Source organism: Muntiacus reevesi, chromosome 5 (assembly GCF_963930625.1).
Source record: "Muntiacus reevesi chromosome 5, mMunRee1.1, whole genome shotgun sequence".
Classification (NCBI taxonomy): domain Eukaryota; kingdom Metazoa; phylum Chordata; class Mammalia; order Artiodactyla; family Cervidae; genus Muntiacus; species Muntiacus reevesi.
This window is the reverse complement of record NC_089253.1, coordinates 41,274,210-41,343,610: the sequence shown is the minus strand read 5'-3', so window position 1 is coordinate 41,343,610 and position 69,401 is coordinate 41,274,210. Positions and strand designations below refer to the sequence as shown.

Below are 69,401 nucleotides of genomic sequence, written 5' to 3'. Positions count from 1 at the left end.
TGAGTTTTGTAGGCTGGTTGAAGGATAACAGATCTCTCCTCTGGTAATTATTTTCTGCTCAGCATGTTTTCTTTTAGGCTGTCCATTTTCTGTGGCTGTACATGTTATCTGGTGATAATGTAAGAATGTTAAACCCTAGAAGTTGCAATGCTCGTAAAGCACTCTGAACTGAGTGAAGGCTAACAGCCTACTCCCTAACCTGGAAGACTGTATCACTGATAACGGGAATACACTCACTGTATAAGTGACTTTCCAAGTCACTAATAACTACTTGTTCTAAGTAAGAGTACAGGGAAACCTACCTTCAGGAGGCTCAGACATGGACGGGGTTAAACAATACATGTGGTAGCCACGATCGCAGTCATCACAGAAGAGCAGCTGATCCTAGAGGAGGTGAGATGGAAGAGGAAGGGGGAGGTGAACGACTCCCCTTGCCTGGGCCGCTGAATGGGTTAGGAGGGTTCTTCCAAGAGGGGCGGGGGCAGATGGCAGGAAGAACAGATGTGGGACCCTCTGGTCAAAAAACCACTGCTGTCCCGCTCCACCCAGAAAGTCACTGTCATCCCACCCGGACCCCAACAGCCTCAGAAAAGACCTCGCTACCTAAATCAGTTATTCACTTACTCTAACAGTTAACCAAAATACTGGTTTCATTCTCTGCATAGAACATCATAAAGATGTCACTCATTTCCTTGCTAATTGCTTGTTCACACAAGAGTGTAAAGCCTATGAACGTAGGGACATTGTTTGTCTTCAGCGTCCTTAGTGCCTAAAACAGGGTCTGACACCAAGCAGATACTCAGGGAACACCTGCCAAGCAAATCAAAGGTGGAAAGGACAGGAAAAGCTGAGCAGGAGTGTGCTGGGCTGGGGGTGGGGGACACGCACGTCATTCTCGGAGGTGCCACAGATGTTGCAGCACTTGCACTCGATGCACTGCCAGCGGTAGGTCTTCACTGCTGCCATCATCACGGGGGTGAATTGGAGGCAGGACGGATGCCCTATGGAGGAGAACGAGTGAATCAGGGAGCTGAAGACTGGGGAGCAGTGAGGGGACCTGGCTATAAGAGCCACTGGATGCTGGTGAGCCATGGGCCCCTCAGGGTCTGGGTGCCGGCAGGGGCTGTACTGCCCCTGGGTTGGAGATACCTGAGCGGCCACAGTCAGAACAGGACACCAGCTCCTCGGGCTGTCCTGTCTTCTTGTTGATCTTGGAGTCCCCCAGGCAGAAATCGCAGTAGTTGTTGGGCAGGGCCAATCCATCAGGACCCTTTTTGGCTGTAACGGGAAAGGGAAAAACTCAGATGATACCCATGTGGGCCTCTGGGTCTCTTGACATCCCTGCGAGGAGGGTTTTTCACAGCCAGGCTGACTCCTGCTTGCCCCACCTGACACCAGCTTACATTTCTGCTCCTCGGACCTCTGGGAAACTGGGGTGGGTGGCTGTGAGTCTTCTTTGTCCTCACCCTCCTCCTCAGCCAAGTGGGAGTGGGCATAGTGGTAACTGAGGCCTGGTCGGTTCTTGTAACGTTTTCCACAAACTGAGTGGGGAGAAGATTGCAGAGAAAGGTGTTAGGATCTGAGGGCACCTCATCCCTGCCCCTCTAAGCTGTAGGCTCCACCTGAGCAGAGGTAACCACCCCCATCAGCTCTGCTCAGGGACAGACCTTTACTGAGAGCCGCCTCCCCGTGACCAGGAACATCAGGCCCAGGTGCTCTCAAGCTTCCATGGTTCCTCCACTTACTAAAGCCCAGAGCACAGCCATCTCTACTCCTCCACTCAAGCTGTCTGGGAGACTGAGCCCTTACATTCTGCCTGCCCTGGGAATAGTCTGGGGAGGTCCAGGTCAGGAAGGAAAGGGACCTTCTATAGTTTGGGAATAATGGCAGGCAGGAGGAAAGCTAAGACTGCAAACTTTTTTACCTTTCAGTAAATGTAGGCTCATGCTACTCCCTATATACAACACAGCCCACCTCTGCCCAAATAAAGAAGTAGGGGTGGATCTCTCGGGGAAAATCTATCAACTGAGTCTGCTGGGGTAGCTGTCCCCCAGAGAAACTCAAAGATATGCCCACATCAGTGCTCTGTCCAACCAACGACCCCTCAACCAGCAAGGAGAGCAGATCCCCACGAGGCACCCTGTACCTTTGAGCAGTGATACCAAGAATACGGGGGTGGCAGGAAAGGAATGGGGAAGGGATGGAAAGGGTGGCGGGATGATGGGGAATGTTAGCTGACCACCACATATCTGTTTTGGGGAAGCGGGAGCAGAGGGAGCTGGGATAACGGGTCCCTCAGAATGCTTCTGAAGCCACCCCATGCAGTGGGCCCAAGCAGCCCTAGAGCAATGTGGTGGAGACAAGCAGATAGAAGCAGCTTCCAGGACTGTGAGGAGTGGACCGCAACAGAAGGTCCAGGGCTCCTATCTCCATGCCATTCCAGGGACCTTAACACTAGCATCACAGATGAGAAAGGCAGGAACAAAGGGAGAAGGGAAAAAGGGATAGGAAAACCAAAAGTCTGAGAAGTTGAGAGAGCTACCTCTCTGGGGCGCTTTCGAGGTATGCTTTTGTTTGAAACTATCTGAAAGACAGAAAGAAAAGTCATGAGAAGAGGGCCTTGGTACACTTAAGACAGGTACGGCAGCAGCAGGAAAGCAGAGCAAACGAGAGAGAAACCCCAGCGGTGACGGTGCTCCCAGGGTGGAGGGACAGAAGTGGGGTGAGTCAGAGAAAAGGGGAAGAGGGAACAGACGTTGGAAAAGTCAGCGTTGGACTCCTGGGGCCTGACTTGATTGGGGCCAGCAGGCCCAGATGTCATCTACTAAGAGGCCAACTTTGCCTGCTGTGTGTCCCTCATGGGCACCCCCACCCCAGAGGACAGCAGAAATCTCCCCCAGAGCATGCAAAGCTCACCCATCGTGCAGCAGAGGCCAGGGCCTCTTAGGGATCTCAGAGGGAACCAGTCAGCAGGCAGGACAAGAGTCCAAGCTTGTTTTACCACTTTCAGCAAGAATACAACTTTCCCTCCTCTCATATCCTGAGGAGCTGGGTCCAAGGCAAGGACTACCCACCCACTCGTGAGGCACTCACTGTCACAGGCATAGGGTTTGTCCCGATCCTCCAGGATGGAAGCATCCAGCTTCTTACGGGCACTGCCCACACCTTTACTCTGCAAAGAAGAGCAAAAAGATGCCCTTACTAAGGTGTCTAGGCCTGAAGAGTTACTCTCCTGGTAGTGGCTGCTAATCTCATTCAGGAAGGATGGCAGCAACAAGAAGCAGTAAGACAGTGGGACTCTGCAGGCTCCCCAACCCCCCAGGCTGCCCCTCACCTTGGACTTCCCCTTGCCCCGACGTTTGGGAGTGTCTTCTTCATAGTCCTCATCATCAAGGTCATCCAGGAAGTCATCTGGTTCTAGGATCCGCTGAGTAGACAGGAGGATTAGGAAGGGCAGAAATGAGAACATCCAACAGTTCCCCCATGATGGGACTGGCCAAGGCTGCCAAAGCCGCCTCCATGACCCAGCAGCTCCACTCCAGCCTCACTCCTCACTGCTGTTCTTTCAAGGCTTCGGGCTCTCCTTTCTCTGGGCCTTTCTTCATGTTGTTCCCCTAGCCTGGAATGCCTTTCTCACCATCTCCAAGTAGCTAAATCAAACGCCATGTTTTCATAAAAATATCCCTGATAGCCCAAGTAGCATGCCCTCTTCTGCCTCTGATCTGCCACCTGGGAGCATGTCAGCAGCGGTTCCCTTCCAACACCTGACTTCCTAGAGTTAAACTGGAGCTTTGCTGCTTACTTGTGGCAAGTTTTTCTTTTCACTAATGTGTTGCAGCTCCCAGGTATGTGAAATGGGTAATGGTACCTATTTCCTAAGATTGTAGAGACTGCAGAAAATGATAGAAAAGCGCTTAGCATAGTGCCTGACATATTTTTATGTACACTTTTCGCTTCCTTGTTGGCAGGGACATCACCTATGTAACCCCAGGCACTAAAAAAACTCTGGTGGCAACATAAGATGAGAGTCTATAGTTATGAGAAAAGAACAGGAAAGACAGGATGGTGACAATGAAGCCAGTCAGTACCCAGCGCTCATTAAGGAATGGGGCAGGAACAGAAGAGCAGGGGCCCCCCATGGCCCATAGCTTCTGCTGCTATTTTGATTACTGGGTGGCCTCTGATGAAGAGGAGACTGGTTTCCTCCAGTTTCCTTAACCACAGTGTTAATTGTGTACCTTCCGCGCTCGACTGTTCGTTACAGGAAACTCGCCCAGGCTGTCGTCATCAACTCGGGGATCGGGGGCGCCTCGCTTCTCCAGGGGGTCGGTGCGTAACAGAGCCTCTAAACTACTGCCGTCCTGAGAGATCAGCCCCTCCTTCTTCAGGGTCTGGTCTGTGTCTGCGGGCAAGGTCAGGAGGAGGTGAGGCTCAGAAGGGCTGAACACAGACCTGCCTGGTCTACAGTGTCAGACCAATCACAAGCCAGTCACTGTCTTCTGGTCTCTGGCTGCCCAGGAACAAAGATGCTTTGGTTTACTTGGCATCATAACTTATCTGTTTACTTGTCTCTTAACTATTAGACTGAATTCTTTACAGAGAGACTCACATCTCATTCATTTTGGTAGCTTTAGAATCTAGCACTGGGCCTGGTATGTAACAAGTGATTAGCAGGCCTCTGACTATGCAGAAGGGTATATCCCGCTCAGGGAGGACTGTGCTTTACCTGGTTTAATAGATGGGAAAGAAAGCCTTGGATCCTCAGGAGGGTGGGCTCGCCGCTTTTTCCGCCAGCGCCGGGCAGGGTAAGAGTACAGCTGCCCAGAGGCCAATCCTAAGGAAGGAAGGAAAAAGAGAGAAATCAAACCCTAACACAGCCCTAGAAAATAGTATCAAACACTTTCTACATGAGTAGCGTTCTAGAGCAAGGGAGGAATATGGATGGTGAGTGCCGGGGTTGGAGGAGGCATGGCTTATGGCTTATGGACAAGAAAACAGACTCAGGGGCCTTGGCTAACACATAGCTCTCCAGAGCCCAGCAAGACCCTGAGCAGTATAGCCCTGTGGAAAACAAAAGTTGTTTCTACCTCTCCAGGTTTCTAGTCATGGGAAGACCGTATGCATCCCTGGGTGGAAAGCAAAAGGGAAAACCCATTCAGCTGGCTCATCACCTAAGATGAGGAAGCTGCTTCTCCCTGGGCTCCTGAGTGGATTCTCACCTGGACCCCGATGTCGCTTTTCCATCCAGATATAACAGTTACTCTGGGCTACTCCCGTCTGTGAGTCCAAGAAAGGCAGGCGTACACTGCGCTCAGCACAGAGGCGGGCATTGTAATTGTGGCACTGCTCCATGGCATCTTTGTAATACTGCTCCCCAAGCCTGCAGAAAAGACAAAACTCAGGTGTGACTGCACACATGTGTGTTTATGTGCTGGGCTATCCCTTTCCCTTGCCATCTGCTTCTCTAGAAGGCTCAAGGGACTGGGAGAATGTCACTCTGCTTTTATTTGCTTCCATTTCTGCCTCATGGGACACCAAACCCCTTCACTTGGCCATTATAAGGAAAAGTATCTTACAAATAAATTACTGTCAGAGCACATGATTGCACCCTGTGTCTAATCAGTCCTTAGCCTAATCCACAAAGAGGGGAAGAAAATAATGTTCATTCTGTGCCACTCATGAATCCAACCCTTTGGTAACCAAAGTGCTACTTCTCTTACCCCTCAGGATTCTGAGAAGTTGAAGTTACTCCTGTTTACAAAGACGAGTTCAAAAGATCTGGGGGGACTTACTAAAGTTTAGCGAACTCCATCCATAAAAAGAAATTCAACTTAGCTATTAAAAAAAAAAAAAAAAGGAAGCTCTTCATGTACAAATATTAAACAATCTCTAAGATAACTACAAAAAAAAAAAAAAGGTACAGGGCTGAGGAGTGTTATGAGATGCTACCTTTTATGTCCCTAAGTGGTGCAAGAGAAACTGTAGGCATCCAAGAGAAAAACCAGGTGACTAGGGGACTTTCTCCTTTGTGCCATTCTATATCTTTTGAGTTTTAAACTAGCTATTTGCAAAGTAGCTAATTCTATATACTAACTTTACAACCAATAGAAAACATTTGGAAATATGTAAACACCCTTGAAGCCTACTTTCTACTGAGTACCATTACACTGATATAAAACCTGTTTGGACAGAGGCCTCTTCTAGACCCTTCTCCATTCTCACACCATCAATTTTTTAAAGAAAACCTTTTTGAACTCAAAAGACTTACTCTGAAATCCGAATTTTTTAAGCGCTTTAAAAAGCTGCAAAACTGCACCATGTGAGGAGTTATCTGGTTCTAAGAAGCATCTATATAGAACCAACCTTGTTCTCATCCTTCAGGGTTTAACAAGCACAGTAATACTAGAGCTTAAACTAATTCAATTCACATTTATATATTTGAGCAAACTTTTTCTTTCCTCGCACTATGTGGCTTGAAGGATCTTAAAGTCTGCCAACCAGGGACTGAACCTATGCCCTTAGCAGTGAAAGTGCCGACTCCTAACCACTGGACCACCAGGGAATTCCCCTTGATTGATCTTAAAGTAAACAAACTGAGGGCAGATGATTTCTTTCCCACAATATCCTCAGCACCCATGAAGGTATCTGGAATATCCTGACTCAGAAGTAAAAAGATCTGGCTTGGCTGCAAGTCACCACATAAATGTGGACATTTAGTTAACCCACATGGACCTCAGGTATGCTAGTGACTACTGCTGCTGCTGCTAAGTCGCTTCAGTCGTGTCTGACTCTGTGAGACCCCATAGACAGCAGCCCATCAGGCTCCACCGTCCCCGGGATTCTCCAGGCAAGAACACTGGAGTGGGTTGCCATTTCCTTCTCCAATGCGTGAAAGTAAAAAGTGAAAGTGAAGTTGCTCAGTTGTGTCTGACTCGTAGCACTGCCATGGACTGCAGCCCACCAGGCTCCTCCGTCCATGGGATTTTCCAGGCAAGAGTACTGGAGTGGGGTGCCTACTAACTAGGGACGCTGAACCAGATAAGCTCTGACATATTCTACAAGAGGGAGACTCCAAGCATGAGAAGTTGAACACAGCAAATCTCTGTCGCTTATGTTCATAACTCAACCTGCAGCAACAAACCCTGCTCTGGAATCTAAGAGCAGCTTTCATGGGGCAGCCACAATAGACGACTGAGGCACAGCTTAGAACGTTCCCAGCAACCAACAAAGACACACATTGCACGCAGGCAGTGACACCACAAGACAGTCTGGCTTGAGTCAACATGCTGTAATGACTGTAATTTGAGGTAGGCATGAAGCCTGTGCTGGAGAGTAAAGAGAAGGAATAGGCTCATATTTGCTCGCCTTTAGGAGGCAGCCATGTCCTCACTAAACAGAGGAAAATTGGATAAACAAGGCTAAGTGCGGCAGCGCCTTTGTTTCTGCTGATGGAAATTGATACTGACACTGTAAGTCAGATGGAAGGAAGGGCTAGACAGGCTGAGAACTGCAAAGTCAGAGCAAGGAGGCTGGAAACTGTGTGGCGGGGGGGGGGGGGTGTTGAGATATGGATGAGAGAGAGATGTTCTATCAAAGCTGTGAGTTAAAAGGGATTTCAGAAGGTGGGGCAAACTGCATTGTGAATGAGAGAGTTGATAACGAAATACAAGTTGGAGGAAGAGAGGATCTGATGAGAATAGAGCAAGGAAGAATGAGAGTTCTCTTAAGAATCTAAGGCTCCTACTGCAAGAAATTTTAAGCTAACATCATTCTTCAGATCTTGTTACCTAACTTAGAGGATTTCAAAACCACTCAGCAACCACAGCTCTTTTATACTATTATTTTACCCTGGTAAGATCCGTTAAAGATTGTTTCAATTCTGACACCACATTTGGGAGGGACAGAGAATTTACAAATAGGAAAATTCTTCTCCCAGAACAAGATGCAAGTCAGAAAAGATGAGCTAGTAGTCCTGACCTCGATGTAAAACCTCAGCAGTCAGAAGACTAGGCACACCGTGGTCAAGAAAAGGATCTCTTTCCAGGACGAGAACGGTACAGGAAGGCTGAAATCTCTTTTTAAAGAGCAGGTTCTGTAGGCAAATGTATTAACTGTGGTCCACAGCTCTTTACAGGTAGAACCGAGGAGCAGAAAGTTGGTTATTTATTACTGGTACCCAGGAATCAGGAGTTGGTGACCCTCACTATCTCTACAGATCTTTAAAGAGAAACAAGTTCTATTTAAACCGGCAACCCCTCACTTCCAATATTGCATAAAAGGGTTGGTGACCTTATTTCCCAGATGAAAGTCTTCCAACATAAACAATCTCACTACGTAAAACTCTTACACCTAGGCAAGTTTTGACATTCCCCCATTACAGTAAGCTTTCCACGGTAGAAGCTTTGATTCTTTTTCGAGAGGCATGAAACCTGTGTAAAACCTCCCTGTACAATGGGACAGGGGCAGTCAACAAAGAGAAAGGCAGGGAAACAAAGAAGGAACATCTGAGTCAGTATGGATAACATATAAATGGTATATCAGCAGCGTCATTTCTAAATTGAGGGAAATGTCAGCTTGGAGAGAGAGCTGGGGAAACTGAAGTGGGCAGATCAGAGAGGAAGATAATAGTGTTGGGAGGAGGGGTGGCTGAAAGGGGCAGCAGGATGGAGCTGAAAGCATGTTAGAAAAAAAAAAAAACCACAACCAAAAAACCCACAAGGAAAAGGCACTTAGCTTAATGGAAGTGGGAAAGCATTCTCAAAGAAAAGGCTCCAGGCAGGGGGAGGGAGAGAAGCAATGTACCCTTAGAAAAAATGCTCTTGTGAAGAGTGGGGCTCAGTCTACTACAAAGACAGATGAGAAGCTGTGTGCCCCTTAGAAGAGTTCCCAAACCTTTACCTTCTCACCCAGTCAAAATCCAAAAGCCAAGCTGGACAACTGGACACCTCATTTTTCCTACCCCTGCACCAAGCCAAATGTGTCCATTAAAGAGCTTGCTATTGGCCGACAGGGGTGGGGGGCAAGAACCCATTGCAAAACTCATTTAGATTCTTCTTCGGGGAGGAGGCTGGGTTAAATCAAGTCCCAAAGCATTTTTAACTCACAGCTAACAGGCCATTCTTAGTTTGCCAAACGACCATGAACTTTAACTTTGCTTGAAATCTGCCCAGTCCAAGAGTATTGCAAAGCGAAGACGGCCGACCTAGATGCCCCTCGGGGCGGCCAGGGCATACTGGACTGCGTCCGTCCAGTGCCCGCTTTCTGACGGTTGGGACTGGCCGGCGCCAAGCCCCTCTTCCCTGAAGTTCTTTCCCTCTGTATCGGCTCCTCCACAAATTCTTCCCAGGAATATTTTTGGTCTCGGGTACCTGATACTAAAAGGACCACCCCACCCCCGCCCCCGCCCGCCCAGGAACGTCACGGGGCTGTTCAGAACAAAACAGCCCTGAGCGCTTAACGGCGCCAGGGCGGCCGAGCCTGCTCCGCCGGGGCCCGCTGCGGGCAGCCGATGGGGAGGGGTCGGCGGCCGGGCTTCGCGGGGGTCGGCCCGGCTCCGCCGAACTGAGGTGAACCCGGGACCGTCTCTCGTACGCAACAAGGAAGCCATACTCTGGAAACCTTCCGCCTAAAGGAGCGCCCAGCCCCACAGGGAGGCTGCCCGTTAGGGGCTCCCGTGTGCCCCCCTCAGGGCCTCCACAAGTTTCTAAAGAAGCGCAACGTCTTCTCCCGAGTCTCCTGTTGCCCTCCCCTCTAGGAGTCGCAACACGGCCTGTCCGGGCACGTCCCTCTCTCCGCCTCGTCCGTTCCCACACCGCCCCCTGCTTCCAGGTCCCTCACAAGACCTCCCAGCCTAGAAGAGAAAGAAACGGCCACTCACAGCTTCACTACATTTTCCACCACAGCCGCCATCTTCCCGGCTCCTCTCCCTCAGGCCGGGAGGCCCAGAGCCCGCAGCGCGCAGGCGCTGGGACCGCAGGGGGAACCAATTTCCTTGTCCTTCTGCGCAAGCGCCACCCGGGCGCGTGCGCCCGAGAGCGAGCGGCGGAGAATGAGCTTCTGGCCGGTTCTCCCCGGCCTGGAAACCCGGGGACGAATGCGTAGGCGCAATAGAGGCGGGCGCGCGCCCCGAGGCTTCTGCTCCTGTTTTGCCTCATCCGTTTAGTGAGAAGGGAGAAGGGAGGGAGAATGTGACCATGTCCAGAAATGAGGAGGTGAGAGGTTGGTGAGAACTGGCAAGCCCAGAGATGGTCTAGATGGAGGTCATGTGTCCTGTTACCTCGCCGACCTTTAACCTCGTAGTTAATAGCCCTTTGCCCTCACGTACAGACTAGGGTTTGGTGGGTAGCCGAAGGTAAGAGCAGTGCACACTCCTCTTGGGCTGCACATTTTTGGGAGAGAAATATTAACTCCAAGAACCTGGCAAATCTTTAGCCCGAATATTGGGTTCTGACAAAAGTTCCCCCACCTTCCTGCCACCAACTTAATTGATCCCCACCTCTTCTCCCCTGCTTCCTACCCCTAAGCTCTTTTCCTCCTCTGAAGAACTTCTCTCCTGTAGCTTCCTCTCCTCTACCATTCACTTCTCCTTCACTATTGAATCATGCAAATTCATCTGCAAACATGGCTTAATATCCTCTTTTAAAAATATCAGAGCCCTTCCTTAAGCCCTTTTTTGCCTTTATCACCCTCTTTCTTTTCACCCTTTCAGAGCACATATTCTGTTTATACTTACTATCTCTGTTGATTTATTTCCAAGTGTCTCTCTGCCCAGTTTAATGGGGATTTTGTTCTCATCAGTTCATTGAAACAGCTAACAAAGACACCACGATCTCCATTTCAACAGATTTAGAGATCTCCCTGTCTTTATCAGCCTATCAACCCCCATGACAACACTAGCCATTCACTTCTTTTTCAAACTCATCTCTGAGACACACATTCTCCTGGGTGTCTGCCTATCACACTGGCAGCTCCTTCAGCTTCTTTTGCTGGCTCGCTATCCTTACATCTACCTAGACCCATCAGAGTCCCCAGGGCTTGGTGTTTCATCCTGGTAATATGCCATATTTCATCAATTCTAAGATGCACGTATTCTCTGTCCGCCCCCCCCCCCCTTTTAGTATTTCAGAATCAGGACACATCTTACCATCACTGTGCCTTAAAATCAAGTTTGGCAAGTGAGAGTTGAGTGGTATTTGTCATTGTTTACCCTGCACCAAATTTGCAGAATAGAGGTCAGCAGCTTGGAAGGAAAACCTAGTGACAATACTGTTGCACTCTTGTTCCCCAAATGATTCTGGGAATCAAAGGTGACGCCAAAAGAATTCAAAAGTATGTGTTTCAGCATGAATGTTTGTGAAAAGTGGAAGTGTTAGTTGCTCAGTTGTGTTCGACTCTGCGACCCCATGGACTGTAGCCCATCTGGCTCCTCTGCCAGTGGAATTCTCCAGACAAGGACACGAGTGGGTAGCCATTCCCTCCTCCAGGGGATCTTCCCAACTCAGGGATCAAATCCCAGTCTCGTGCATTGCAGGCAGATTCTTTACTGTCTGAACCACCAGGGAAGCCCCCACCCCGAAATTCATAGGTTTAAGTCCTACCCACTAAGTCTGATAGTATTTGGAGGTGGGGTCTTTCAGAAGTAATTAAGTTTAGATGCAGTCTGAGGGTGGAGTTCTCATGGTGGGATTGGTGCCCTTCCAGAAGAGGAAGCTGGAGATCTCTCCATGAGGAAAGGCCATGTGAGGACCCAGCAAGAAAGCAGATGTCCACAAGCCAGGAAGTGGAATTCCATCAGGAACCAAATTTGCTGGCACCTTGATCTTGGATTTCCCAGCCTCCAGAATTGTCAGAAATAAATATCTGTTGTCTATGGTACTTTGTTACAACAGCCTGAGCTAAGACAGTGTGCAAGCACTGAACTGAACACACACATACCCTCTGACCCAGCAATTCTATTCGTGCATGCATATATGAAAAACCATGTATAAGAATGCTCACAACAGTATTAATTGTATTAGCCCCAAACTAGAACATTCCAAATGCCCATAGCACTAGAGTGGATTAAGCAACATGGAAAAGAACAAACTATTGCTACACAACAGCATGAATGAATCTCAAAAACTTAATATTTGAAAAAAAGAAGCCAATTTCCAAAGAGGACATATTGTGTGATTCCATTTATATCAAATTAAATAATCACACATGCTAAACTATGGGGGCAGAAGTCAGGAAAGTGGTTCACTTTGGAAGATAATAGCAAGGAGGGGGCATAAGGTGGCTACCAAGGTGCTAGTAATATTGCTTTTCTGGGTTACATAAGTTTGTTCACTTAGATTCATTGACCTACCCTAGATTTGTGCACTTCTCTGTAGGTATGTCTCAATAAAAGTTTTTAAATAAAAGATATTAGTAATGATAATTAGCTTAGTTCTCTGTTATTGGAAAGGCAGTTTATGAGCCCAGTACCAATGGCTTTTGATTCTTTTAGGATTTTTTCTTTCTTTTATTTATTTGGTTGTGCTGGGTCTTAGTTGCCATATGTAGGATCTCTGATCTTTGTTGCAGCATGTAGGATCTTTAGTTGTGACGTGTGGACACTTTGTTGGGGCATGTGGGATCTAGTTCCTTGAACAGGGATCAAACCTGGGCCCCCCTGCATTGGGAGTATAGTCTTAGCCACTGGACTAGTAGGGAAGTCTCTCTGTTAGGATTCTTTTAAGAAATACTCTATCACTGAACCAGTGACTGATACATATTGTGTTTCTCTTACAGACAGGAACCAAGAAGTGGAAGTGGGGGTGCAGCGTCTTGCAATCTCAGCTAATAGTTCTTTTGCAAAATGTTTGTTTTCTGTTCTCGACACTCTGGGTTCTGGCTGATCCAGAGCCTTTAGGACACAAGGGAGGAAGGCTTCCACCAGGGGGCACAATAATAATTTCTCTGAATTATTAACAGAATCTGAGATTGCCAGTGGGCTGTTTTGAGTTCTACCTGTCACTGGGCAAGAAAGTAAAAAGGAAGTATCATTGATGGTTGGGGTGATTGATTCTAATTGTTTAGGGTAAACAGGATTGCTGTTACCCATTGAGGATGAAGAGAAATGTAAACAAAGCCCTGGAGATCTTTCTAATATCACATTCAGGTAGTTAATGGGAGACAGGCCTCCTGGTTGGATATTTAATTCCAACCTTTCTACTGAAAAGAAAATAAAAAACAGAGGAAAAAATCTTTTAAAAAAAGGAAAAAAATCTTAAAAGCATTGACAAGCTAATAATATAGTGAAGAATTACAGCTCCAGCATTTAGAAGGTTGAAACACAGAGCTGAAGCCCAGAATTCAGGACGGTTTTTGTCTTGGGGACATTTACTGATCTTGAAGATATAACTGAAACTGAGCTCTTATTTGGTGGTCTTTGGTGGGGAGGGTCAAAATCAAAACTCAGAGCCTGCACAAGGTCAGATACCCCAAGTCAGATACCCCGATACTAATACATATATACTTTAAGATGTGATCCCAACATCAATGGACTAGTAGTCCCAGGAACTCAAGCCTTGAATTTGGATTAAAGTGGACCCATCCTTATAATGCCTCTGCTCACCTAGTAGAAATGAGCATGTTTGGGATGAAGCAATATCCTTTTTGAAAGAACGTACTGCCATCGAAGGCCTTAAATTATGTTTTAAAAGTGCTTTTTCATATACAATATCCAGCACGTAGTCAAAGACATTCAGGCACAGAAAAAAACGAGGAACTTTACATAAGAACTGACTGCACCCAATAGAAAGCACAAATTGACCTACAGAGATTACAGATGCTGGAATTATCTGATACCGACCATAAAAGAACACTGCTTACTGAGTTTAAAGAAGATTAAGACAAGTGTAAAAATATCTGCAGGTAAAAAAAAAATAAAATAAAATAAAAAAATTAAAAAAAAAAATATCTGCAGGTGACAAATTTCTGTTAAGTGTCACAACAGAATTTTTAAAGAATCACATTGAACTACTCCAACTGAAAAATACAATAACCAAAATTAAGATTGGTTAAAAAGAATATTAGACACGGCTGAAGACAGAACAAGTGTGCTACCAGAGTGTCCCCAACCATTTTGTCACCAGGGACCCATTTCGTGGAAGACAAGTTTTCCATGGACTGGAGGAGGGCGGGATGGTTTCAGGATGATTCGAGTGCATTGCATTTATTGTGCACTTTATTATTCTTACATCAGCTCCACCTCAGATCATTAGGCATTAGATCCCAGAGGTTGGGGACCACTGAATTGTAAGATATGCAGGAAGATACCATCATGTCCTTAATGCAGCATGGAAGACATATGGGCAGGAAATACAGAATTAGAGTAGAAACAGAGAATAAATATAGAGAGATCTAAGATATATTTAATTGGAGTCCCAGAAGGTGAAGAGAAAGAAAAGGTGTAAAGGCAATATTTAAAGAGAAAGTGATTAATAATTTTACAAAAGTGATGAAATACACCAATTCACACACTGAAGAAGACAAATTAAAGCCCAAGAAAGCTAAAGAAAGACTTAACAGAAATAAATACTGACAAGTCGTGATGTCTATAACTTACTTTCAAAAGGTTGGGAAAAAAGTTTTTAAAGAAAGAAAGCAAATTAGGGAAAATGGTACTAATTGGCAGATCTAGATGCAGATATGTGGGTGTACATTGTTACTGTTGTTCAGTGGCTATGCCATGTCCAGCTCTTTGCCACTCCTTTGTGGGAGTGGTATCTGTAGGGAGTATGTAAAACTCTATACAAGCTGAAGGGGGAAGGTCCTTCACTCCACCTCTACCCACCTTAGTCCCAAGTTTAGATAGTCTGATGCTTCAGTTTCCCCATCCAGTTCCCTTTCTCCGCCCAGGCATGGTAGCCCCGAGTGGGTTCCCACAGTTCTTTGTGCCTGCTAGATAGGGAGCAATTCCGAGGACCTGGGACAAGAAGGTCCGCCTTCCATGGCCACTTTATCCTCATCTCAGGTCCAAGATGACAGGCTGTTTTCTGGCTGGGTGAAGCTATAAGGAAAGTGTCATGTTTCCTGTCTTCCCCTCCCGGGCAGATGGGGCCAAGCCACCCAAGAACTGAGGGGGAGCCTGCAAGCAAACGGTACTGGCCTTCAGCTCCCCGCTCTTTGCCTTCATACTTTACCAGGGCCTGAAAGCTGAACACCAGTGGGAGTAGAGGGTTGCAATCAAGTACGGGCTTTGGGGCCTCACAGACCTGGGTTCAAAATCCCACTACAGATACTGCAACTCCTATTCTCTAAATGATGGCAAAACTTTCGGATTAAAAATAAAAAGTCTGGTGGTGGGAATGTAAAATGATGCAGCTCCAGTGGAAAATGGCTCTTCTTTAAGAAATTAAATATAGAATAATTATAGGATTCAGCAATCTCACTTCCATACACATCCCAAAGAAGTGAAAACAGAGATTCAAATATATGTACACCCATGCTCATAGCAGCATTATTCACAATTGCCAAAGGGTAGAAGCAACCCAGGTGTCCATTGATTGGATAAATAGAAAAACAAGACATGGAATATACAGACAATGGAATATTGGGTGCTAAGTTGCTAAGCTGTGTCCAACTCTTTATGACCCCATGGACTGTAGCCCACCAGGCTCCTCTGTCCATGGGACTTCCCAGGCAAGAGTATTGGAGTGGGTTGCCATTTCCCTCTCCAGGAGATCTTCCTGACCCAGGGATTGAATCTGTGTCTCTTATTTCTCTTGCATTGGCATGTGGGTTCTTTACCACTCGTGCCACCTGGAAAGCCCAATGGACTATTACTCAGTTTTTAAAAAGAATGAAATTTCCGTGCCTGCTACAGCATGGATAAACCTTGAAGTTGTCATGCGAAGTGAAATAAGACAATCATAAAAAAGACAAATAGCATGTGATTCCACTCGTGTCAGGTGCCTAGAGAAGTCAGAGTCATGGAGATAAAGTAGAAAGGTGGTTGCCAGTGGCTGGGGATGGGGGGATGGGGAGTTAGTGCTTAATGGGTATGGAGTTTCACTTTGGGAAGATGAAAAAAGTTCTGGAAATGGATAGTGGTGATAGTTGCAGAATAATGTGAATGTATTTAATGCCACTTAACCATATGCTTAAAAATGATTGAAATGGTAAATTTCATGTTATATATGTTTTATCACAGTTTTAAAAAATCACTGAAAAATAAAAAGGTAGTATGACCAAGAAAAATGTCCCCTACTCCACTTCTGCCTCTACCTCTAGTATGAAATCTTGGCCTTGAAGCAGGAGAGGCTGGAGGTGAGGTGGGAGTCAGTTTTGTAGGGTCAAAAGGATGGAAGAGAGGAGAAGAGAAGGGAGTCACTGGGGCCTCCTCAGTGACTGGCTTGCCTCCAGACACCAAGCCCCACCCTTTTTCTCAGTCCCCACTTGGGGCCAATTCTCTTCCTGCAACAACTTTTTCCTCTCTAATCTGTGGTCCATCTCCCACTCAGCCTTTGTAGTGATCCTTCTAAAACCTGGGTCTGCTCTCCTTCTTATACTCTTTCAGCAACTCCCATGGCCTCAGCTTCAGTCTTGCAAGTAGAACAGCTCTGAACTGACTCTGAAACTGTTTTTCCAGCTTCACAGTCCTGTCTTTCCTGAGCCCTGAGTTCCTTTAAGTCATACATCATAACCATGTTTGAATACCTTCCATCTGCAAATAAAGAAATGTTACGCCTGATTTTCTCAGCAACCCTGCAAGGCAGGTGTCACTGATTCCCCATTTTAGAGATGGGGAAACTGACTCTCACAAGACTAGGTTGGACTCAGAGACCTAGGCCCTTTTGGCCATGCTTTGGATTCTCTCTCATTCACTCAGGTGCCTCAGTGCCTTTGTTCAAGAATGAGCATAAGCCCGTCAGCCCTCAGGTTTGGCTCAGAATCATGACACCACCCCACCCTGCCCCAGGCATTCATGATCTTGGTGTCTTCTTCACAGTGCTCAACACTGTTGAAAATGCCCTTGATAACAGATTTGCTATCCTTCCCCCCACTAGACTATGAGCTCCAGGAGAGCAGGGGGTCATGTCTGTATGTCTTCTGGTGCCCCAGCACCTGGAGCACACGTGATGCACTATAGACCAAGAAGAAACACTGATGCGATGAGTCGGATCCCTCCAGTGCCAGGTCTAGCCTGCCCTTCTGCGTGCTCCCTCAGTCCTCTGACACCAGAAAAGCTGTTGGTCCCTTGCACTGCTGCTGCTAAGTCACTTTAGTCGTGTCTGACTCTGTGCGACCCCATAGACGTCAGCCCACCAGGCTCCCCCGTCCCTGGGATTCTCCAGGCAAGAACACTGGAGTGGGTTGCCATTTCCTTCTCTAGTGCATTAAAGTGAAGAGTGAAAGTGAAGTCGCTCAGTTGTGTCCAACTCTTAGCGACCCCATGGACCGCAGCCCACCAGGCTCCTCCATCCATGGGATTTTCTAAGCAAGAGTACTGGAGTGGGGTGTCGTTGCCCTTGCACTAGGTCTGGTTATTCCTTGGCTCTTGGGCCTCTCTTGATAGACCTGTCTCCTGGGCCCAGTGCCTGGCCCACTCCAGCTACCCCTCATCAGACACCCTAATCAATGTCAGAATATCCCCAGTTGGCACTTGGTTTATTCCAGCTTCACTCTCACTATGGGCTTAGAATGCCACAGTTTCTTCCAGAAGGCAGGTCTTCCCCCAACTCCATCCCACCGTATAAAGCCCTCTAGGGCTGCAGTGAGTGAGCCCACAGCTCCTAGAGCCTGGCCTGTCTTGAGGAGGGGCCTAGAACAGAGTACCGGGAGCAGAAGTACCAGAGCAGCAAGTTTTATTGCAACTAGAATCCCCTGGTCACGTGGGAGGGGTGGGGCGGAGGGACACCGGTCACTGACACCACGTTCCCAGTCCACAGCATGGAGCCAAAGGTCCAGTTGGCTGTGCCCCGCCTCTTCCCCGGCCCCCCTCCCATCAGGGTGTCATCGAGGCTGAGTTAGAGGCGGGTGAAATGTGGAGTCCATTTCAGCAGAGCCTTCGTCTGAGGGGTCTGAGGAGCATTTGGCGGTGGGGGTCCAGGTGGCCCGAGACGCATGGGGCGCTTGGGCTGACGTCGGCACGTGTCCTTGTGAGGCTTAGGGGGAAGCAAAGAGGCCACCGTGTCCACGTGGAGGGAGTGGGAGGGAGGGAGCCAAAGGCTCAAAGTGAGAAATCACTGGCCAGCAACCACACAGGTGGGACCCGGGGACCCCGAGTCCTAGACCAGGGTTGGTGTCCATCCCCTGCCTCCGCGGCATTCGCCCCACTAGCCGCTCTCGGGTCCTATGTGGGGATCTGCAGGTGGCCCAGGTCTTGGTCCATGATCTGGAGGACGTCGTCCAGGATGGAAGGCCCCAGGTCCACGTGCAGGGACAGCAGGGAGCTGGCGTGGGACAGGAAGGGCTCCTCCGCCCCGGACTCGGGGGTCAGCCCGCTGTGGGCGGCGCCAGCCTCTGGGATTCTCCACACGTCCACAGTCCCCGCCTCCTGCGGGGAGGGCTGCGGGGTCTCCAGGTGCAAGCGAGGGGGCTTGGGTGGGGCCTGGGCGGCGGGCAGGGTGAGTGCCTGGGGCCCGCCGATGACCGGCAGGGAGATGGCGTTCTTGAGCAGAGGGGACGGCCCATCCGGGAGCTCCCGCCCGCACAGCGTGGCCGTGCGCGTGAACTGGAAGGGCATCTCGAAGCCGCTGTCCTCCTGGGTCTCGTCCACCCCCGTCCCCGGCAGGAGGTGGAACTTGCCCTGCAGGAAGGAGATGTCACCGAACGTGTCGTTGCCACCTCCGCTGCCGATGTGGATGGTGTGGCGGAAGTCCCCCAGCGGCGGGCTGATCATGTCCGAGGACAACAGGTCCCGCAGCTTCTCCTTCTTGCCCTTGCGGCTGCCGCGCTTCAGATAGATGGGCACCTTGGTGGACATGGCGACCTCACCCCCGGGGACCGGGACCGGCCGCTTGCAGGACCGCGCCCTCTGCGGTCTCCTCTCACCCCTGTCCACCACAAACACCCGGAGAGAGGTGTCCAGACACCAAACACGTGCCAAAGGGCTAAGAAACGATCAGTGAAGTCAGAGGGTCGAGATGACCAAAATCACTTTCTCCCGAGAAGGTTGAAAACGCTTCTGAAAACCGGAAGCAGGCAGGCGCAGAGCTGGTAGTCAGCAATGCTCTCTGGCTTGTCCTTGAGAGATTCTTTCCGGTCCGGGCTGAGGAGCTGAAACACGAAGGATATGTGTAAGAGATAGAAGGACAAAGGCAGAGGCACCTGTCTGGTTTCCGGGTGCCCTTCGGGAGCTTCAGAAGCCCACGCAGGGCCGTACTCCTGTGGGGAGCCCTCCTGGCAAGATCCTGTGTTCCTCCACAGACTCACTGCCTGTGATCCCAAGGCCTGGATCCCAAGCGCCAAGCCCCTCCCTCTGAGTGGGTACCCTGCGTGATGGGCCTGAAGTCACATACACAGCCTTGGTTCCGGTCTCCTGCTCTGAGTCCGCAGCTCTGCTCATCTTCATCGTCTGCACTCAATTGTGCCCAAGACATGACCAGTTGCAAGTCATCGGGGGTGGGGGCGTGGGGGAGCAGAGGGGGGCGCTTGTCTCAGATTTGTCTCAGCTCCTGACTTGACCGAGGATGGAGGTATTGTGACCTCTGTCTCACCCACCTAGGCTGGGCCCAGGACTGGATGCACAGCAGGTGTTCAGCCCACCCAGCCAAAGAAAGGAGCATCGGTTTGGCCCAATCACATCCCACCTGGAAGGGAGATGCTTGCTCAGAGCTTCCCTTTTCTTCTCCTCCAGGTTAGGAGTTCCTCATGGGCAGGAACTGAGTCTACTGTAGTTTCTGCCCCTCCTTTCTGTCCCAGCAGCTAAGGGGAAGAGGGAGTGGGGGATATAAATAGTTGGGGAGTGGAGGCTCTGCTCCATGCCTGGGATTTTGTTGAGTTCTTTGCAAACCCATCTTATTCAATCATCACAAACTCTCTCCTTTCATTCCCATTTAAAATGAGAGCTCTCAGGGAATTTCATAGTGGTCCAGTGGTTAGGACTCACAGCTTTCACTGCTGTAGGTCCGGGTTCAGTCCCTCATTGGAGAGTTAAGATCCTGCAAGCCACATGACATGGCCAAATAAATAAATAAAATTAGAGTTATCAGACATTTTGGAGGGATTCCCATAAGGCATTGCAAAATGAGAGAAGCAAAATGCAAAAATGTAGTCTAGAAGATTCCATTTGTTGAAAGCAGTTCCGCTCCCCACTCCCCATACATGCCTGTATGTGTACCTACACATACAGGTCTGCATAGGATTATATCTTATATCGGAGCAGGAAATAATATAGAAGGCTGGCACTAGGTTGGCATAGGGGCTGCCTACGGGAGGGGGGGGGCAGGGATAGAGTGTGGGGTCTGTGACATGGGAGGAAAGTTGTCCTCAGTAAAAATTATCTTTGATATCAGGTCTCATTACTAAAAAATGATATAAGTAAGCTAAGTATGAAAGGATGGCTGCCAAATGTTGACGGTAGTTCTCTCAAGATGGTAGAATTTCAGGTGACTTCCCCTTTCTTGTTCATACTTCTATAAGCTCAAATTCTTAATAAGAAGCATGTATTATTTATGAGCACATATTATTCATGTAGTCAGAATAAACATATTTTTAAGGTGGAAAAAATAAATACACTCTGGAGGGATGTCATTCAGGTTTAACAGAAAAAGGAAGTGAAACAAGCACTCCCTCTAGTTCCCGCAGCAGGGGACTGGCCTGATGTGTAGAACCAGCATGAAAGGCAAAGAAACTTATCCAAGGTCGCCCAATGGGTGACCACGTGAGTGCAACCTCCTGGGGCCAACAGGGGCTGAGCAGGTGGGAAATGCTGGGGAAGGGTCAAGCAGCCTCTGCCAGTTCTTCTGCCCCATTCTTCTTCTTCATCTTTTTTAAAAAATATATTTATTTATTTATCTGACTGTGCTGGGTCTTAGTTGTTGCATTTGGGTATTTAGTTGCAGTAAGCAAACTCTTACTTGTGGCACGTGGGATCTTTTAGTTCCCTGACCAGGGATCGAACCCAGGATCCCTGTATTGGGAGCATGGAGTCTTAGCCACTGGACCACCAGGGAAGTTCCCTCTGCTGCATTCAGCCTGGGGAGCAGCGTGAGAGAAGATGGAGGGGGCTGGCAGGAGGGAGCAGGAAGGAGGAAGGAGGATGCAGGAGAGGCAGAATCCCAACGACAGCCCTCCCCCCAGCCAGGCCCTTACTCAGGAAACCCCACCCCAGGACCGGACAGCTCGGGTCAGTGGTGCTGAGCCACAGAGACCGGACTTCTTGCCCCTCCCGGAGCACCTGCAGCTTAACAGGAAACAAAGGAATGACTCTGCGGTGGCAGAATTCCAGCTAAGCTTGGAAGGAGCTGGGGGGGAAGGGGAGGGAGGCAGGAGGTGCTCTGAAATCCTGGACTCCCATCACTCATTTAACTAGAAGACATTTATCTGTGCCCACCATGCTAGGTCTGGAGGCATGCTGACATATATCCTATCTGTCCCCTTGGCAGGCGAGAAATCCTGGGATAGTTTTCCTTCCTTTTCACTCATGGAGAAGGAGGCCAACTGGTGGGATCTGCCCAGAACTTGGGCCAGACCTCCCCTCTCCCCCCGCCCTCCATCATACAGGGGCGCCAAGACAGCCTGAGTGTTTCCACAACAGATCCGGCGTCCCTGACAGCTCTTGCGCTCTAAGCCAGATGTACCCACCCAATTCCAGATGTGAGGAGAACTGAGGCTGGGGGGAAGGGTTGGGCCAGTTTCAACCACCGGGGAGAGCTGGAAACTGCAGCCATCAGGCCCCAAATATTCAGATTTGGCAACTCCAAGACCCCAGGCTCCAGCTAGCCTTGCATGGCTCCCATTTTAACCTCTGAGGCACAACAGTGTCATCCAGAGGCAGAAGCTGAATCTCAGAGACATCAAGCAACTTTGCCGAGGTCACCCAGCTAGTAAGAGGAAGAGCGGGCGCTGCTACCCAGCTGGGTTCCAGTGGCTCTGATACAATGGGCCGTGCCAAAATATGTGCACTGCCTGGAGAGCAAGAGGGATCCACCTGGGCTGGGGCTGCCAGGTCCCCAGGCCTCCTCCAGTTAAGTCCTACCTCTTGGCTGCTTCCATCTCTCAATGTGAAGTGTCCAGATATATGAGAGTGAGCTATCCATCAGGACAAGGCTCTAGGGGCTGGGCTGGGCTGCACCCTGCAGCTTTGGGAGGAGCAGTAGGAGCCATCCCAGCTCTGTGGGCCTGCTCTGGAAGGTGCCAAGGGCCTCCTTTAGAGAAAATGACTTCTTGGAGGCAGAGCCCCCTCCTCACAAGGAATACTAGGCCACTCCCCACCAGGGGTGTTCCAAAGTCAGGCTCCTAACCTTGAACCCATTGCTACCTGGAAAACATCTTTTCTCTCTGGCCTCACCTTCCTCATCCATGAAATGGGTTGACAACAAGGCCATTATGAGGGAGTTACTGGAAGTTAGAGAGAGTGTGGATGTAAGAGGGGGTTAGTGGGTCACTGTCAGCGCCGACATTTATTCAACAAATAGCTCTAGGGACTTCCTCAAGCATTCTGGTTCTCCGGGGACAGTGCTCCAGACAAGACCGAAAAAGAGCAGCCCCTGGGTGGAGGGGTCCCCCGGTACAGGCGCCCTCGCTGGCCACGGGGGTCTCCCAGCTTCCCTCTGCAGAGCGGCGCTCGGTTCCGTGGCCACCAGGTGGCGCGCGCTCTCCCTCTACCGCCCCTCGTCCCGGAGGGGTCCTGCAAGCGCCGGGGTCTCCAGCGAATCTACAGTTCTAGGCGGGCGCCTCCCAAGGAGAGGCACGCACGTTTGCGTACCAGGTGCGGACTGTCTGCAGGATCTTCTTTCCTTGGAGGATTGTGGGCACACAACCAGACAATCGGGGGAAGAGGGAGCGATCGGAGACCCTGCCCGGTATCCAACTTCAGGGAGGAGCCTCCCCTGTGTTTTCCGGCCCAGGCGATGTCCGAGTGTCCGCTCGGCGCAGGGCCAGAGTTCGGCGTGCGGCTCCCGCCCCGTGGCTCCCGCGGGCCCCGCTATTCAGGCCCAGCTCGGGTTCTGGCGCCGACCCCCTCCCCGCCCTCTGCCCGAGCGCAGCCCAGCCCCGTCCGGATCCGTTTCAGGACACTCGCGGCCACGGCTAAAGATAGGAGGACACCTCACCATCGACTAAAAATACGACCCCGGGTCCGGGCGAGGGCGCTGAAAGGCAGGAGGGCACTGCCGGGTCCCGGGGGTGGGGCGGCGCAGCATGGAGGGCTGGACCGGGAATTCGGGTTCGGGATGCGCGGCGCCCCGCAGGCCGAGAGGAACGCGGGCGTGGCCGCCGGGACCGAGGCGCGGGTGAGAAATGCCGTGCATCTCACGGCAGAAAGGACCTACGTAGAGATAAGTTGGGGACCGAGGCGCGATCGGGGATGAGGCGCTTTAAGGATGGGCCTCTCGAGGGACACCCCACCCCCTGCCCCCCTAGGAGCCGCGGTCTGGCTGCAGAGTCCGGGCCTGAACTCACCTTGACGCGCGTTTAGGCGGCTGACCAGAGAGAGGCGAAAGCGCAGGAGCTAGACCTCGAGGCGGTGGGATAGACCTGAGCTGTGAACTTACAGGGAAGACTGTGGCCCCTGAGGCCCCGCCCCCTGCCCGTAGAGCCAATGCCGGGGCCGTCCCATCTAGGCCACGCCCACAGCCTCGCCCCACTCGCGGGCCCGCTTGGACTCAGTCTTCCGAGGCGCAGCGCAGGGATCCAGCAGCCGCGGGGGCGCGGGGTCCAGTCCGAGCTGGGGCAGCTGCGGGCCAGGCCGCGTCGGGTGATGGGGCTGGACTCCGCGAACTCCGGCTATGTCCGTCAGAGCCCAAACTCTCGGTTCTAGGAGGGCCGAGGTGGGAGGTAGCCGGAAGACCGAATTCTTAGAATTCAGAAGAGGAGTGTCCCGGGAGGGTTCCCTCCCTGGAGGGCATCGCCATAAAAGTATTGAGTAATTGCTGAGGAAATGAATGAGGCCTCGGAGGCGCTTACGTCAATATATTACAGACTTCCGAGAGCTTTCAGGAGTTTGCCGTCCCCTAGAAAATAGGGCTTTGGGGGTGTGCGCGGGATGAGTGGCCGGGCCACACCCGTATTTACCGTATTTATCTTCAGACTAGGTGGCTTCCGGGGTGGGGGTGGGACTGGTACTCAGACTCTTTACAACGTTGGGTGGGGCCTGAGCGGCGGCAGGGTGAGGTCCTGGGGCTCGCGGATGACGGTGACCAGGAGGGTTATTGATTGGTTGGTTGGTGGGTTCATTCATTCATTCAGTAGAAGAAACATTTACTGAAAACAGACCCTGCAGAGGGTGGATGGTAATGAGGTAAGGGGGACCTGACATCTGTGACAGTACAATGTGACCAAGACGACAGAAGCTTCCATACTGTAGATGTGGGAGGGCCTCAAGGAGAGGGGTCAGGAAGGCATCCTGAAGGAGGGAAGGATGCTGAGGGTGGAGGTGAAGGTCAGCTAAGCCAGGAGGGAGGGAAGGATGGGGAGAAGCAGAATCCAGTAGGCAGAGTAATGGCTCCCCCTAAAGAGGGGGAACCTGTGAATGTATTTTCTTACATCGCAAAGAACAATTAAGTTTGCCAATGGAATTACAGTTACTAATCAACTGACTTTAAAACAGAGAGATTGGGACTTCCCTGGTGGTCCATTGGTTAAGAAGCCACCCTACAATGCAGGGGACATGGGTTCTACACTTGGGTAGGGAACTAAGATCCCACGTGCAGCGGAGAAACTAAGCCCATGCACCCTCAACTAGAGAGCCCTTGTGCTGCAACGAAAATATCCCATGTGAGGAAAGTAAGACCCAACACAAATAAATAAATTTTTAAAAATTGTGTTGTGCTTTTAAAAAACAAAACAAAAAATCAGAGAGATTATCCGAATTATCTGGGTGGGTCCAGCACAATAATTATTGCTGGTCCTTAAAGTGGAAGAGGGAGACTGGAGTGTCAGAAAAAGAGATGTGATGGTGCAAAAATGCTGTGCTGCTGCTTAGGAAGATGGAGGAAGGGGCCATAAGCAGGCAGCCTCTAGAAGCTGGAAAAAACAAGGAAAAGGGTCATCCCCTAGAGCATCCAGAATAAACACAGCCCACTGAGCTTGATTTTAGACCCATGTTGGAACTTCTCACCAATGGGACTGGAAGTTTATAAATTTGTGTTGTTTTAAGCCCCCAAGTTATGGTTGTGAGAGCTGGACAATAAAAAAAGGCTGAGCACAGAAGAATTGATGCCTTTGAACTGTGGTGCTGGACAAGACTCTTGAGAGTCCCTTGGACTGCAAGGAGATCAAACCAGTCAATCCTAAAGGAAATCGGTACTGCATATTCATTGGAAGGACTGATGCTGAAGCTGAAGCTCCAATACTTTGGCCACCTGATGCCAAGAGACAACTCATTGAAAAAGACCCTGATGCTGGGAAAGATTGAAGGCAGGAGGAGAAGGGGATGACAGAGGGTGAGATGGTTGGATGGCATCAGCAGTTCAATGGATATGAGTTTGAGCAAGCTCTGGGTGTTGGTGAAGGATAGGGAGGCTGGCATGCTGCAGTCCATGGAGTCCCAAAGAGTCGGACAGGACTGAGCGACTGAACAACAAAGCCCCCACGTTAGTGGCGATTTGCTACAGCAGCAATAGAAAACAAATGCAGGGAAGTTTCAACTTTTAATCTTGAGCCTTCCTGGCCGCTCCTTCAACTCCCCAAGGAGCATCAGTTAGGTGGATTCTGCCAGGACTGGCCTAGTGGCTCAGAGGAAAGCTGAGGCCTGGACAGTGCAGGAAGGGGGCCCTAGGCCAAGTTGTGGTGTGGGTGGGTAAGTGTTGTACCTTCCCCCTTCCTACCAACCAGGCTTTGTCAGCCAACAACCCACCCAGGCCGGCCTATGCCCTTTCCCCAGTGCCTTTTGCCCTTGAGCTCCTCAAATCCTCCGAGAGCCAGTGAGATGGACAGAGCCAGCATCACTATCCCCCTTTATAGAAGTGAAAACTGAAACTCAGGGCACTAACAGTGATCTACTTAGGCTGAAAAGGCAAGACCTGCTGGCTCTGGATCCTCCTCCCCGTTCAGGCTTCCCACCCAGCCATTGTCACCCCTGCCCTCCCCTCATTCCTACAAAGCAACCAGGTTGAGGGGACAGCTCGATGCCCAGCCCTGAGCACTGTCTCTGAGCTACAGACCCAGGTTCTAAGTTGGCTGTGCTGCCAACTTGCTCTGTGGTCACAAAGAAAGGACAATCCCTTTCTGAGCCTCCTTGCCTGTAAAAGTGGAGTTCCATGAGTCCCAAACAAGATAAGGGACTTGGGCTTATTTTGTTGATGGGAACACACAGTCCCTGCAGGCGGGAGTTTCATGGAAACATTATAACTGGAGCTTTGGGGGATGGCGGATGGCCTTGCCACCTGACTTGGAATGAGTCTAATGATGAAGAGCTGACTCTGTTAATGACTCCTCTGAGCCTGTGGGAATAAGGCTTGAGACGCGGTCCCCACTCTCTGCCCATCAGTGAGCATCCTCTTTTGGGGGAAGGGACTTGGGAGAGGTCAGGAGCTCCATTCAGGGCTGGTGACAAAACAAAATTACAGGGACGAAAGCTTGGAGAGGCAAAGACCCTTATCCAAGGCCACTCAAAGCCAGGAAGCAACTCCGGAGCTCTTTGGAGAAGTTCTGGTATATGGGGGAGGGCAACTGACAAGCACTGGGGATGACAGAGCACTTGGGCGATGATTTGTCCCCCAAGCCTGACCCAATCCTAGGCCCCTCACTCAGCAGTCAGTCATCTGCCCAGCCTGGCTGTGTGGTCAGGGCTCCCAAGCAGGGCCCAAAGCCACAGGAAGTGCCACCTGCGCTTTGGGACTGTTCGAAGCCCACCTGGATGTGTTCCACCCAGGGCTGGCTCCCTGGATGGTTCTTACTCCCTGGGTATCAACCGGAGTTCTGGCCCCCGCAAAGCCCACATCCAAGGCCTGCTCTGTGCCTGGCACTGGGTTCTGTGCTTTGCAAGCACTCAGGTAGGCGGTCCATTCTCGCCATTCACAGAGGCAGCTGTGTGGCTTGGCCGGGGCCTGCGGAGTCCCTGGGGAGCCTGCTGCTGGCTGCTCTCAGCTCTGCTGAATGGACAGGATCTTTGCAGACACGCCCTGTGTTGCCATGGTAGCCCTGCAGTTAATGAGCATTTATAATACAGGATTTCATTGACTAGAATTGTTTTTTTTTTTTTTTATGCAATGTCTCAGGCCGTGTGTAAAGGCCTGAGTACGGGTGATGAGGCTGGGATCCTGAGCCACGGGAACATCGAGGTGTCCTGCGTTTCTGACCCAGTGGACGCTCAGGCCAAGTTCTTCCTGTTCAGCCTGACCCCGTGTCCAGGGACTGCCATCTCCACCAGGGCCTGGACTGATCTTGCTGGAAGGGGTCTCGGACAGCCTAGTGTCTAAGGTGAGGACGCTGAAGGACGTTCAGGGGAGCTCAGAGGTGAGGAAGCCTAGAGGGAGAAATGCCCCAATGGGTCATTCAAGTCCCTTTCCCGCAGCCTGGAGCCTCGCCTTGATCCTGAGCTGGCCCAGGCACCGGCCCGCTGGCCCCCAACCCCACAGCTGCTTCCCCCACCCAAGGACCTGTAATCGCCACACAGGGGCTGACTCAGTCCTTCCTTCCCCTCCCGGCCTCTTCTTCCTGGAAATCGCCTGCGTCAGCAGCCCCAGCCTCTGAGGGCCCTGGGGGATAGAGTTGGAGGCCCCCTTCTCCAAGGTCATTTGGGGAGAATGATGGAGGAACCGAGCCGGAGGGTAAGACTCCCAGGCTGGAGCCAGCTCTCCTAGGCGCCTCCCACTGGGGTCCTAGGGAGGCAGGTGAGACGTGGGGGACCAGGAGTCTGGGGACAGGTCTGGGGGCAAGGCATCACAAGGGAAGGGACATCAAGGGGGCAGAGAGAGGAGACAAGGTCTCCGAAAGGGTCTCAGCTCCCCCCACCCCCATCCCCTGCCATGGGAGGCAGGGAGTGGGACAGGCTGCATCCGCCCCTAGGAAGCCTCCTCCGTGGCGGCCTGAGGTCAGCCTGTAGGGCCCTGTGGCCTGAGCCAACCCCTGGCCTGGGATGGATTTTTCCTTGATTGTTTCTTGTTTCCTTCCTCCCCTGGGCTCCTGCCAACTCCAGCCCTGCCCTCCTCGCTTCTTACCCGCGTTTAGGGAGCTCTGACCCGACGGAGGCTGGGACTCCAGACGAGAGCTCCCGCAGAGCGCCCCCAGCTCCTGCCTCTGCCTTCCCTCCGTGGGAACTGGGTGGCAGGACCTGACTGGGGGACTTCCCTGTGGGTCTGGAGTTTTGGTCCCAGGCCCAGGGCCAAGGGGGTTTCCAGAGTTGTGACAGCTCTGTCCTAGAAGGGACCAGTCCAGGCACTTCCCTGGGAGCCTCCAAGCCACATGGCCATCTTTTGGTCTGGGCAATGCAGAGTTAGCAGAGGTTGTGTTCAACACTTCCCACCCTTTTGAGACACTTTGTCATTATTCATTTTGAAAACTCATTGGCATCTACCTTGTACCTAGGGCTGTGCCAACTGGAGAAGACACAGATGGCCAAGGCTGGGTTCCAGCCCTCAGAAAAGAAATACCCTGGGTAAAACAAATGACCACTTCTGTGCCATGATGGAGATCCTTGAAAACAGAGGCCAGCTCTGATTTATCTCTTTCCTTCCCAGGCAGCATGGATGAGGCCCAGTCAGCGACAGTGGATTGCATGCATACTATTAATAAGTCGCTTCAGTCATGTCCGACTCTTTGCGACCCTATGACTCTAGCCCTCCAGTCTCCTCTATTCATGGGGTTTTCTAGGCAAGAATACTGGGGTAGGTTGCCATGCCCTCCTCCAGGGGATCTTCCTGACCCAGGGATTGAACTCATATCTCCTAAGTCTCTTGCATTGGGAGGCAGGCAATTTACCACTAGCTCCACCTGCGAAATGGATTGAGGGAAGAACCAAAAAGAACAGCAGTAAAACCAGTTTGTTCTGCTAGTGGTGGGGAAGCAGGTGAAAGAGTTAGGAAGGCTTCAAGGAAAAGGTGATATTTGAGCAGGATATTAATGGGTAAGTAGGAATTTGCCAGTTGGAGAATGGAAAAGATGTTTCGGGGGAGCAGACAGGGGCAAAAGCAGAGGCCAGAAGGCGAGTAGATGCATGAGGCGAGTAGATGCATGGTGTGATCCGGAAATAAGAGATGTCTAGCAGATCATGGCATAGAAGAGGGGGAAAGACCAAGAGGGCAGAGGGCACCGTTTGCCTTGCCCAGCTCCCATCCTTCTTATTCTGGTGACCACCCCTCAAATTTCCAGAGTGTCCAGTATGATTGACCCCACCGCCAAGCTCTAAAAGTGGGTCTGAGCCCTGGTCTACCCAATCTGAGTGATGGGGATGGTTTAGGGATAGGCATATATTAGCAAGGGTTTCCCCGGTGGCTCAGTTGGTAAAGAACCTGCTGGCAATGCGGGAGACCTGGGTTCCATCCCTGGGCTGGGAAGATCCTTGGAGGAGGGCATGGCAACCCACTCCAGTACTCTGGCCTGGAGAATTCCATGGACTGTATAGTCCATGGGGTCCAGAGTCGGACACGACTGAGTGACTTTCACCACCATATATTAGCAGTGAGCTTCAGCCTGTGATTGATAAGGTGACAAATGGCAAGACGTCTACTCAGGGCTCCCAGCGACCAGCTCTGCCACTCTGAGGGAAGAGCCTGTCCGAGAATAAAGCCAGCACAGAGAAAAACAGAGCCTAGAGAATGACTTTCAATGACACGGCTTGTGCTTCTGGATCCAGTTTTGCCTGAAGCAGACATCCATTATATGAACCAAATAACTTAACGACTTTCGTTTAGTACAGTTGGAATTAGGTTTCTGTCACTTGCCACTGAGAATCTTACCTATTAAAGAATAATTAAAAGCAGGACTTCCCTGGTGGCACAGTGGATAAGATCTGCCTGCCAAGGCCGTGGACACAGGTTCGATCCCTGGTCTGGGAAGATTCCACATGCTGCAGAGCAACTAAGCCCGTGTGCTGCACGACTGAACCCTGGAGCCCGTGCTCTGCAATAAGAGAAGCCACCACAGTGAGAAGCCCTGCAACCAAGAGTTGCCCATGCTTGCTGCAACTAGAGAAAACCCGCTCATAGCAACAAAGAGCTAGCACAGCGAAAAAGAAGAATAATTAAAAACAGACAATAGCTCATGCTAGCTGCTGAATGGGGAGGAAGCAAGGATCTGTGTAAGTGTGATATGACCATAATTGCATTTTTTCATTGAAATTACTTTTTTTTTGGCATGGTAGTGCTTTCATTCAGTTCACAATTTAGAAATCACAAGAGGCAAAATGTCTCCCTCTCACCCTTGTTTTCCAGGCACCAGTTCTCCTACCACGGACAACCAGTACTATTTCTCATAAACACTTCTAGAGATACTCTTTGCACAAGCAAGGCCTCGCCCATCTTTTTTTTACACAAGTGAAAGTCGCTCAGTTGTGTCTGACTCTTTGCGACCCCATGGAATATATAGTCCATGCAACTCTCCAAGCCAGAATACTAGAGTGGGTAGCCTTTCCCTTCTCCAGGGGATCTTCCCAACCCAGGGATCAAACCCAGGTCTCCAGCATTGCAGGCAGATTCCTTACCAGCTAAACCACAAAGGAAGCCTAAGAATACTGGAGTGGGGTAGCTGATCCCTTCTCCAGGGAATCTTCCCAACCCAGGAATCAAATCAGGGTCTCCTTACTTGCAAGAGGATTCTTTACCAGCTGAGCCACAAGGGAAGCCCTTTTTTACACAAATGGCAATATTTAGACAAGGAGAGCCCCAAAGTACAGCAGGCCATGGTGGGAGTGGGGAGAGGAGAGGCCCCATTGCCGGGGGTGGTGGGGGAGAATCTGCAGGGGCCGTGGGGAAGCTGCATTTTGTTGCACCTCTACTATTCATATTGTCGTGCGGCTTCCTTTTTTCAGTTAACACTATACTTATGACCACTTCATATCTGTTCATAGAATATGTCCTCAGTGTAATTTCCTCACAGCTGCATAGCATTCCACATGGGGTGCCCCATAATTTACCGAAATTATGGCCTCTCCAGTCTCAAGACACTTCTCTGCTCCCTCTGCTGCAGACATGGGCCTATCAACCCATAGTGGTCCCAGCTGATAGGTGTTCAGCTTGTCCCCAGGCCTTTCCGTGACAAGCAGTGCTGCAGTGTATGGTCTTGTATAGATGCTGTTTTACACACACGTGAGCACAGCTGCAGAATAAGCTCACATGAACTTAGGAGTCATATGCTTCCCAGGTGGTGCTAGTGGTAAAGAATCCACCTGCTAATGCAAGAGACATAAGAGACGTGGGTTTGATTCCTGGGTCTGGAAGGTCCCCTGGAGGAGGAAATGGCAACCCACTCCAGTGTTCTCGGCTGGAGAAATCCCCAAGGACAGAGGAGCCTGGTGGGCTACAGTCCATGGGGTCACAAAGAGTCGGGCATGACTGAAGCAACTTGGCATGCAGGCACGTGAGTCACAGGACACTTGCAGTTGTCACTTGATCAGCTCTGTCCACTTGTCCTTCTCAGGGGATGTACCAGGTCCAGGGTCCCCACATGGACCACAGGGCCTGTTTCTCCTCAAGCTTCATTGGTACCAGCTTCTCAGCTTTTTTGATTATTTTTAAAAATTTTATTTATTTATTTGGCTTTGCCAGGTCTTAGTTAAAGCATTCAGGATCTTTAGTTGTGGCCTGTGGGATCTAATTCCCTGACCAGGAATCGAATCCAGGCCCCCTGCTTTGGGAGCGCAGAGTCTTAGCCGTGGGACCACCAGGGAAGTCCCAATCTTTTTTATTGTTGTCACTGTGATTGATAAACACTAACTAAAGACAAGGGAAGCTTGAAAAATCAAAGCAAAAGTGTTTGTCGCTCAGTTGTGTCCGACTCTTTGCGACCCCATGGACTCTAGCCCACCAGGCTCCTCTTTCCATGGGGATTTCTCCATGCCAGGCTCCTCTGTTTATGAAATTCTCCTGGCAGAATATTGGAATGGGTTGCCATTTCCTTCTCCAGAGGAATCTTCCCAACCCAGGAAGCGAACCTGGATCTCCTGCTTAGCAGGCAGATTCTTTACCATTTGAGACACCAGGGAAGCCTTGGTGTGCTTTTAACCTACATTCCTCTTATGATAAATGAGGTTGGCCATTTTTCATAGTCTTCAGGGCCAGCTCTCTTTCCTTTTCCATGAACTGACAGAGAAGTATGCTTCAGTGGGTCAATTCAGAGACAAGGGTGTGGCAAGAGGCCTGATTGGAGGCAGGGGCCACTTTGGAGACAGTTGGTTCAGACAACTTGGCTCTGAGCTGTGGTGTAAAAGCCGGCGTTGGAGATAGTGAGGTCGAAAGATTGGAATTTGGTGACAGATGGGCTACGGGGGCCAGGGAGGAAGGAGAAGGAGGGGCCAGGCCAGTCCAGGGTGATGACTTGGTTGATATGAGGGGGCAGGATAGGAAGGGGAGGACAGGCGAGTCATCAAGGGCAGTGGAGGATCCCAGCGAGTCCCTGCCCACTCTCCATCCCACATCGTGACTGATGCAAAACACCGAGCTGATGGCCACACGCCCGGGCTCACATGCTTCGGTGGCCACAGACCCTGGGCAGTGTCCCTGCTCGCCTCCAACCCTAAGCCACTTCTTGGCTCCCTCTGCTCTGGACCCGGCCTGCACACACCCGGGCTCCAGGCACAGGCACCTTGCATGGCTTCTCCTTTCTCTGGGCCATCTCCCTTTGTTCTGCAGCTCTCAGCCATGGGGTCAACCCCAGTCGATGTCACGTTGCCTCGGAGAAACTCTGGACCAGAGTTCTCTCTGTGCCATCATCATCTGATTCATGTCCACCCCCCACCCCCACACTGGACTGTAACCACAGCTGTCTCCCCAGAGTGGATGCCCATGAATGTGAATGAATGAATGAATGAAGGGTAGGGCGCGGGAGGGAGCAAACAGGGGGCAAACAGGAGACGAGGGTTTAGGAAGCCAAAGGACCTGGAGCCGGCCATCTCCGAGTGAGGCACAGTCGCTCGGCCCCTCCCTGGCGTCCCCTCTCATCTGGCTTGCTTGGGTTTTCTGCTTAGCGTTTGTGCTAGTGTTTGCTGGCTTGCAGTTTCTACCTTGGAGTGGAAACTCCAGGTAGAGCAGGTATTCTCTTTGGAGGTCTGCATCTCGATGCTCAGATGAGATCCTGACAGGAGCTGGTAGCATGGTAGGCATCTGAACAGGAGTGGGTGTGGGAACTGATGGGCTGAGGCCCAGGGCGGCACGCTGCTCCTTCCTTCTCTCTAAGAATCTGTTTCTGTGGATGGAGACGAGAACATGTTATGACCATGCATTCCTTCGGTGGGTATCTCTTATGGATCTACTGTGTGCCAGGCACTCTACAGGGACAGGACAAAGTCTTTACCCTCAGGGGCCAGGTTTACAGAGCTGAAGGGCAAGAGTGATGTATGTTTATCTATATGGGGCTTCCTATGTGGTGCTAGTGGTAATGCCAATGTGGTAGTGCCAATGCAGGAGACTTATGAGACTCAGGTTCGATCCCTGGGTCAGGAAGATCCCCTGGAGGAGGGCATAGCAACCCACTCCAGTGTTCTTGCCTGGAGAATCCCATGGACAGAGGAGCCTGGCAGGCTACAGTTCATAGGGTTGCACAGCCAGACGCTACTGAGGCGACTTAGCATGCATGCACATATATATACATTATTTTCTTTCTTTTAAAAAAAATTCATGCATATGGCAAAAGACTTTAAACAGGATGTGAGAATGGACATGACTAATTCTCTTGAGACCTCCTGCTTCTGACCCTGCTTCTTCAACCACCCGCCCCAGAGGAAAACCACTGTGATTGGAAATATTCTTTTCTTGTTGTTTTTAAAGACTTTTGGTTTTTTTTTTTGGAATGTGGGTCATTTGAACAATCTTCACTGAGTTTGTTACAGGATTGTTTCTGTTTTACGTTTTGTTTTTTTGGGGTGTGCACCATGTGACATCTTAGCTCCCCTATCAGGGATTGAACCTGCACCCCCTTGCAGTGGAAGCCAAAGTCTTAACCACCAGACCACCAGGGAAGTCCCCGGAAATATTCTAAGAGCAGAACATTTGAGATTTTTTTGTTTTGCTTTTAATTTAATTTGTTGAAGTACAGTTGATTTATAATGTTGTGTTAGCTTCTGGTGTATAGCACAGTGGTTCAGTTATACATATATAGTAATCTGCATCTGCTAATCTCAAACTCCCAACCCATCCCTCCTCCACCCACCCCTACTCGGCAGTCGCAAGTCTGTTCTCTATGTCTGTGAGTATATTTCTAATTTGCAGATGAGTTCATTTGCGTCATATTTCATTTTACTATTATTTTTTTTGGCATGCCTCAGCATGCAGGATCTTAGTTCCTGGACTAAAGGATTGAACGTGTGCCCCCCCGCAGTGGAAGCCCAGAATCCTAACCGCAGGATCTCCGGGGAATTCCCCATTTGTGTCATAGTTTAGATTCCATGTATAAGTGATATCATATGGTATTTGTCTTTCTCTTTCTTACTTCTCTTAGTATGATAATCTTTAAGTTGTTGCAAATGGTATATATATATATATATACTACATTAAAAAAAAATATTTGGCAGCATGTGAGATCTTAGTTCCCTGACCAGGGATTGGACTCTTGCCCCCTGCTTCAGAAGTCAGGAGTCTTAACCACTGGACCACCAGGAAAATCACTACCATATTTTCTTTATCCATTCATCTATCGACAGACATTTAGATTGCTTCCATGTCTTGGCTATTGTAAATAGTGCTGCTATGAACAAGGGGTGCCTGTGTATTTTTCCGGGTTTTTTTTTAATTTGCACGCATCTTTTTGAGTTATAGTTTTGTCCATATATATGCCCAGCGGTTGGATTGCTGGATCATATGACAATCCTGTTTTTAGCTTTTTGAGAACTCTCCATACTGTTCTCCATAGTGGGTGCACCAATTTACATTCCCACCAATGGTGTAGAAGGTTTTCCTTTTCTCCACACCCTCTCCAGCATTTGTTACTTGTAGACATTTTTTGGTAAACTTTTTAATGATGACCACTGACTTTTTAATTTCTGACCACTCCTGAGAGGTGGTACGTCACTGCAGTGTTGATTTGCATTTCTCTAATAGAGTGTGGCGGGTTATAGTCCAAGGGGTTGCAAAGAGTTGGACTTGACTTAGCGACTAAACAACAGCATATAATTAGTAATATTGAGCATCTTTTCATGTGCCTATTGGCTGTCTGTATGTCTTCTGTGGAGAAATGGTTATTTAGGTCTTCTGCCCATTTCTTTTTTTTTTTTTTTTTTCCCATTTCTTGATTGGATTGTTTTGTTTTGTTATTGAGTGTATGAGCTGTTTATATATGTGTGAAAGTGTATGTCTGACTCTTTGTGACCCCATGGACTATAGCCCACCAGGCTCCTCTGTCCATGGAATTCTCCAGGCAAGAATACTGGAGTGGGTTACCATGCCCTCCTCCAGGGGATCTTCCCGACCCAGGGATCGCACCTGAGTCTCTTAAGTCTCTTGCATTGGCAGGCAGGTTTCTTTACCACCAGCGCCACCTGGGAAGCCTGTGTGTGTGTGTGTGTGTGTGTGTGTGTGTGTATTTTAGAAGTTAAGTTGGGGGCAGAACATTTGAGGAGGACTCCAGATCGCAGGGGAAGGTGGGCCCCAGGGATCAGTCAAGGCAAGCCTTCCAGATTCTGGTTGAGGGCTCCTCCAGCTCCTAGGAGCAGAGAAGCCGGAGAGGCTGCTGCGGGGCTTCCTCCGCTGGCCTGGCTCACCCGCATCTCACTCCTTGGGGCCCACTGACTTCGCCCTCCAGGCCTCCAGTTCTGTTTCTCAGTGAGAAATGCTTCAGACCCTGGGAAGATCTGGAAGCAATGGAGCTGGCAGGAGAGATGGGGCTCTTCAGGGCCCCACCAGGCTCGGGGCAGACGCCTGGGCTCTCAAGGAGCGGTGTACAGGACAGGGGTCAGCGGGGTGGCAGCCGGCAGCTGTCCCGAGACTTCTGAGGGGCCCTGGGCAGCTGCTTGGTGCTCAGCTGTCAGGCAGGCTCTGGGCTGACAGGAGGAGGAGTGTGGGTCTGGGTGGGGGAGTCTGGAGCTGGCCATGGGCCTGGTGGGCCCAAGAGCAGGCCAGCCCTGACTCCCCTAAGGCCCCGGCATTTCCAGGAAGACCCAGAGGGAGCAGAGATAGGCCTGGCTGCTCAGGGATAGAAGATCTAGAATGATGATGTCAGGGAGCCAGAGGGGTCCAAATGCCTGCGTGCAAGTGGTTAAGTCCCATCCCTTCAACCTCCGGACTTTATGACCAGACAATGTGGCCTGGTGCTGACCCCTCTCTCCCCAGCTTCTGGTTCTCTGTCCTTTGGTTTGATCCATACTCAGAAGGCGTTTCCCCTCATGGAAGCAAGAAGGCTGCAGCAGCTCCACTCTCGTGGCTGTGTCTTTTCTCCTACCTCCAGCAGAAGCCTTGGAGCCATTGTGTTTACCGTGTCTTGGGTTGTGCCTATTCCTGGCCAACTATTGAGGCCAGGGAAATGCAGCGTGTGGTTCGGTTTAGGCAAGGGAGGAAGGGGGAGGTTCCCCCCACCACGGAAACTGGGGTACTGTTTCTGTAGGAACAGACAGAGGGTGCTGGGGAGGCTCTGTCCTGATTTTTTTTTTTTTTGGCCTTGTTTGTTGCTATGCGGCCATGTTTGTTGCTATGCGGCTGTGTTTGTTGCTATGCGGCCATGTTTGTTGCTATGCGGCTGTGTTTGTTGCTATGCGGCCATGTTTGTTGCTATGCGGCTGTGTTTGTTGCTATGCGGCCATGTTTGTTGCTATGTGGGCTTCGGTACTTGCAGCATGCGGCCTCAGTAGTTACCGTGCACGGCCTCAGGTTCCTCTCTGCAATTGGAATCCTCCTGGATCGGGGATCGAATCCATGTCCTCTGCAGGTGGATTCATAACCACTGGACCACCAAGGAAGTCCTGTCCTCTGACAGCCGTTCAAGTGTCTCCATCTCTCTTGGCTTCACTTGGCTCTGTGCGGCACTGCCAGCCCTTTCCTAAGTTACAGGTTGGATGTTGTCTGTCGGCTGTAGAAAAGCCTTCAAAGATCCCCTGAGACACACAGAATCTGTCCAAACTCCTTCACAAGTCTAGACTGCTTGAGTCATCTGGCTCTAAAACACGGCTCCAGGTCACTCAGGTCTTTTTTCTTTTTTCCCTTCTCCCTCCCTTCTCTTGTATTCCCTTCCTTCATAAATTTAGAGCCTGGGTGTATACACAAGAGCATTGAGAACGCGTTCACACAAAAACTTGTACAGGAGTGTTTATAGCAACACCACTCACAATAGCCCCAAAGTGGAAACAACTCTAATGTCCATCAACTGATGAATGGATAAACAAAATACAGTCCATCTGTACAATGGGATGGGGCTTCCCTGCTGGAGCTAATGGTAAAGAACCCACCTGCCAATGCAGGAGACCTGAGAGACTTGGGTTTGACCTCTGGGTCAGGAAGATCCACTGGAGGAGGGGATGGCTACCCACTCCAGTATTCTTGCCTGGAGAATCCCATGGACAGAGGATCCTGGTGGGCTACAGCCCACAGGACCGCAAAGAGTTGGGCACAGCTGAGGCGACTTAGCACACATGCAGATACAATGGAATAGTATTCAGCCATAAAAAGAAACAAAGCCCTGCTAATGCTATGACTTGGGTGAACATCGATAACATTATGCTACGTGAAAGAAATCAGACACAAAAGAACACACTGGTATGATGCCAATTATTCTATATGCCCAGAAGAGGTAAACTTGTAGACAGAGAGTAGATTAGCGTTTGCCAGGGGATGGGAGTGGGGTGGAGATGGTGAGTAACTGCTAGTGGGTATGGGGTTTATTTTGGGTGATGAAAATATTCTAGAAGTAGTAGTGATGTTTGTACAACTTTGTGAATGTACTAAAACCCACTAAATTATACGCATTAAAGTGGTGAAGTTCATATCAATGTATGACAAAACCCACTGAAAAATAAAAAATTAAAAAAAAATAAAAATAAAAATAAAGTGGTGAAGTTTGGGAATTCCCTGGCTGTCCAATGGTTAGGACTTGGTGCATCCACTTCCATGCTGGAGCCCCTGGTTCCATCCCTGATTGATTAGAGCTAAGATTCTATAAGCCACATGGCAAAAAAAAAAAAGGGATCTCTGTTATAATTATAAATTATTCGAGTTTTCTGTACTGACAATCTGGACGAACTTTTTGGCCAACCAATATCTCAGTAACACTTTTTTTTTTAAATTAAAAAAACAAACAAACACAAAACTACCCTCCTCTACCCCCTACCAGTCAAGGTCTTTCTTGTCTACTTACAGGGCTATTTAAGGGAGAGGCCACGTGTGTCCCGCCAGGACTGAATCTCAGGTGGCTCAGCCAGGAGCCCCAGGGTCAGGGGAAAGGAAGTGTGTATCAAACAGAGAAGTGAAAAATCAGCCCAAATGGCTATTCCCAGCACCAGGGGAAGCGGCGAGGCTGGGCTGAGCCGGCCTAGGTGACCCCAAGCCAAGGGAAAGGAAACACTGAGGCTGAAATGGCTGCAGGAGGCAGGAAGGATGGATGGCAGAGGAGAAGTTATGACCCTGCCCAGGTCCTTACCCCCCAGGACCTCACCCCCCAGAACCCCCAGCTTCCTGGTTGGTATACACTTGGGTTCCCAGACACAGAGCTACGAGGGGCTTTTGTTCCCTCTGCAGCCCTCCCCTGACCCTTCTTGAGACAGAGCCTGAGCCTGAAGGGTGGCTGAGCAGGGGCTAAAGGAGGCAGGGCAGGCCCCCCGGGCCAGCGGGTGAGAGAGGGCTGGGGACCCTGCCAAGGGCAGGGCTGGGGCATCGAGGTGTGGAAGGCAAATTTGGTCAGAGTGCAGGACTTCGCTTCTGCAGAACCACCTGCTTCACCCATGGGCTTGTGTCTCAAGGGCTCAGGGCACGACCCGGACCAGGGAAGATGCCTCCAAAGCGGGTTCTGGGGCAGGTGGGTCCCAAGAGTCCAGGCCCAGTTGGGCTCCTCTGCTTCTCCCAACCCCGTCGCCAAGGCCCCCCCACCCCCAGAGCCTTATTTTAGAGTTGTGAGCCCCAGACAAATGAGAGGAACGAGGCTTAAGGAAACTGCTGAGCCAGCTAGAGGGGGCCGAGGAGCAGTCGGCTGGCAGTCGTTGGGCACTGACTTCCTGCCGAAAGCAAGGGAAGTTTCTGGTGTGGGGGGCGCGTGTCTGCCGGACCTGTCTGAATCTGGGGTTCTCATCCTGCTTTTTCTGTTTTCAATGCCTGCCTAGGCCCTCCCAGAGCGCTGTCCACAGTCACACGACTTGTATCCAGGCAACAGGCTCTTGTTCCCATTCATGCCAGCTCCAGCTCTCTCCCCGCACCTGCCCGGCACGTGCTTCCCTCCCCTCCCCCTGCCCTGTCCCCACCCCCACCAGGATACAGGTATTATTTCCCTTCTGCTAACCATCCCCATCCCACTGGGATCTCTGGCCCATCTTTGCCAAATGGGCACCAAGACATTATCATTCCCCACACGGCTTCTCCAGCAGCAATGTGAAAATAATTGCCAGAGTGTGCCATAACACACCCTGGGAGCCACACGTGGCTCAAGATGAGGGTCGTTTTGTTTATTGTGGCCAAAGGCTTGTCATCTCCCCAGGCAAGGGTTTTCCAAGCTGGGGCAGGGTGGGTTTTTAGCTGACATTTGGCTTGATAGAAATGCAAATGACATTCTTGAGCTGAGGCAATTCTATAGGATTGTGGAAGAGGGGCCCAGGCTCCAAGAATGCCAGGTCAGGAGGCTGATAAGTCACGGTGGCCTTCTGGAACATGGTTGGGTGCTTCATGTGTGGGGGGCCCTGGGGAGGAGGAAAAACCAGCCCCACCCCCACCCTCACCCAGGTGGGGCTGGTCTCTAATTCTGGTCTTCAGAGGAGGTGCCTGTAAAACGGATGCAATGGAACAGCAGCTGCTTGTTTTCAAAGGGAGACAGGTTCTGCCCAAGCCTGGTCAGATCTGTTGATTTCACTTCACCGTCAGATGGGGGAGGCAAAAGTTGGACACAGTTAGGTTACCTATTTATCTCTGACTCGAGGCATTGGCCCTTGGCCTGGCAGCTGGGGGTTTCCAGCCGTGGCTCTGGAGTCTGAGGCAGGACGGCCACCAGCTGAGAACAGAAACCCACTCCTCATTTAGCAGCGACAGCCTCTTGCCAGGTGCCAGGACCCCCAGGGGTGGGGACATGGCGGGGGCCCTGGAGGGCCTGGCCTTGTCTGAGCATTCTGGGCTGGAGGCGAGACCCGGGCGGCGGTGCAACTCGGCCGAGCCAGCGCAAGGGGATCTGGCTCTGGCGCAGCTCCGGGAGGCCCCCCTCCAGATGCAGGGGTCGGGCCGGGACCGAGAGGACCGCGCCTGGCGGGCCCGGCATGCAGCCAGCTGCAGCTTCTCAGCTGAGCCCAGCGCCTCCTCAGCACAGAGGCCACGGGGGCCTCAGGGTCAGAGCTGGGGCTGGGCGGAAACCCGGCGTGACAGATGCTCTGCTTCTCTGGACAGAGGTCAAGGAGGCAACACTCTTTGTTCACTACCAGGAAAAAGAAGGAGCGGAAGACAGATTCACCGAAGTTACAGAATTTATTTTATTTCTCCCAAAGTTGTTTTTCTGTCTGACTCATGTAAGAAATCGTAAAGCCTTGACCTTCCTGAGCATGCTGCACCCACGGCCAGTTCTCTCTGGACTCCGAGTGTCCAGGAAGAAACAACTGCTTTCTTCCAGAGAAGCTGGACTCAGGGCTGGGGACCAGCTGCCCGAGGCCTTCCCGCAGGGCACCCTGCCCTCAGCTTGCTCCCCGCTTCCACGGGTGGGATCTCATCCGAGGGCTGCTCCCAGTCCCGACGTCTGCGAAGCCCGCGCGACGGGTGACGGAGGACAGCGGCTCAGACCCTGACCACCTGGGCCGCAGCACACGGGCTCCGCCTGCCCTCGCCGCCGGCGGTCTGCCTCCTGAGATAGAGACGGCCGAAGGTGCCCCCCACCTGCCCCTTGGTGAGGCGCCCCGGGTTCACACAGACGCAGCCGAGGATGTCCTGGGGGAGGAAAGAGCGACTATGGGTCTGGAAAGGCTGAAACCGTGGGCACGAATGTGAAGAAGCTGGACTCATCTCAGGGTTCAGCCCCAGAGGATGTTATAGAAACTGGAAACAAAGGCAAATGAAAACCATCTTCGGTCCAATATGTTAATTTATTACTAGAAAACTCTGAGTCCCTCTTGCGTCTCCAAAACAAAATAAAGAAGGTGACTCAGCCAATTCCCAAACGTGGAAACAAACTTGCTCTATTTGTTTCACAGCATGAAAGAAGGTTTACCTCTGGAGGTTGCACTGGCTCTGGTTTGGCAAGAGGAGGTTGACGGGGTAGATTCCCTGTGAGGGCCCGAATCTGAACAAGCCCAAGAGCTGCTGGGAGCTCATCTCAGAGTTTGGGAAGGGGACAGGCAAGCCCAGGTCACCTGACGTGGCCATGGGTGAGAACCATGGTTTGAGGGCCTTCCTAGCTGCCTCTTGGGCTCCCAGGCTGGGCTGCCTGAGTACCATGCTGGGGGTAGGATGGGGTGGTGGTGGTGGGCAGCAAGGGCACATCACTTACTTAAGCATTATACTAACAGATTTGTTTTCTACTCCTGCCCCTTCCCCCAAAAGAACGAGGCCACTGTCCCCACCAGCAGACCCGAGAAGAGTAAGTGCCGGGGGTCCAGAAAGGAGCTGGTTCTGGCGTTTCTGGGGAACAGCAGAATTCAAACCCACCTTTACAAAGTATCTCAGCTCTGATGGGGCTATGAAGACATCGGGGGTGACGGGCAGCTGAGCGTAGAGGCGGAAGTTCTCGTAGTCGATGGCCACGTCCTCCTGGGGTGGGTACAGCGGGTAGTAACTGCAGAGAAGAGAGAGAGTCAGCAGCAGCGGCCTCGGGAGCCCTCCCGACGGACTCCTCCTCCGCCGCTGGTTTCTATGCTGTCACACGCTGCCTCTCCCTTCCCTCTGTGTTTGGGGGACAGAACAGGCCTGTCATGCCAGGAGGGAGCTCCTTGGTAGCGGCCTGGGGAAGGCTGTTGTTGCTCAGTCACTAAGTCGTGTCTGACTCTTTGTGACTCCATGGACTGCAGCAGGCCAGGCTTCCCTGTCCTTAACCATCTCCAGGAGTTTGGTCAAACTCATGTCAACTAAGTTGGTGATGCCATCCAACCCTCTTATTCTCTGTCGCCCCTTCTCCTTCTGCCCTCAATCTTTCCCAGCATCGGGGTCTTTTTCAGTGTGTTGTCTCTTTGCATCAGGTGGCCAAAGGATTGGAGCTTCAGCTTCAGCATTAGTCTTTCCAATTAATATTCAAGGTTGATTTCCTCTAGGATTGACTAGTTTGATCTCCTTGCCGTCCATGAGGTTGCAAAGAGTTGGACATGACTGAGCAACTTTCACTTCCACTGGGGAAGGTTCTCGAAGTCAAATCTGTCCGAGCTCTGTGCCTCCAAAGCACTCCCAGCACAGGCAGACGCCCCTCAGGCGGGCTCACCTCCGCTGGGTCAGGATGTGCTTAAGGATTCGGCTGAACCGGTCTGAAGTTCCAGAAGAACTGCAGAAGGAAGAAAAGCAAGAAATGGAATGTGGAAACTTGTTTGTCGGCGCCTGTTTCTCTTCGGGGAGCATTTCTTAAACTAGAGAGAAGCGATGTGGCCAAGGTGTGTGACAGGAAGTTGCCTCTGGGGAAGTTTAAAGACGTGTCTGTAATCAGCTCGGTCTGCTGAGCAGGACACTGGGTTGAGAAGGGGAGAAGCAGGAACCCCTTGTGATCAGGGCCCAGGAGGGCCGTCATCAGCTCCACACCATGTGAGAGCACGTGGGGTCTGCTCCTTGAGGGGCCAGCTGTAGCCAGGTGACCCTTGCACCTCCAACCAGAGCCAACCTGCACACACTCATCTCACCTAACACACGAATGGCTCCATGCTCCTTCCCGTGATGGGAGAACTGAACCAGTGAGCCTCGGTTCAATGGACCTGGTAGCATCTGATCCCCTGCAGAGTAGCGCCCTGTTCTGGGAGGGGGAATACCCTCCAGAGTAAATACAGTCACCCCACATGCAGGGACAGTTTGTTTAGGTCACACATATGGCAAAGGAAGCAAAGTAGATGAATGTCTATGACTAGAAATTAAGGGCAAAGATAGGATGGAAGGGGCCCTGCAGGGCCTCAAACACTGTTGACAGTGGTAACAGACACATGTGCGTCCTGCCACCCTCTTTGGGTGCAGAGAAACTCAGTGGCCAAAGGGCTTGGCAGAAAGTGCTGCTCTAGGGACTGCCCGTTCAAGACTCTGCCCAGCAGGCCTTTGGCCAAGGACAGGACCAGGGTCCAGAGGGCCGGAAACTGCCCGTGGGACTGGAACCCCCTTCTCACCTACTGATCTCCTCGGCCCCCATGTGGAACAGCAGGTCGGTGGACGTCAAGCCAAAGATCACTCCGTTTATGGAGAGGGTGCAGGGCTCGGACACGAGCTGCACTCGCTGGAACGAGAAGGGTGGGGCAGGCATTAGCACGCTGAAGTTAGAAACTTCTCCTCTGGGAAAGTGCGGGGTCCACAAGGGCTGGGGAGACCACTGAAAGTTCAACACACAGTACATAACACATGTGCTTGTGATAAAGAGAAGCTGAGAATCAGGCCCTTCATCTCCGCACCCTGCACTTCCAGATGGAGCTGGGTGGTCGCTGCCAGCACGTTGCATTTGGCTGCCTGCTGTTAAGGAGGGGACGTGTGTACCTTTTTGTCCTCTCGAAGCAGGTCGGAGCAGTTGAAGGGAGGCTGTGGGTACACAGGCTCGTGGTGCACGTCTCTCAGTGACGGGACGAAGATGAGGTGGGAGCCAGAGCTGGTTTGCAAAAAAAACCCAACATGTCAGAAGAGGAAGGAAAATGAACACAGCTCGTAGCCGGTTGACAGATTCCAAGTGTCAGGGCCTCAGACAAGAGCCAGCTTCCGAGGGGAATGCTCAGAACGGAGCTCTTCCACGAGGAGGGGGTGCTGTTCCCCACGGGACACTGGGTGTGAGAGATGGTCTGTTCTATCACACGACCACCTCGAGGGCTCAGGACATGCTTGCTCCCGGCTCCGTGTCATGTTCTACTGAGAGAGGAAGAGGATGACCAGCAGAAAAAGGGAAGATGAGACAGAGCTCTAGAAAATCAGGAAAGACAAGGATGTGACTAGAAATCCTCAGAGCCTAGACGGTGCAGTAGTAAAGAATCTGCCTGCGATGCAGGGGACCTGGGTTCGATCCCTGGGTTGGGAAGATCTCTTGGAGAAGGGAATGGCAACCCACTCCAGTATTCTTGTCTGGAGAAGTCCATGGGTTTGCCGAGTCGGACACGGCTGAGAGACGATACACCTTCACTTTCCTCAGAGCCAGAGATGAAGCCAAAGTTCTGACTCTTCACGCTGGGTGAACAGATGTGGCTTTTAGGTGTCCTGTTGCCTCCCTGATTGGGGGCTCTTCCCTCGGGAGGGACCAGGCAGGCAGAGTGGATCTGGGAGGGGGAGAAACGGTGGGTTCTCCCAGGGCCCACGCCCCTCCCCCGCCCCAGCCCCTCCGCCTCACACAGGGAATCAGTGCTGGTTTTTATTCCTCAGCCGACTGTCTGACAAACGTGAAAGAAATCTCTGACAGCAACAGTAAAAGCAGAGATGACAGATCTTTCCTCTGGTGGAGGGTTATAACACAGAAGTGAGGAAAAACCCTGTAACTCTAGGGGCCGTCGCTTTATCCTCTCTAGCCACACAAGAGAAGAAAACGGAAAAAACCCATCTCCTTGATTCCCTCGCTGTCCTTGGCAGAGGGGCCTATGGTGGAAGGCGTTATTTTGGAGGCATGTCTAAGATCCACTGGGCTTCTCTGGTGGCTCAGTGGTAAAAGAATCCACTTGCCAAGCAGGAGATTCGGGTCCGATCCCTGTGCATGCTCAGTAGCTCAGTCGTGTCTGACTCTTTGTGCCCCCATGGACTGTAGCCCACCAGTTTCCTCTGTCTATGGGATTTCCCAGGCAAGAATACTAGAGCAGGTTGCCATTTCCTATTCCAGGGAATCTTCCCCACCCAGGGACTGAACCTGTTTCTCTTGCGTCTCCAGTATTCTTGCCTGGGGAATCCCATGGACAGAGGAGCCCGGCAGGCTATAGTCCATGGGATCACAAGAGTCGTTAACGACTTAGCCACTAAACAACAAACATCCCACTAGCTCTCACTTCTAGCGCCCTCTCTTGCTTAAGACGAGATGGCTTCCCAAAGGTGGGTACAGGCAGGTACCCACCTTGCAGGTATAGGGACATGGCTGCCTCTCAGGCCGGATAAAGGTGCTGGTGATGTTCATACACGTGCCACTTGTTTATCGTGCCTGCTCAAAGCGTGAGCCGACACTTCTGCAGTGGAAAATCTGAACCTTGAGACTAAAGGTACTCTGCAAATTAGTTACTGTTGCCACTGAAAAGTTCCCTGTGATTATCCAAGACTACCAATTTGGGCGCTGAAGCCTGGCAAATGGGCCGGGGGGGTGGCCTGGAGGGGAGTGTGTGTTCCAGACCCCTGGGGCTCCATCTGTGATGGTGCAGCCGGCCGCGGCTAAGATGTGGCCTTGCTCTGTTTCCTTGAGGGAGCTGGCAGAGCAACAGTTAAGGAGGAAACGGGCCTCCTGCTCTGGGTTATACACGGGTTGTAGGGGGAGGGATCCGAGAGAAAATTCCAACTATGCTGAGCATTGCACAACTTCACACATCATGGTGGGCCGGGCCTCGCAGCCGCTCCCTCAAGCTCCAGGGCTCTGCTGGGCTCCCGGGAGGGAGGTGGCGCTTCCTCATGGGCTCTGGTTTTCACTGATAAATGGGCTCAATGCTCTGCGATGCTGACCTCTCAGAGTAAAAATAAATCCCCCCCAAAGAGGGCCATTTTTATACCGTTTGGGGAGGGTGGGCAGCCCCTCTCCCTGAGGCGCACTCTGGCTGCAGATGAAAGTGCCTGGTGGTGCTGGGAGCTCACCCCCAGGGTAACAATGCCCGGTCTGTTCTTTGTTTGTGGTACTGCTGTCAATACCACATGGGGTGAGGAACCAAAAACAGAACCCCATCTCAAATGGAAAGCACCCGGCTGGCGTGCGGGGCGGTCCCCGCCTATCCCGGAGGGGACCCGAGGGCTGACAAAACAGGGACGCCAGGCCTGCCCCTGGTTTTCAGGGATTTATCTCCTGAGGAGCCTCCAGGTCTGACAAACTTGTTCAGGGTCCCAACAACCCTGGGGGAGCAGAGGGAAGACACCTGTCGCGTCACTTGGAGTGGGGTGGGGAGAAAGGAGCGGCAGGCCCAGCTGCAGGCTGTTACACCGCACGATCCGAGCCCCCCGACTCTGGCGTCGGGAGGGGTTCTCCCCCAGTCCGAGAGGCCTGCCCTGCTGGGACGAGAAGGTAGAATGACAGCTAATCGTTGCTGGGATCAGTTCTCACCGCCAAGGGCGGAAGACATACATCTTGTTTCAAAAACCACCCTTGTTCCAGACGTATTTTACACTTAGCCTCAGGAATGTTTGTTTTCGATGAGCTCAGCTCCTGGCAGGCAGATCCCCAGAGGAGGAGATCCACCAAGAGCAGCTTCTCTCGAACCCGGGCACTGGAGGGAAGCGACAGGAAATGGGGGTGTCGGCTTCCAGAAAAACTTTCTACTTCTGGCTTAGGCTCTTCCTGGAATAGCGGCTTTTCTCTCAAATTAGAACTGCCCAGCCCTCATCACCGCTGTGACCTTTCCCAGTCCCATCCCTCCAGTCCGTGGCAAGGATTCAAAATCCCCACCCACGGGCGAGCCGTCGCGGGGTGCCTGTGAAACCGGGGAAGCACTGACTCGGGGAAGGACTTGGCCTCCCCCCCAACTCTCACTCACAGGAGATGTCAGGCACCCGGCACTCTGTGCTGTAAGCCATCAAACACTCCCCAGCCCCACCCTGGGAAGATTCCCAGGGAACAGGAATTTCTACAAAAGGGAGTGAGAAAAGGAAGGAAGTACAGAAAGCCAGGGAAGAGCGAAAGTTTGGGCAGTCTTGTCCTTTCAAGTGCGTTTATCTTTGTGTTTTACAAAGAGGCCTCTTCACTCAGGCTCGGCGCGCCTGAAGGTCAAGAGTTCTAGCTGATCTCTGCAGTTCAAAAGGATATAAGGGTGGGAACTACCATGACTTTTGAACGGTTTCAGTTTCTTAACGGGGAACCCTGGAGAAACTCAGGAAATGTAAGGTTCTGCCCAGTATTTTGAATGCTGACCTTCGTGTTCCTTCAATAATTGTTCGGAGACATTGCTTGAAAACATCTTCAAATGAGCTCGTCAGCAGATAGCTCTGCAAGAAAAGAAAGGAGATTTACAGGGTGAATGTTTGGTGTCTGTTCACTTGTTTATGACGCTGGTTAGATGACCCTGGGGGCAGATGCTGGGTGAGGAGCTGAAGGCGATGCAAAGATACCCAAGACAAGGGTCTCTGTCCTTTTGAGAGCTGAGTCTAGTTGGGAGCAGGCAAGGAGGTCGGGGAAGAATCAGTCCTGAAAGTGAGCCGAGGAGAGAAGTAGGAAGAAAAGAGCTTTGAAGCCTTTGCTGTGTCTGGTAAACCTCCTGAGAGGGCTTCCCTGCTGGCTCAGCAGTAAAGAATTCATCTGCCAGTGCAGGAGACACGGGTTAAATCCCAGATCTGGGAAGATCCCACATGCCGAGGAGCAGCTGAGTCCGTGTGCTACAACTACTGAGCCTGTGCTTCTAGAGCCTAGGAGCTGCAACGACCGAGCCCATGTGCTGCAACCACCGAAGCCTGCAGGCCCAGGGCCCGTGCTCCACAATGAGAGAAGCCACGGCAACGAGACGCCTGCACACCGAAACGGAAGAGTAGCCCCTGCGTGCCCCAACTAGAGAAAAGCTTGCACTGGAATGAAGACCCAGCAGTAGAAAATTAAAAGAACAAAACAAAGAAACCTCTCCTGAGACAAAAGGAGGCGCTGTCTCCAGAAGGGCCATTTGTGTTTTAAGTTCAAAGGACAGTGACACTCAGGGCCCCGAGCTGTCGCAGCCGGGAAGGGGCTTTCACGGGCACAGCTCCGGGCCTCCCCCACTCTCCTGCCCCAGGGGGACCAGGACTCAGATATTTGGATCCCCTCCCCCACCCGCCCCAGCTTCCAGATGGCTCTGTATTCTGGTGAAATGAAGCCCTCCCATTCCATACCTTTATTAAACTTGCCCTGCAATAATGTTTTTCTGATCAGCCACAGGGATTCATTTAGGCTGTTACAGAAGCAGGATAAACTCCAAGAGATGAAAGTAACAGGCCTTGACTGAATGTGAGTACTCAGTCTCTCCCTGACTCCAGTCCCAGCCACTTACCTCTACCTGTTCATGCTTAGCATCCAGGAAAGGTCCAAACTGCAGATCAGCCCGAAGCGGAGAAACGAAGGTACCAAAAGAACACATCAGAATTGCACGTGCCTCTGAGTACCCTCACATACCCGATCCTAGCAGTTCTCTGCCCAGGGTCCATCTCTCCCTCCAAGGCTGCCTGTACAGCTGGGGACAGGTGGCAGGTGGGTGGGGGTGGGATGGTGCCCAGCCAATATCACAGGCAGAAGGACACAACCTCCTGGATGGAGAGGTCTACTGGGCCCGTCACTAGCTGCTTTGCCTCCTATAATCCTGGGCTTTTGTTCCCCCTCCAACCCAGCAAGGGCAATCTACCTCTATGAAGCAGTATTCTGAGCTCTCAAAAGAGATGAGTTCACAAATGGGAGTAATTAGACAAGAGGTGAAATACTGAAAAATCAATGCAGGTGGCAAAACAGCTTGGGCTTTTTGATTAAGACCATGCACACAAAGGGACCTCCCTGGTCGGCCACTGGCTAAGACTGCTCCCAATGCAGGGGGCCCGAGCTCTATCCCTGTTAGGGAACCAGGTCTCACACGCCACAGCTAAAGATCTTGCACGCTGCAACAAAGATCAAAGACCCCATGCACCACAACTAAGACCCGATGCAGCCAAATAAATAAATATTAAAACAAACAAAAACCACACACACCTCACCAAAGATGGAGACCAAGAACTCAAAAATACTTTTAAGAAGGAGGAGAGTTTGATTAGAACCTCATCAGACCTTTTTCCAAGATTACCCCCCACCCCCACCCCTTTCTCCCTTTGGTGCCTCCCTAGGTGAACTGTCCCGGGAGGGGCCCTACCAGGATGCAGACGTCCGGTCGGTCGCGGTTGATGATGGTGATCAGGTCGAGCAGGGGGTCAAAGGTGATGCTGTCAGATGTGGTGTACGGCCCACAGGCCACCAGGACCATGAACTGCTCAGAATCTAAGCCAGAAAGGATTGTTAAGGTGTTGATGAGAAGCTGCTGGGATGGTGGGAGAAAGGACAATGAGGGCAAGATGCCTTGGGACTCAGTTAAGAGTCTCACATGTGCAACCCTGGGAATCGAAAGGAATAAGACCTCACCCTGGCCTCAAAGAGCCCTCCATGAGCTGCACAGACAGGCAAGTGTGCAAGCAACCAGAACTCCAGAGACATTTACCAGCAGTGCGTGGACGATGGGAGGAAAGTGGGAGTCACGAGAGAATTGATCAAAGTGGCATTTGCTTACATGGTTTTCCTCTTAACTTTTTTTTCGGTGGTAAAATACAAAACTTAACTTTCTTTGGGGGGGGGGGGGGCGGGGCTGGGCAGTGCTGTGTGGTTTTAGGGATCTTAGTTTCCTGACCAGGGATTGAACCTGTGCCCTCAGCAGTGAAAACTCGGAGTCTAACCATTGGACCACCAGGGAAATTCCTCCTGATGATAACCATGTTTAAATCAACATTTCAGTGGTATTAGATAAATCCATAATGTTGTGCAGTTGTCATCACCTTCCATCTCCACAACTCTTTCCATCTCATGAAACTGAAACTCCATACCCGTTAAACACTAACTCCCTGCTCCCCCTCCCGAAGTCCCTGGCAACCACCTCTGATTCTGATGCCTCTAGGAACCTCATCTAAGGAGAATCATATGGTATTTGTCTTTTTGTGACTTTGCTTACACTTGAGGGTGGAGTTTTTCAGGAGTCAGGGCAAGGCGGGGTCCCTGACAGCACTGAGGTTTTGAGAGCTCGGTGGGAGGGATCATCAGTGGTGAGAGCAGCTGGAGAATTTGGTTCATCTAGGGGTCCAGGAAGACAGGCTAGGGGGCAAGGCTTGGGACGGGAGACTCTTGTGTTATGGGGTGCAGGGCCTTGTATCGGGGTGCCGTTTTCCTCAAAGCATCTGCTTCCCTTTTGGAGAATGAGCCTTGGCGTCCATAAGGTCCCCTCCCCCCTGCCCTATGGAGATGTAAATTAGATGCACCTTCCTCCCCAGCCAGAGAGCAGGCACGGACCGGCTTAAGCCATTCACTCTTCACTCTGGATTCCAGAATCTCAAGGTGAACTATCCAAGGGCAGAAAAAAGACTGGCGCTGACCCACCCAGCTGAGGTGCCTGGTCAATACAGCCCAGGACTCTGCTACCTGGACACCTGGCGTCACTGAGCCGTGATCCGGGCTGTAAGCCTTTTCCAGCCACTTGTCCAGTCTGTGTACTACCTCAATTTCCCCTAAGAAATTTCTCTTAAGTTAGTTTAAACCAGGTTCTGTAGCTTACAACAACAAATCCAATGATCCTTGACTTCTTAACAGGCAGCTTTATTAGCTTCCTATGGTTTCAGTAACAAACTATCACAAACTTGGTGGCTTAAAACAATACGCACTTATTATCTTACAGTTCAGGAGGTCGGAGGTCCTAAAATCAAGGTGTGGGCAGGGCAGCATTCCTTCCGGAGGCTCTAGGAAGAATCATTTCCCGGCCCCTTCCAGCTTCCAGAGGCTGCCTGCATCCTTGGCCCAGGGCCCCTCCTCCACCTTCAAAGCCAGAACCTGACAAGTCCGATCTCTGTGACCCGCCCCCTCCCGCCCTTCCTTATAAGGACCCTTGTGATTACACTGAGCCCACCTAGACAATCCCCATCTCCAGAGCCTTAACTTAGTCACACCTGCAAAGTCCCTTTTGCCATATAAAGTAATATGTTCAGGAATATATTCCAGGAATGAGGGCCACTGTTCTTCGAGCGTGGCAGTAACTGAACTGAGACAGAGAATTCAAGGAGGAGAGTAATACCAGTGCTGTGAAGAGGGGAGGGGACAAAGCTACATTCAGTTCCGAGGAGCCCAGGAGACGCAGGCCCCAGGTAAACGGTGAGTGCCCGGGGGCCAGGTCCATGTTGTATTCTGTGTCTCCACACCCAGGTGTTGAGCCCAACATCTTGCTCACAAAATATCTATTAACAACTTTTTCAGGGACTTCCAGCAGTTAAAATTCTGCACTCCCAGTGCAGGAAGTCCAGGTTCGATCCCTGGTCAGGGAACTAGAGTCTGCATGCCACAACGTAGACCCAATGGAGCCAAATAAATAAATAAAAATAACTATTAACAAAATAAAACCAACTTATTCAATTGCTTCCAAAGATTCCCCTGGCACAGCTCCAGCTCCGGGCAGTTCAGCCCTGTCTGTTCCCTTTGTTACCTGAACTTGATTCAATACCAGCACTCTAGCTTCCATAAACACTTACTTCCTGAGAGAATGTGCAATGTCATACATAAACTCCTAAATTTTGCTCCCAATTCCAGGCCGCCTCTAAGAATGACCTCACACAATATTAACGTGGAGGGGATGTTGACAATACAGCTAGCATCAGCTATCTCCCTGCTAATCCTCAACAGTCTACTGCTCTGCTTACAAAAATGCTTGGAATTGTTCTGAAGCCAAGTTTACTAAACTGTTCATGTTTTCTCATCTAGGTTAGTTACCAAGTAACTCTAGGCTTCCTGAGAAATGTGTCTAATTTTTAAATACAGGGTTTTTTTTGGAATAACTTTAGAATTGTAGAAATGTCCCAAACAGAGTCCAGAGTTCCGGTGTGTACACCTTTCACCCAGCAACCGCTAATGCTAACATCTTACGTAACTAGGGTACATTCATCAAAATGAAGGAATTAATACTGGTATGTTACTGTTAGCTCATGACTTTATTTAAATGTCACTGGTTTTTCCACTAATGTCCCCTCTCCTTGTCCAGGATATCACATGGCATTTAAAGGAATTTCTTTTAAATTGGTGCTCTTTACCCTTTTCTTTTTTTCCCTTTTCTTCCCCCTTCCCTCTCTTTTTTGGCCACACAGCATGCAAGATCTTTCCCAACCAGGAATGGAACCTGTGCCCCTGCATTGGGAGCTTGGGGTCCTAACCACTGGATGGCCAGGGAATTCCAATGTTTTTTTTCTTTTTCAAAGCAACCTTCAAACACCTGTTAAACATTAGTCTTGAAATGACAGCTCTTGTGGAATCAGAGCACAGGAAGTAAGGCTGACCAAGCCACATGTGCTCAGACCCCTGGCCTTCCACAAAGGGCCGGTGAACCCATGGATCTGTGGTCGCCCTTGGAGCTCCAGAACGGTGCTCTCACAGCTTCTGAAGCTTTCCCAGGGCCAGAGGAACTGTGTTCCAGACCCTGGCCCACTCCTCTCCACCCGTACTGTTGGCAAAATACCCTTGGAAGTCTAGCTCACCTCCATCCTCTTCATCGGGCTGATGGAACGGAAGTGGCACACCCTTCAAACAGGAGAGAAAACTGTGGTGAGGTCTTGCCCCAGGCACCGCCTCTGGTCAGGAACGGGGTGGGCACTAAATGGGGGCATGTTTGTGGGTGTCTTGCTCCTTGGAGCTAAAAGCCCACAGAGTTGATGAAAGTGAAAGTTGCTCAGCCGTGTCTGACTCTTTGAGACCCCAGGGACTACAAAGTCCATGGAATTCTCTAGGCCTGAATACTGGAGGGGGTAGCCTTTCCCTTCTCTAGGGGATCTTCCCAACCCAGGGATCGAACCCAGGTATCCAGCACTGCAGGTGGATTCTTTATCAGCTGAGCCACCAGTCAAGTCCAAGAATACTGGAATGGGTAGCCTATCCCTTCTCCAGCGGATCTTCCCAACCCAGGCATTGAACCGGGGTCTCCTGCATTGCGAGTGGACCCTTTACCAGCTGAGCTACCAGGTAAGACCACAGCGTTGATGACCCTTCCCTTTTTCTTTACTGCTCAGAGTGGGCAAGACACCTGGTAGCATGAGGTCACGGCTAAACTCAAAAAAACATCCAGGAAAGAGCAGGAGCAAAACGGGCGACTGTAGGATCGATGTCCTGCCTGGGAGGACAGGTGCTGCTACTTCTTCCGCGTCCCCTGGAAGCCTGCAGAGGACTACTGCAGGAGCAGGGGCTGCTAAGCTACGGGCGAATCTGGCTACCGCCTATCGCTGTAAGTAAACTTTCACTGGCACACAGCCACGCTCTTTGGATAATGGGCTGATCGTGGCTGCTTTTGTGCTACAATGGCAGAGTTGACACTGTATGAAGACCAGGTCTGTGGTGTCTGAAATATGTATTGTCTGGCCCTTTAGGGGAGCAGTTTGCTAAGCCCTGACCTAGAGGTAGGTCGTATGCTACAGAGAATTGAGAAGCGAATCAACAGGCCCTTACAGAGGACGACTTTCAGGATGGACAGAAGCCCACACACTGTACCTCGTAGAGTCTGGTGGCAACAAGTTTTCTACCCGTGGTGTTGATTCCTTCCATGACCACCACCTGAAAGGCAGGCAGCAGACAGACTTGATCAACAGGAGGTCTGGAATAAGTTACTGTGATAGAGTTACAAGTACTGTTCAGCTACTCTCATCCTGTAACTGTAAACTTGGGGGTGTTTTTCTAGAAAACAAAGGAAGGGGGTTATATTAGTGTAATAATAATTATGCTTTACACGGTAATCTCATTTTTGCAACATTCCTATAAGGTGAGAATTATCATTCCCATTTCACAGATCAGGACACTCTGGGTTTGGGAGGTTAAGTAACATCGCCATACTCATTCACCCTGCAAGGTAGAGCTGGGGTTGATACCTAGCCGCAGATCCCAGAGCCAAGGTCGGAGCACACAAGGCATCGGAAGCCCCATACTGGCATCTGCTCTGGTGCCTGAGCTCCAGTTACACCTCTTGGCATCAGAGGTCAAAAGCGCAGGGCAGTTGGCCACAGTCCACTACACACACCAGGAGCAGATAGCATAGCCGCACCCAGAGGCAAGTCATACCCCTGATCTCACCTGTCCAGGAAATAGAGAATATTCTTTGAGCTCAGATAGATCCACTGGAATCTGAGCGCCTGAGGAATGTTCCAGATCTCCCTCCAGAATCACCGACTTGTGGTTCAGCTTCCCGTTGCTGTCACAGCCGATCTGGCCCAGCAGGGTGACAGGCTCCTACCGAGATATACAGGAGAACAACAGCCTTTGGGACACAGGAGCTTAAAATTTGGTCCGCGCGATGGAGAGCAAAACAGACCTCCAACAACAGCACACGTGTCTTTGGTGGGGCATCACTTTGAGCCCGAGGTGACCACTCGGCTCCTAGGGGTGTATCATCACTGGCTCCCAGGGGTGAAAGGACCCTTAAAGGGCATCTAGTCTGCCTACAATCTAATGCCTCAGCCCCTCTAAGTGGCTGTCTGAGCCACAGCATCTCCAGTGAAGGGGAACTTGCCCCCGAGCCCACCCCCTCACCACCAGCCCACTTACCACATCTCTCTCTCTCTTTTTTTAAGTTCTACCAGTTTATTGCTACCAACCCATCCATCTCCCTCCACCTTCCTCATGCATGTGTGCTCAGTCATGTAAACCCATGGACTGCAGCCCGCCAGGCTCCTCCATCCATGGGCTTTTCCAGACAAGAATACTGGAGTGGGTTGCCATTTCCTTCTTCACACATCTCCTGAATAACTGTTAATGACAGCTCTGGTTTACTGGGCTCACTAAACACCAGGCACTGTTCTAAAGGCTTATGTGTATCAACTCAGTTAATTTTCACAAAAACCGTGAGGTGGATATTATTATTGCATCCATGTTAGAGATGAGAAAAACCAGCAGCAGAAAGGTTAGATAATTTAACCAAGGTCAAACAGTGGGCAAAGTGTGGGTTTGAAGGCCAGATGTTTGGCTCCAGGGCCATATCCTTTAACCACTCACCATACCGCCTCGTAACAGGAAGTTCTTCATTAAACTGAGCTGAAATTCCTCTCTTGGTGGCTTCCTCTATCCTGTTCTCACTCCCGGGGGCAAACCGAGGAAGTCTAATCTTTCCCCATGAGATCGTACAACCCAGTCTCCCCTCCACTACTTCCTCCCAACTCCCCCGAATCTTCCTTATATGACATGGCTTTGCATATCTTCCCCAGCTGGCCATTCTCCTCTGAATGCAAATATGTGACAGAGGCACCGCAAAGAAACTCTGAGAACACATCTCCCCTTAAAGTACGTTCTAGAGAGAAAGCACTATACACATGCCAGATTAAACTATTGACGTGGACACTATTCACAGCACTTGATCCCTGATGACAGAGACCAAAGAAGGGGAGAGACCATGAGTCACCGTTTCTGGAAATCTTCACCTTGCTGTTGTTCTCATATCCTGACACTTGAATGCTTAAGGCCCTCAATCTTGTTTACATGCAAGACTCTAACCCAAGTGCAAAGAAAACGACTTAATCTGGTCACAAAACCAGAAAGCACTTATAACCCATTTTACCAAGTTCATCCAAGATAGATGTTCTAACTAGAAGGTAGACAGGTAGTGAAAAGGAAGCAGGAGGCTGACTTTTCATCATTGATTTAAAAAAACAATATCAATCAGGAAAGACTATTAGAACAACTCTTACCTGTGCTGGGACTAGAATGGGAGCAAAAGCCTCAATCTTGTAATGTTCCTTGAGTTCACTGCCAAGTTCTTCTATCTTACAGGTCAGAACTGAAAACCCAGAGGGGAAAAGCATGTTTAAGACATTTTACTTGCCAAGCAGAGAAAACACAGCACCTTGTAAAACATTAGTCAGTCATTTTATAGAAGCAGGCAGGGTGCCGAGGACACCGGCCAGTTGGTAACTTTCTCAAGCCCGAGCCAATTGCCCAATATTTGGTTGCTGAACCCGGCCTTCCATTTGGCCATGGCAGGGGGAGGGAGGGGGTCACGGATGAGGTCACAGTCCCAAAGTTGGCCTGGCTCCATCCCCAGCCTCCCCCTTACTCAGGTGGTCAGGGGGGTTTCAGGGAAGCCAAGAACAACCTGAAGAGCCTTCTAGTCTTTCCAAGGAAGAAGCCATAAATTTCTCCGCTTCCTTTAACGCTGTAATTGGCTTCCTTTATACAGTTCAAGTGGTTGTTACTGGGAAATGGTTATGTGCTTTTTCTTAGCAAAGTGATTGTGATTTGGGAGAATTATTGAGAGTGGTCATCTCATATCCGTTTCCTAATAGGGGCACCCAGACAACATCTATCAATCAAAGGCAACCTTGAACTTGTTCTACCAGCCTAGCTGACGCTTTGTTACTGATTCAAATCCTTCCAGGTAGTTTTATACCCTCCAGAATGTCAAAGGAAAAAACAAATACCTTCTCGAATGTCTGGGAGCTTCTGAAACATGCATTTGTAGCTCCCGGTGAGCGGCTCTGGATGTCCCAAGACCTTCAGGCTGAGGTGACTAGTTCCACCTCTCCCGGACCAAGACACCCCCTGCGCCGAGCCAAAGGAGGTGACCACTTCTCCCCGGTTACTTCTCGAGCTGTATTTCTGAGGGGGAGTAGCACTGATTGGAAGCAAAAGACATCAACATTACCGCGTTCATATCTAAAAAGAGAGAGGAGTCTAAGATGAGGTTACCTCTCGAAAATTTGGGATTGAAGGCATGCCAGCCTGGCCTCACATTTTATAAATCTAATCAGCTTAATGGGGTTGGACATTCTGGACCTTTAAGGAATTTCAGGAATGAGGGGGGTTGAGGAATACCAAACGTGTTTAAAAAAGCTTAAAACGTGTTTAAAAAAGCTTAGACACAGCGACGCAGTTTAAAAGGTCTTCTCCTGGATTAAAACTAACAAAGTGAAACAAAATCCAAACTCTGAATTGATTAAAGAGCCAGTTTCCAGTACTGTTTTCTTTCTTATGAATTTTTAGCATTTGTTAGAATATCATCAGAGCCTGGAACTGTGGATAAGCCAAAAGTTGCTCTATGTACACATAACACCTCATGATATAGTTCAAGGTAGAAACAGTAACAAAATGAAGTTAAATGAAAGGGAATCAGCTTTCCCCAGTGTTTCTGGAGGTGGACAGGTAATGAATTCTGTCAGCTAGTGAACAAACACTCCCATTCTCCAAGTCTCAACCAGCAAGTTCTCGTATTTCTCCTCACTCACTGATAAATTCCACCTCCAGGGACACACGAGTGTGGCTGATCTGCTTAGAGGACAGCGAGGTCTTCTAAGCCTTTGGTTGTGAACACAGTGCACCGAGAGGCCTGGTTACCACAGGCTTCATTTAACGCCTTGAAACCCTGCAGGAACCAGCTCTCCGTGGGCAGTCAGAGTGGGTGCTGCCAGGTCCTCCTTTCCAGAGAGGCTACAGAAAATGAGCTTGACTAATTACCTCTGTCTCCAGTGCTGCCTCCACCTGAATAATTTAGAAGTTACTTTCATAAATTACGAACCTAGTTTCTGACATCAGCTTTACTAGCGTGCATTAAAGAATGACTAGGCAGCGCATCTCGACTGCGCCAAGCGTTGCAGACAGATCTACAAGTTTCAAAGTCTTGCTTGTTGAGAGAATAGAACTGCTGCCATGGTGCTGGCACCTATGAGAACCACTCTGTAACCAGCCATCTCTGTGCATCCAAAGATGCCCTTCTAAATCTAGAAAGTTCTATTTGGAAGCCAGGGTGAAAACTCCTGAAAGCAGGAGTGGGCCACACTAAAGTCAAATCCGCCCTCGGGATCCAACTACCTTTCAGGGGACTTCCCTGGTGGTCCAGGGCCTAAGACTGTGCTCCCAACGCGGGGGGCCCAGAGTTCAACCTCTGGTCGGGAAACTAGATCCTGTAGGCTGCAACCAAGAGCCCACATGCCACAACTAAAGATTCCACGTGCCACAACTAAGACCAGGCAGAGCCAAACAAATTAAAAAAAAAAAATTAAGGAAAAAAAGAAGAATCTGACCCCCTCTGATCTTGAACAATGTTATCGCTCCCTTTCTTTTTTTTGTGTTTTCTGGCCCTGCCAAGGGGCTCGTGGGATCTTAGTTCCCTGACAGGGCTCAAACCTGGGACTACAGCAGTGAAAGTGCCAAGTTCTAACCACTGGACTCCCAGGGATGTCCCTATCACCTCTTTTCTGATGTGACAGAAAGCCTTAGGCTGGCAAGTCTTACGTTCTGCTTGGTGTAGAAGTGACTCCCGGCAGCCAGTGTCGCCCTAACTGGTGAACATCACTGTTCCTTTGCCCCATCCCGATGCGGCAGCACCTAAAGCTCTTTCTTCTCCTCAGCAGAGCTCTCACTACAGAATTCTCTCACGGAACACATGTCATTTATGGATTTCCAAAAGTCACACATGATCCCTGTGGATTTATGTGCAGAAGTGGCAGCAGGGATAAAATACCAGTGAAGTTGGGGTAGGTTCAGGGACAAGAAAACTCTCAGCAACTAGTTGTAACCTGAGTGAGGAACAAAGAACAGGTTACGCAACATTATGAAAAAAGATATGGGCTTTTCTTTTTAAAAAATAAATACCTAAAAAAAAGAAGAAAGAAAGAAACCCAACAACACATGAACTAACAGAAGCAGGTGGAAACCTATTTGCCTCCTACTGGCAAGAGACTCGCAGGCCTCCCAGACTTCTGAATAGACAGGTTGTTTTCAGTAGGAGATATCAGTTCCTGATCTAGGAAATGAGCCCCAGAAAAGAAGGTGGAAAGTGAGTTTCCTTAACTACCGTTAAACAGTAATTTTCCACACAGGATGAGGGTGGGGAAGGTAGGGAGCAGTTGGCCTTCCAGCCAGTCGATTGCAGAGGAAAACGTCCACCCCATTCCTTAAGTCAGGTTGTAGTGTCGGCCTCCACCAGGTAACCAGAGAGGGGAGGGGAGGCCTGCGGCCTGGCAGCTGAATCAGCAGGATCCATACCTTGGAGAGAAACTCGACGGTGAGAGGAGCTGATGGGGGCTCCGAGCAGACACACTCCTTTTTGTGAGGGGGGTTTCCGGGGTGGTGACAGTTCGCTTCTGAGAACCCTAGAAGCAAAACAGGAGAAGGGCCCAGTCACTCTAGACCCAGGGGTTGCTAATGAAGTGTGCAGATCCTTAGGAGGAAAGGGAGGATGTGCCCGAATGAAGGGCACAGACCGCATAGAGCTGGTTTTCTTCTGAAGGCCCCATCTTTCAAGCAGGATCTCAGACTTCAGCAATTCTAATACAGTCCTCATCAGTACACTGTCTCCATTTTGGAGGCAACTATGAAAAAAATGCCAACAACATCCCCCGAAAGGACTGCCAAGTAGGCGATCTGCCCTGTCAAATTGCTCATGTGTTCACTTTCCTTCTCTACCTCTCTGCTTTACCACAGCTGGGAGTTTGGCTACACGCACAGTTTTAACCTGCACAGACACATTTTCCTGTCAAGGGATGGGACCTTGTTACTATTTATTCTGGCAAAGTCTACCACACATTTTCAGAATTAAAGAAGGGAGTGACTCCAGGCAGATAACACGGGTGAGCTCATACTTGGAGAGTATTTAGCACACGCCTCACTGATGGTCAGTTTTGTTTTCTGGATGGTTTTGCTCATCAACAAGAATCCAAAGAGATGCCTGGAGTGGAGGGTGAAGCCGGCAAATCCCGAGATCCCTTGCTCCCCAGAGTCTGGGACAACAGACTATGGCTGAGCAAAGACAAAATCCTCGGCTGGAGGGAAACCAGGCAGCCAGCTAGTTGGCAGGCGTTCCCCTGCCCTTGGGCTCCTCCTGGCTGCGGGTTTAGGTTATGCCACCAAAGCTGCCTACAGGGGTGATTACGGACAGGTAAAGAGAGAGAAAACAGGATTCGAAACCACCCTTAAGTGGCTGGAATGGAAACTAGATTTTAAAAGGACCCTTCCTTATCTACTATACTTATACAACAGTCATTTAAAAATACTCCTTTCTAGTATTTCAATATTTTTCCAATTGAAAACATTCCAATAGTTATAATCTTAGTTTGAATATGACCCTTTATTGAAGTATTGTAAATACTGAGTTTTTTGCTCTATATTAATTCTGAGCATTTCTCCCACATTGTCAGTCTTCATCCTTTCTGGTAGCTGTGTTGATGGAATTGATATATAATAGTTTATGTAACTACTTCTCTATTGTTGGGTGTATCTGTTTCTGGAGACAACAAATACTGAGGTGCTCACTATCACACACGTAGCTTTTCCTGGAATTTGGATGATTTCTTATAAGAGATTCTTAGTAGGAGAGATTACTGGGCCAAACAATGGCAAAAATTTTATGATTTTAATAGGTTTTTCTCAAACTAATTTTCCCGAAGACCCTTCTAATATATAGGGGGCTACAGAACTTCAGGTTCATCTCCCAGGATGAAGCAAAGAGCTCAGCCCTTAGCCACGTGGTGAAACCTGATTGTGTCAGCAAACCAGCTCGAGACGTTCCTGGGGTGTGCTCACTCGAAGCAAGCTCAGGAGACTCACTGCTAACACTATGGGCCGGTTTATCCACCCATAATGAGAAATACAGAGGGACTACAGCCTCATACCCTGGGGGGAACACATCCTCACAGCACACAGGAACCCAAATTATTGCCAGATTATTCACTTATTAGAAACGTGATGCCAGCAGCATGGGAACTTCAAATCCCCAGACTGACACATCTCTCCCTGTCAGGCAGGACATGTGGAGGGCCAGACTACAACCAGGTTTATGGTGAGCATAGGGGCAAAAGAGTAGCTGGTGGGACTTCCCTGGTGGTCCAATGGCTAAGACTCTGCACTCCCAAAGGAGGGGAGCCTGGGTTCAATCCCTAGTCAGGGAACTAGATCCTACATGCTGCAACTAAGAACTGGCAGTCAAAGAAATAAATAAATATTTAAAAATTAAAAAAGAGTAGTTGTCATTGTACAAGTTAAATGTTTATTGGTGACAAGCTAAGACCACTGACATACTCACCTCTGCAACATGGGCTCTTTTGCCCCTGGCACCGGTCTGGGTGGGAAAGGCCAGCCCTGGGCTCTGACCGTTATCGTGCTGCGCTGATGCCCGAGTTCCCACGTGCTGGGCACTGTCTAAGCCTTTTTCCTGTTTCTACCCCAGATCCAGTCTGCCCCTCCTCTGAGCTTCAGATGCATATTTCAAATTGTTCATTCACTTCAGCTCATCTCTTAGCTATGATTTCATGGCCAAACTTTGATCTGTGATTGAGTCTCCTGAGTACTTTTGTAGCAGGAATGGGGTGTCCTCAATATGGTATTTCAGCCATCAGAAAGGTGTGTACTTCAACAGTAAATTAAGTAAATTGTCATCTGATTTATGCGTCAGTCTACTGAGACCTGAGTTACCACGAGTCAGTCCTCTCAAATATGAACAACTCTGATGCTGCGAACATTTTAGCTTTCTTATTCTCCACAGGCACATTTAAATGACTCACCTTTCCTTCCTTCTTTTTTTTGGGTGGGGGGCCATGCAGCGTAGCTTGTGGGATCTTAGTTCCCAGATCAGAGACTGAACCCAGGGCCCTGGTAGTGAGAGCACCAAGATTTTCAGGGAATTCCCTAATCATCTTTTTTCTTACAGAGTAATTTACTTTGACAGATTAAGGCTTGCTCCTTGTTTGAGGATTGACACAAATTCATTTTCTATAAAGACTAACTATGATTACCGAATACATTGCTTTGGGTTTGGCACTTTACATGTTCATTTAGTTTTCAAGCCCTTCAAGATATTATTCAAGATAATATCATGGGGTATTATCTGCTAGCTATTGACTTCTTGAGGGCAGAGCACAACCTTGTCTGTTTCATTCACCAGTTCATCCAGTGTCTGGCACACAGTAGTTGCTTAATAAGTGAATGAATGAACCCTGACTATGTAGGAGAGGAAATGGCAGCTCAGAGAGAAAAAAGCAACTCACTCAAGGTCACTTAGGTCTTTGACTCAGGCTTTGAGGACAGCAACTTTCCACTGCCCTACTCCACCTCTTACCCTTGGGTCCAACACCTAAACTGGATAAGCAATAGTTATAGTGCCTCTACTTGATACAAAACTAGACACCCATTAAAAAAGAGCAATTATGGAGAAATTACATTGATAAAAATTTTATGATATGCTAACTGGAGAAAGCAGGATAACTGTGTGTCCACAAGGACTACCATCATGTAAAATCATCTACGCACATGATCGGAAAGGAAGATGCATATGTGGAAATAGAGTAGGAACTGTATGAGTGGCTAATTTTCTCCTTCAGAACTTCAGATGCTGTGCTGATATTTTTAGAATAAAGAAAAAAAATGCTACGTGTAGAATGCAATTTCCAAACAGGGTGCACGCACCTTAGAGGGTGTGGTGTAAGAGTTCAAGAGGGTCTCCTCTTCCTCTTCCTCTTCAATTCTAAAAACATTGGTTAAGAGAAACAATAAACTTCCACCCAAAATCTAAGGCAAGGATTGATCAAATAAGAAATCTGAATACTAGGTATATTACTTGTTTTTTTTTTTTAATTTGAGTTTGTTCTCATGTTTTTTGTGGTTTTCAAAAAAATTATTTATTTTTAAAAAATTCCTTTTTAGGCCATGTCATGTGGCATGCCAGATTTTAGTTTCCTGACCAGAGATAGAATCCATGTCCCCTGCATTGGGAACTCGGGAGTCTTAACCACTGGACCACCAGGGAAATCCCTTATTACTTGTTCTTAACTTACACATGCAACTACAGACAAATGATAAAATACAATATGTAGTTTGATACAAGGGCCTGGAGCAGAAAAGGATACAGCTCTTGTATAGAAACAATGTCTCTGGCTCCTGCGTGGCCCTGCACTTTGTCCTTGGAGGCACCATGCCGGGTTTTGGATAATCTTTTGCTCAGAAACTGAGGAAGAAAAGATAATGAATATATTATTCCATAGTCAAGTAATAGAGGACGCATTTCCCACAGTCATGAAATAATAATGTGCATTTGAAATATAATCAAAGGTATAAAATTCCTCAAAGGAAGAATAAAGATGTACATGACAGAATAAAGACTTAACCTGTCACTGTTTCTCTCCAACACATAACAATTCTAATATTAACACCAATTATTTGCTGAAGAACTACCACCTGCTGAGCATAGTTTTAGGAGGGATTCACAACCATTCTCAATTCATTCAATAACCATAAAAAATATGGATCATGGGAACCACTGACTGAATAGGAAACTGAGGTTAGGAGTCATTAAGGAGCTGGTCCAAGCTCATGCTGGGATTGGAATCCAGGTTTGATTCTAAGGTACACACTCTTCAATACAGTGCTCCGCCTTCCGACAGAGCAGACATGGAAATTTACATTATTAGTTTGCCTACAGTTTCTTCTTACCTCGTGCTCAAAAGAGTTCAGGGTCTCCAAGGAAAGGCAGTCTTTACGTGTGCTGGTGCAGAAGGCTATAAGCTCGCTGGCCATTCCCTCTTCATTCTGTCCATACAGAATGCACAGTTCTACCACTGTAGGGGGAAATTGGACACATAAGAAGTGAGTTCATTTCTTGTGGCTTTCACCTTGAAAAGTGAAAATAATCCTTTATTTATTCAATAGTCATTTATTCAGCACCTACTAAGGACAGGCACTGTTCTAGACACAAGAACATATTAACAGTAGTGAATAACAAAGAGACAAACTCTTGTTCTCATGCAGCTCACTATGGAGGGGAGACAGAAAACAACCAAATAGGTAAAAAAGGTACGTTAGCTGGTTAAATGTGTTTTGTAGAAAAAATAAAGCCTGGAGAGCGATCAGGGGGCTGGAGGGAGGGGCTGGCAATTTTAAACACAGTGATTAGGGAAGGCTTCATTGAGGGCATGACATTTGACCTGGAAGAAGTAAAGCAGTCTGGTAGGCAGTGTTGAGGGGGAAGGGCTTTCAGGCAAGGATCCTGAGAAGCAAGAGCAACAAGATCACCACGGCTGGAATGCAGAGAGGAAGGAGGAGACAGAGACAAGCTGAAAGGGTAAAGGGGGTGCAGACCGTTGGCCCCTGTAATTATTCTGAGAAAGCTGAGACATCACTAGATGGTTTGAACAGAACAGTAACACAACCTGACTTCCACTGAACAGGGTCCCCCTGGTTGCTGTGTTAACAGACTGAAGGGGATGAGGGCAGAACCAGGGGGATCAGTGAAGAGAACCATGGCCAAATCCATGGTGAGAGATGATGGTTGCTTGGGTCGAGGCGGTGTCAGTAGAGGAGGGGAGAAGTGGTTGGACTCTAGACTGGAAATATCCGGAAGGTAGAGCCACTGGGATTTGTTGACCGGATGTGGGGTGTGAAGAGAGAAAGCCAGGAAGGATGATGCTGTGAGTTTAACCTGAGCATCTAGAAGGGGGCACTTACTATTAACTGAGGTGGGGAGGCAGCAGGAGGAACTCTGAGGAGAGGGAGCAGGAGCTTAGCTTCAGACACCTGAGGCTGAGATGCCAATCAGACTTTCAGCTGGAGACGTGTGGGAGGTAGACTCGCCTGCAGATCAGGCAAAAGGCCTGGGCTGAGTTACAAATTTGGGGACCACCAGCAAATACATGAGACCAGGTGAGATCACCAAAGAGCTGCGTGTATCTTGGGGCTTAGGATACAGAGGAATCTGCAAAGGCTGAAAGGTGGTGACACGCACATTAGAACACCCAGGAGGAGTGTCCAAGCAGCTAAGAGCAAAATGCATTTTAGGAGAAGACCCTTAGAAGAGGACCTGATGAATGGCATCAAATGCTGCTGCTCATTCAGAGGGGGACTGAAAAATGCATCTGTGGCTTTGGCCAGGTGAAGGTCGTTGGTGACCTTGGGAGGAGCAGTTTCAGTGAAGTGGTGGGGACAAAAAAGCTGACTGAAATGGGCTTAGCGAGGAAAAATCTGAAGAAGAGGCCATCCTTCTGAGAAGATTTGTTGTAACTGGGAGAAGATAACTGGAGTGGGACGGGGCAACAATGGAGTATTTAAGGGTTGGGGTAAGAGTCACATTCCTAGGCTACTAGGAAAAAATATCTTATGGAGAGAAAATAGAAAATAAGAAAGGGAAGAATTACTGGAGTGATGTCCCTAAGGAGGACAGAAGGGATGGGATTCAGGACTCAAGTGGAACGTGTGGCTTTTGCTGGAAATATGAAGAATTTATTCACTGTAATGGGAGGAGGCAAGGAATATAGCATAGACACAGGTCCTTCTATTTTTCTCAGCGAAACAGAAAGTAAGTTCATCAGCTGAGAGTTAGTGTGGGACAGAAGATTGTCAAAGGAGGAGCAGGTGACGAATGTCTCCCACAGGAGACTCAGAGTGATCAGGGAAATATGGTATGATATGTCAGGCAATATTAAGGTCCAGATGAGGTTAGCAATTATGAAATACAAGTCTAGAATTCCAACATCACTGCCAACGTAGTTCTGTGTGAAATGGAACCAGCAGGCATCTTGGATTGAAGCCTTTAAAAACTTAGTTCACAAAACTAATTTCTCCTTGTTTTGACTCTAGGCTCACCAAATAAATTTCTGACTATGATTGGTTTTCTCATTCAAGTCTCCTGTTAGGAAGAGAATGCCCTGGAGATAAAAATTTAGAGTATTCCAGTCTCTCATAAATTAATGTTTGCGTTCTGGTTTTATATACTAAAAAAGAAGTTCACTGTGCTGATGAAGGGTAAAGGTAGATGCATGATTGCCCTGATTCTAACACCAGGAACTCCACACCTCCTACAGTTTGCTTCTGACACTGCCCTAGAGCCTCACCAATACAACGAAGCACTGGACGCAGGCGCAGATCTGGCCCACAGACCAGCTCAGGCAATTAACTCTCCTTATCTGTTTCTCCCGTGGCTCAGTGGTATAGAATCTGCCTGCAATGCAGCAGACATGGGTTCGATCCCTAGGTCGGGAAGATCCCCTGGAAAAGTAAATGGCAACCCACTCCAGTATCTTGCCTGGAAAATTTCATGGACACAGGAGCCTAGCAGGCTACAGGCTACAGTCCATGGGGTCGTAAAAGAGTTGGACACGCTTAGCCTCTAAACAACAATAGGTTTCTCCACCTGTAAGCTTTGTCAGCAACAGATGACAAGCTCCTTAAAGTTCCTTGCAAAGCTAAAATTCAATTTTAGGAACCCACGTCAGGGACTCATATTTGCACAGACCAACAGTTTTGATGAGAAGTGATGGATCAGCAGAAATTTAGGTGTAGGCTGGAAAGGGAGGAGCCAGGAAGAAAAAGCTACATTTCAAAATCCCAACATCTCTTGCTTTGCTGTTGAGCTTTAATTCTGTGCAACTGCGCTGACTGAAAACCATTTTTCACATTCTTTTTCAGTTGGGATCCAAGCAGTACCCTGTGAGCATTTCAAAGTCTCAAACTCAGTTTCACTCATCTCACAAAACCCGACAAGCCCCATCTAGGGAGGTGAACAACGGAATCGAGCAGGGGGCGGGGCGGGGGGGGGGTGGACCTGGGCTGGGGTCCAGCGAGGGGGCAAGGAACTCACATTTCTCAATCACAGCCTCCTCGCATTCTAGGCCGAAGATCTGCAACTCCTCCACCAAGAGCTGGGCGGACACAGCCATGATGACCCAGGAGGGGGATCGGGGCCAGGCCCACCCTAGCTCCGACCTGACGCCAAGAAACCCACAAGCGTGGAGATCGATGAGCAGAACGAGGTTCCTCTGACCCTTTCACCCTCCGAGGGCCTGAGGCGGAGAGTGACCAAACGGACCAAGATCAGGCGGTCAGAAAGTCCCAGTCGTCAGTCACGTAGAAACACTTTTTCTTTCTTTTTTTGGAAGCCCTCAAACGCCTAGAGGAAGGAAACAGAAATCTTGAGAAGTTCGTTCTCCTGGGGAGAACGTCCTGCTTCCTAAAGGCAACCGCAGAGCTTCTCACTGATGGAAGCAAAACACATTAGCCCGGAAAAACCCGCCAAATGCTTTGTACTGCGCACGCATGCGCGAGACCCGGGTTCAACCCCACCCCTTCCTCCTGCTTCCGGCTGTCAGGTCCCTGACGATGCGCGCGCAGGCGCGACCGAAGGAGCTTGAGCACAAACGCCTGAGCGCCGGCTCGCGCGCCGGTACCTGGCAGCCCGCCCGCTCTACCGGCGGCTGCGCAGTTAAGCCTGGTGCTATGCCAAGTCTTCAGTCGTGTCTGACTCTGCGATCCCATGGACCATAGCCCGACAGACTCCTCTGTTCATGGGCTTCTCCAGGCAGAATACTGGAGTGGGTTGCCATTTCCTACTCCAGGGATCTTCCCAACCCGGGGATCCAAACTGAATCTCTCACATGTCCTGGATTGGCAGGCGGGTTCTTTACCCCTAGCCCCACCTGGGAAGAGATTCCTTCACTTCAGTCGCTCAGTCCAGTCGTGTCCGACTCTGCGACACCAGGGACTGCAGCACACCAGGCTTCCCTGTCCATCAGCAGCTCCCGGAGCTTGCTCAAACTCATGTCCATCGAGTCGGTGATGCCATTCAACCATCTCATCCTCTGTCGTCCCCTTCTCCTCCTGCCTTCAGTCTTTCCCAGCATCAGGGTCTTTTCCAAGGAGTCAGTTCTTTGCATCAGGTGGCCAAAGTATTGGAACTTCAGCATCAGTCCTTCCGTTGAATATTCAGGACTGGTTTCCTTTAGGATGGACTGGTTTGATCTCCTTGCGGTCCAAGGGACTTTCAAGAGTCTTCTCCAACACCATAGCTCAAAAGCATCAATTCTTTGGCACTCAACTTTCTTTATGGTCCAGTTCTCACAACCATACATGACTACTGGATAAACCATAGCTTTGACTAGACGGACCTTTGTTGGCAAAGTAATGTCTCTGCTTTTTAACATGCTGTCTAGGTTGATCATAGCTTTTCTTCCAAGGAGCAAGCGTCTTTCAATTTCATGGCTGCAGTCACCATCTGCAGTGATTTTGGAGCCCAAGAAAATAAACTGTACTGTTTTCATTGTTTCCCCATCTATTTGCCATGAAGTGATGGGACTGGATGCCATGATCTCAGTTCTTTGAATGTTGAGTTTTAAGCCAACTTTTTCACTCTCCTCTTTCACTTTCATCAAGAGGCTCTTTAGTTCTTCTTCACTTTCTGCCATAAGGGTGGTGTCATCTGTGTATCTGAGGTTATTGATATTTCTCCCGGCAATCTTGATCCCAGCTTGTGCTTCATCCAGCCCTGCATTTCGCATGATGTACTCTGCATGTAAGTTAAATAAGCAGGGTGACTCACCTGGCATGAAAGCTAGCCTTCTGCGTGCAAAAGCTGTAACTGTGCTGTGGTTAGTCGCTCAATTGTATCTGACTCTTAGCCCACCAGGCTCCTCTGTCCGTGGGATTCTCCAGGCAAGAATACAGGAGTGGGTTGCCATGCCCTCCTCCAGGGGATCTTCCCAACCCTGGAATCGCATCCAGGTCTTCCACATTGCAGGAGGATTGTTTACCATCTGAGCCACCAGGGAAGCCCATGAATACTGGAGTGGGTAACCTATCCCTTCTCCAGGGAATCTTCCCTATCCAGGGATCAAACTGGGGTTTCCTGCATTGCAGGCAAATTCTTTGCCAGCTGAGCTACCAGGGAAGCCCAAAGCTGTAACTGCCAGCACCAAAATCCCGGTTTTGTACCTTGCTTTCCGGGCACCGCCTGCTCCATGTTACTCACTGAGGTGTGTTTGTCACTCTTTCGTCTTGTCCTTTGGTGTGCAGGTGCTTCCAGTACATGCCGTTAAGTGTCCCATTCTGTGCCCAACGCGGGAGAAGAAGGCGTGTACTTCCACTCAGTCTCCTGGGCCATCTCTGCCCTCCGTATGATTTCTTTAGGGAATCTGGTTGCCATGGTTATTGTCATGATTACTACCATGGCCCCAGTCACAATAATAGATCTGTTTTCTGGATCTGGAGCATTTCAGTGGAGAAGAAATGGAAAGGAGACA

General features: G+C 50.0%; 3 protein-coding genes across 5 annotated transcripts in view; all 3 read right to left on the bottom strand.

Annotated features, from left to right (window-relative positions):
* The window catches only part of DPF2 (double PHD fingers 2), a 13,300-nt gene extending 3,271 nt beyond the window's left edge, over positions 1 to 10,029 (bottom strand). The window contains exons 1-11 of one of the 2 annotated variants that reach the window (XM_065937713.1): positions 9,878 to 10,029; positions 5,220 to 5,380; positions 4,727 to 4,834; positions 4,239 to 4,402; positions 3,335 to 3,427; positions 3,094 to 3,172; positions 2,543 to 2,584; positions 1,404 to 1,541; positions 1,150 to 1,278; positions 889 to 1,001; positions 303 to 384 (exon numbers count right to left, since the gene is read on the bottom strand). In XM_065937713.1, the coding sequence (XP_065793785.1) occupies positions 303 to 384; positions 889 to 1,001; positions 1,150 to 1,278; positions 1,404 to 1,541; positions 2,543 to 2,584; positions 3,094 to 3,172; positions 3,335 to 3,427; positions 4,239 to 4,402; positions 4,727 to 4,834; positions 5,220 to 5,380; positions 9,878 to 9,909 (1,141 nt within the window). In that variant the 5' untranslated portion in view covers positions 9,910 to 10,029. The remainder of the gene's footprint in view (positions 1 to 302; positions 385 to 888; positions 1,002 to 1,149; positions 1,279 to 1,403; positions 1,542 to 2,542; positions 2,585 to 3,093; positions 3,173 to 3,334; positions 3,428 to 4,238; positions 4,403 to 4,726; positions 4,835 to 5,219; positions 5,381 to 9,877) is intronic. The other variant, XM_065937714.1, reaches the window with a different exon arrangement.
* A 7,785-nt stretch (positions 10,030 to 17,814) lies between these two features.
* On the bottom strand, positions 17,815 to 23,980 carry CDC42EP2 (CDC42 effector protein 2). The gene is made up of 2 exons (XM_065937712.1): positions 23,593 to 23,980; positions 17,815 to 19,245 (listed from the first exon to the last, which is right to left on the bottom strand). Exon 2 carries the CDS (start codon positions 18,950 to 18,952, stop codon positions 18,320 to 18,322), a length of 633 nt encoding a protein of 210 aa, XP_065793784.1. The 5' UTR covers positions 18,953 to 19,245; positions 23,593 to 23,980; the 3' UTR covers positions 17,815 to 18,319.
* Positions 23,981 to 40,740: 16,760 nt separating this feature from the next.
* Positions 40,741 to 67,410, bottom strand: POLA2 (DNA polymerase alpha 2, accessory subunit). Of its 2 annotated transcripts, XM_065937710.1 has the most exons (18): positions 66,968 to 67,410; positions 63,829 to 63,953; positions 63,246 to 63,343; positions 62,806 to 62,863; positions 59,392 to 59,498; positions 56,829 to 57,022; positions 56,100 to 56,188; positions 54,493 to 54,648; positions 53,917 to 53,979; positions 52,914 to 52,956; positions 49,511 to 49,635; positions 48,668 to 48,706; positions 47,566 to 47,639; positions 44,037 to 44,145; positions 43,676 to 43,782; positions 42,796 to 42,855; positions 42,033 to 42,159; positions 40,744 to 41,315 (listed from the first exon to the last, which is right to left on the bottom strand). In XM_065937710.1, the coding sequence occupies exons 1-18, from the start codon at positions 67,044 to 67,046 to the stop codon at positions 41,166 to 41,168; spliced, it is 1,803 nt and encodes a 600-aa protein (XP_065793782.1). In that variant the 5' UTR covers positions 67,047 to 67,410; the 3' UTR covers positions 40,744 to 41,165. The 2 variants fall into 2 exon arrangements, with proteins under 2 accessions (XP_065793783.1, XP_065793782.1); XM_065937711.1 differs by lacking the exon at positions 48,668 to 48,706 and having other exon boundaries at positions 40,741 to 41,315.
* Positions 67,411 to 69,401: the final 1,991 nt, after the last annotated feature.

What these genes read in the sequence shown, in the direction of transcription:
- POLA2 (XM_065937710.1), bottom strand. Translation starts at nt 67,046, where the DNA reads ATGGCTGTGTCCGCCCAGCTCTTGGTGGAGGAGTTGCAGATCTTCGGC. An exon ending in CCATTCTAGTCCCAGCACAG is followed by an intron (nt 54,649 to 56,099) that starts GTAAGAGTTGTT and finishes ATATCTCGGTAG; the next exon opens with GAGCCTGTCACCCTGCTGGG. An exon ending in GCCCGATGAAGAGGATGGAG is followed by an intron (nt 49,636 to 52,913) that starts GTGAGCTAGACT and finishes TTTCTGGCTTAG; the next exon opens with ATTCTGAGCAGTTCATGGTC.
- CDC42EP2 (XM_065937712.1), bottom strand. Translation starts at nt 18,952, where the DNA reads ATGTCCACCAAGGTGCCCATCTATCTGAAGCGCGGCAGCCGCAAGGGC.